We start from the raw sequence: 72,089 nt of genomic DNA, 5'->3' as shown, positions 1-72,089 counted from the left end.
GCAAGGATGTTTCTACTAAATGTTCAGTTTGGACTTCACTGCCTGTTTCCAGTCCAATACGCCAGTTCAATCGGCAATAAGTACTAAATCTTGCAAGGGGTATATTGATCAAATATCTCCAGAATTATGTCAGCTGCCTCTCAATTAGCTCTGTCACATGAGAATTGGATGTCTGAGATGCATGTTATTCTGTATTTTTACATCCTGCTGAATTTTCCTCCAGGTAGCAGTTTATCAGTATTCCTTACCTATGTCTTGCTTTATTCTTTCCTCCTCTTTCATGTCCACTTTCTGGCTTATTTATTTATCAAATGTATATAGTTGCCCACTTACCAAAGGTAACAATTTCTCCACCAAACATGCCCCAACCTTTAAGTGCAACTTTTTCCCCCCATATGTTAGACTTCCCTAATAAAATTTCTATTTGCAGAAAACCTCACACAAATTATATAAATAGTTGCAAGTTTCATTCACAGAATTTAATGGGGAATTGTGTCACTGGTGGAGGAAATAACACCTCCTCCACTCCCTACCAGAAAATCCAGATCCTTCCCTGTTATATTGCATATGGTATAATCATCCATTATGATCTATAATCTAATTTTTGATGATCTAATTTTTAAAAGTTGCCAAATATATCTATTCATCTATCTATTGGAGGAAGAGGAGACAGCCTTCCGTTTTTAATTATGCTACTGCTAAAATTAAAAAGGAAAAAATGTTTCATTATCCAGTGCTTTCAGTTGCACTCAGGTGCAACTCCTGTTCAAACAAAAGAATAATAATAAAAAAGGACATGACTAGTAGTCAACCTTGTCATTCAGGAGCAAATGAATAACTACAAAGCAATCTCACATTTCCTCTATTTCCCTCAAGGACAAAAAGAAACATCTGTCATTCTGAAAGTAGAAAGATCTTTCTTGTGTTTTTTTTTTAATCTTTTTTTTAAAGAGAGAAGATAAGCTGTCGAAGATACAGGGCGGGGCATAACCTTTTCCTAGGGGGTCACAGCAACACTTGTAATAACAACACAAATAATTCATACACCATTCGAAAGCCCATCAAAAACTGAGTTTATTGACACGATTTAATAGTCAGTATGACCACCATTAGCCCTTCGAACAGCATTCAAACGAGGTGGATAAGAACACAACAAATCTTCAAACAGTTCCGTTCGATTTTCCAGATTTTTCAACACAGTTTCCAAATTCATTCTCAAAGTTTCAACCGAATATCGATTTTGACCTTGCTCCTGAATCATCAGAGCTTCCACTTCATCCTTAATTATGGCCCCAATGTTCTCTGCCGGATTGAGATCTGGCGAATTTCCCGGCCAGACGTCATTGCCCCAAAATTCGACATTGTTTTCCTTTAACAATTGCTGAGTCGCATTTGCACGCATGCAAGGAGCTTTGTCATGAAGAAAGACAGCCTCACCAACCACCAAGACATTGTCTGGATCACTGAGAAATGGAATGACATTCTCCAATAAAATTTTCTCACGGAAATAACTGCCATCCCAGGATTCCCCTTTATCCTTCAAAACCCAATGCAGTTTCTTGGCTGTGAAAATGACGAAAATCCCGATGCAAGTCGGATTGCGAACGATTTGTCGATATCGTTCATGTTTGGCGATGTCGTCGACGTCTTTAGCCCAAATTCGATCGTTCTGGAAATTCGGTTTTCGAATGGCATAAACGAAGAATTCGTCAGATGGCGCCAAATGAAGAAAATCTTCCTCGGTCCATTCAGACAACCAATCGCACAACCAAAGCCGATCTTGAACGTGTGTTTGAGTTTTCAATGGTTTGCAAATGACGTGGAATGGCTTCAAACCTTCTCGTTCTCGATATCGGCCGATTGTCCTTTGATCAACTCGTTTTCCACGAATTTGAAGGATTTCTTGGGCCACTTTTCGGTTTCCTTTTCGTTGTTTGCGACTGCCAGTTGCAATGATGGCTTTGCTTTCTTGGGACAGTTGCAGAGGACGCCCTTCTCCAAATTTTGTGAAACATTCTTGGGCTGTTTTGTTCCAATTATCAGTAACCCAATCCGGATGACGTTTCAATTTGTTTGCAATCCATTTTCGATTGATAAACGTCGCTCCAGCATCGCGAGCCTCTCGAAAGGCAATGCATTTTATTCTGTCAATGATCCTTTGTTCTTCCGAATCGAATTTTCCAGCCATTCTTAAAGCAAATTTAACATTTAATAGCTCATTCAATTCAGTTTTTTATGGGCTTTAAAATGAGGTGTCGCGGAAGTTGTAAACTGCTGTCGATCTTGCTGTGACCCCCTAGGAAAAGGTTATGCCCCGCCCTGTACATAAAAACTAAAAGGATGAATTCACATAAAAGTTACAGTAACTAGGACACAATATTTATGTGTTTATTTTGTGTGAATCTGCAATCAAAAAACTCTCAGCAGTATGGAAATATGTTTAATAAATACATAAACAAAAGCTATGGTTCAGTGCATAGCAGTCAGAAAAAATATCAAGGATGCAGTACAGAATTCAAGATGTAACTTTCTAAAGCTATCAGAAGGATCTTAATTAGAGGTGGGTTGCTGCCAGTTCGGCCCGGTTCGGCCGAACAGGTAGTGGAATTCAGGCCTGGGTCGTCGCAGAACTGGCAGCGACCCATGCCTGTCATGCCCCCAAACCGGTTCCCTCACTACCGCTTGGCCACTGCCATTTTGGATTTTGGTGACATACATGCACGTTGCGCATGGGTTGCGAACCGGCAGTAACGACGTCAGCAATCCACCCCTGTTCTTATTCAAGATTTGGGGACAAGACCTAATGAGGGCAAGGATGGGCAGCTGAAAGTCCCAAGGCTACTAATCCCTTTGGAAAAGATTGCAGAAGGTAAGTCATGTTTTTGTTTTTGCTATTCAGAGGTTTGGGAAAATTTAATGTAAGCCCTAAAGGAAGATGTCTTTAAAACTCTTACCTCACAAAAACAGGAAGAGGCAAAATAAAACCCCTCTTTACTAAATAAAGGATTAAGGTGGAGAAAAACTGATATTCAGAATCCATTTTAAATGTCAGTATTAACTGAAGCAACATTTAAAGCTTCACATGGAAGTTTCTCTTTTTAAGACTCAGTCACTGCTTGTTTTGGCCCCATGAGAGACATTCAACCATGGTATATAGTTCTTTTTTGCTGTTTCCAGGAAACATAAATGTAAGTGATTTTTTCATATACTGCATATAGCCGACATCAGAGAAATAATTAAGGTAGGATCAAACAAGCATATAATAAAAAAGGTTTAACTAATTTTTTAAGTTTTCCCAGTTGCAATGTAGGGCTGTGAAATTTGGACGATAAGAAAGGCTGAGCACCAAAGAATTGAGGCCTTTGTACTATGGTGCTGGAGAAGACTCCTGCAAGTCCCTTGGACTGCAAGGTGATTAAACTGATCAGTCCTAGAGGAGATCAACCCTGACTGTTCTTTAGAAGGCCAGATCCTGAAGATGAAACTCAAATACTTTGGCCACCTAATGAGAAGGAAGGATTCACTGGAGAAGAACCTAATGCTGGCAAAGATTGAGGGCAAAAGAAGAAGGGGGCATCAGAGAATGAGGTGGCTGGATAGAGTTAACGAAGCAGGAGGCATGAGCTTAAATGGACTCCAGAGGATGGTAGAGGACAGGAAGGCCTGGAGGAATGTTGTCCTTGGGGTTACAATGGGTCGGACATGACTTCGCAGCTAACAACCACAAATTTTAATAAGTTAATAATTTAAGAATGGAAATGTAATAAAACCCTTAAAATACTTTATAAACAGTAAATGCCTTCAAAGTCTATAAAGAGCTGGCAATACTAATAATTCCCTGACACAAGGTTTTACTTGTGCAAAAGCTCAACTTTGCTTCCAGGTCTCAGCACCAGAAGTGGCCTAAACCAAGAGGGAAGTTCAGCAGGTTCTGGAGAACCGTTAGCGGAAATTTTGAGTAGTTTGGAGAAGCAGCAGATACCACCTCTGGCTGGCCCCAGAGTGGGGTGGGAATGGAGATTTTACAAGATCCTTTCCCCAGGAATGTGGAAGGATTGGGGATTTTGCAGTATCCTTCCCCTACCACACCCACCAAGCCACACCCACAGAACTGCTAGTAAAAAAATTGAATTTTAACACTGGCCTAAACACTCTCTGAGGTGATAACTCTCTTTTGATGGGCCAGACTGGCATCAGCTGGCATCCTATTGTTAGTCATTTAAGTCTTCTAGCAATAAATACTCATCAGTAGGAGCAGAATTCATGGGTGAGGGTACCATTCATTTTCTCCCCCGCTATGCTTTCCTATATTGGGGCATTGTAGGGAAATGGTGAATCCCAAATCTAACATCTTTAAAAATGAGAATAAAATAACATGATACAAGAAAAATAGCCTTTTTTTTAACCTTTCAGAATAAAATTATCAGCCCTGAACTTCATCACAAAACCTTCTGTGATCTCTTTTGTTTGGGTTGGCAATGCATCCTATCTTGCAGAGAATAATCCTGTTTGGAGTGCTCTCTGTTTGAAGGGCAGTCCAAACCAAATTAAATTCAAAAATCAAAAAATATCAGAAAGAACAGAGCCTTGACGTTAATCACTTGTGACAGGCATATATGTCACAAGGTCACAGTGACTATGGGGACTCTTGATGACCAGGCTGGTCTTTTGGCAGGGTTCCCAGTTTGCCATTGCCTTCCTTTCAGATTTGTTCAATTTCCCAAATAGCTTGCTGGGAAATGAATAATCAATTGATTACCCACGCAAGTACTAACCATTTTGACTGCTTTGCTTCCAAGATCCAGGAAGTGCTAGGGTGCTAAGTGTTTCCATCTGCTGAGTCTCAATCTGCTCATTTAAATTGTGATATTTCCATATCTGTATCTGTACATTTCCATCAGCCTTTATAAATTCTATGCAGATCCATACTTTTTTATCATAAAGTTTCTTTGGGGAGTGATGCACCTTTGGTCAAGATGGTTCAAAAAGTCAAATGGATTTGTTGAAGTTCATCAAAAGTATTCACTCATTCATTTATTCAAGTTTTATATCCTAATGATTCTCAAGGTGGTGCATATAGAATTCCCTTTATAGATTTTTATCCCTTAATCTGATGGCTAAACTGTTTCACGACTTATACATTTCATTAAACTATATTTGCTGTTAAACTGGATTGAAGCAAGATGCTGCTGGACAGATCCAGCAAAACTACTGTTATCATTAAGGGAACAGCAAAATGAATAAGATAATTAATTCCCAGCCCTGCTAATTTCAACAGGGCATGTTTCCTGCTAAGATGTTTTTAGGAATATAGAATACAGATCAATCTGATTCACACATCAGTTTCTGGCTCTGGGTTTTTGACTGCCTTGTAGTTTGCCAAGCATGGTTTATGGTTTAATACAGGGCTGTCAAACCCGCAGCCTATGGCCTGGATGCATCACACACCGGCCACACCCAGCGAAGGAGGGAAAGTCACGAAAAGTCACATGATGCCACCATGATGACATGAATTTGACACCCCTGGTTTAGTATATACATGAACCCAATCATTATTTCATGTTTGTAGTACTTTGGGACTCACCAGAAAGCCCAAAGGTGAAGTCTAGGATATAATTGTAAGGAAATGGAGAAAAAAGTGCTTTTGCATTACTTTTAAATGACAAAACACTTTTTTGGGCTTTAACAGAAAATTATTGCCCTTGTAACTCCAGACAATATTCTGTGCCTGTTGGTCAAGCATGATCTGGGTCGAAACCAAGCACAGCAAAGTAGCAAAATGGGCTTATTCGGAAATTATTTTTTTCCTGCTTACATGTCCTTTTCTCTATCTTCCACTGGGATTTATTCCATTTATTTTTATTAAACTGTGAGGGATTTGCAAGGCCTATCTAGAGGATATTTTCTTGTATTAAATGCAACAATTTGTTTTGAGCACTGTTTACTTAGGAATTCTTTGAAAAGAATTCAGTTTCTGGGCATTTACATTTAAATTGTCTTCCAGATTGCCTTTGAGTGATTCTTCGGCATCCTTTTGAAAATCTGTATATGTGCCAGTGACTGAAGTCTAACATGTAATTCAATACTTTAATTATTTTGTAAGTACCAAGATCAAAGCAAATTTTATTACTGATATTCCAATGTATAAGTAAACTATTTAACATCATTTTTTGATAAACTGTTTAACATTATTGCTCTAAGCATTGAAGTCGTTTTTGGAAATGTAAGTTAAAAGATATAATGTTGCATCTAGTTACAGCAGATTGATGTTGTTTGTAATGATTTTTATAATGGATACAATAACAAAGCTAATCCAACACCAATTCTTTCAAAGCCTGATAATTTTGAAGGAAGCATTGACAAAATCACTTTTGAAGGAATCCATACATGTCTTTGAAAATGTATATCTAGCCTCTGTTTGGCCATTCTTGGAACAAGGTTTTTCAGGCAGGATGGACCTTACATCCAATCCACTCTGATGTCTCGGCTGGACAAATATAGTCTTGATGTATACGTTACATTAAAAACAAATAAATAGAAGGAGGGAGTAATACAATCAGAGTAAATTTTATTATGCTCTGGATCATCTTTCTTGAATGCATAGTAGTGGGGGCCTGGCACTGCATTGGGAAGGCATTGATATCTTTGTGTTCACTTTTTTATTATTATTACACTTGCTATGCTGCTCAATAGCCACATGAAAAGCTGAACTTACTCACGTGGTTGACACAGAGTTTTACCTTTCTTTTCCATCTTCTAATCTTGAAAAAGTGTTGAAAAATGTAACAACCTACCTGGAGGTAATTATAACCTGAATAAATAAAAATTCTCCAAGCAATGCAGTTTGTATTTCTATGTGGAATTGGTGTGTGATTCGGCTGGACCTCTCCTACAGGTCCAGGCATGAGTTGGAGAATTATTCCTTGACTGACTTTTATCTATGGAGATGCAGGTGTTACTAATAGCCAGATAAAGTGTGATTTTTGCCATATTCCCTTTGGTCTGACAAATGAACCTTAAAATGAACTTGCCCCAGTGAAACATGAGTTTAGTCATATCATGATTAAATTCTTGCAGTATGTGCTATGCTGAATTTCCCATAAGGTCTGGAAACATCAACTGCTGGAGAAAATATTATTTATAAAGTTTATAGAGGATAAGCCAGGAAAACCTGTAAATATTAATATGTTACTCATATCTCCATATAATCTGGCTATGTAACTTAATGGTAGGACACTACCTTTGATGTGGGAGACCAGTTCAAATCTTGCTGGTACCCACCTTACCAGTAGGGGTCCTTAGAACAAAGACTGCCTAATGCTTCACCTGCCTACGTCAAAAATATGAGAATGACATGAACTAGGAGAGTCGTGCCAGTTCAGACATTGCCTCAATTAACAAGGTCCATATCTGTTGTCGAAGAATCAGGACAATCTGATAAGTAGGCTCAGTAGAGATGAACCTTCAGTTGGTATGCTAGAAGATGCCAGTAGAGTCCTCATAACAGTCCCTACTACCATGATAACTCAAACCAATGAACTGGTACACATTACAGCCACTATAATCTGGGATATGCTTGGCTATATGATCAAGAAGAGCAGCAGTACATAACCCCCACTCACTGGAAAATAAGATTAGAGGCTAAGATCAAGGAAACTCAAAGGAAGGTTAATCAAATGGTGAATTACAAAAAGGTGTGATGATTAGAGATAAGACTTGGCTACTAAAAAAGAAATACAAGTCCATTGTAGCTATGAACAAAGGCTCACGGCACTGGCTACCAGGATAAGGAGATACGCTAGAGAAGCAGAGGCCAAGAAGATAAATTCCCTGTCCTCCAAAGAACCACCTAAGGTACATTCCCAACAGTAACAACAAAGCCCCCACAGTAGAAAGTGAATAGTGTTGGAAGAACATATGGGAAAAAGAGAAGACGCGGAATACCAGTGCAAAGTGGCGGCAGGATTTGAGAGAAATCTCCCAGGACAGGAATCAGTCACTATCACAGCAGCAGACATCCAGCAGCAAGTCAAGAACAGGAAGAGCTGGACAACTGGTCTGGATGTGACTAACACCTACTGGCTAAAGAAACTAACAGAAGTGCGTAAAACCACCAGTGCAGATTAATCAGCTGCTAGCAGCAGGTTTCCGCCTAGACTGGCTAACACAAGGAAGGACAATGTTGCTTATGAAAGACAAGAGCAATAAGAGCAAATAATTTGCCTCCAGAACATGGAAGTCCTATCAGGCATTACAGGACTATATGGGCCAGTATATTATCACAGCTCAGAAGAGCATTGCGAACAGCATCAGAGGCTCAAAACACTACTTGCATAGATACAGCAGTTGGCCAAGAGCCAAGGTCTAAACACAGCCTGGATAGACTACAGGAAAGTCTATGACTCAGTGCCATACAGATGGCTCTATAAATGTGTGGGGCTATACAAAGTCAACAGGATACTAAGAATCTTCCTCAAAAACTCAGTGTGACAGTAGAAGACAATACTGGGAGTCAACTCAAGACAGCTCACACAAGTGGCTATCAAGTGTAGCATACGCCAAAGTAATTAAGGCTGATGGGATGGAATCACCAGAGGGTCACATAGCAGACATGCTTACCAGTTAAAAGTATCTTGGTATCACAGTCACATGGGAACTACAATGAAGAGACAAGTAAGATAACAACATCCATGTATCACCAAAGGATCAGGCAAGTTCTAAAGAGCCAGCTCAATGGGAAGAACAAGATCCATGCCATCAACATACACCCTGCCAGTCATACATATGTAGTGGCATAGTGAGCTGGCCAAAGAAAGACATGGAAGCTGCTGATGTGAAGACCTGGAAGCTCACAATCAGTGGTGGGTTGCAGGCGGTACGTCTCAATACGGGTGTACCAGAGCCTGCCACTTAGCACTGGATACCGTTCTGGTACAGTACACCAGAGGGCCCAACCACCCGCCTGAGCTCACCGGTCTTTTAGGTCTTCGGCGTTTCCATGCACGGTGCATACAGTGCCTGTGCTACGCTATGCTGAATAGCTGGAGCATCGCAGAGGCTCGTGGAAGCTGTAAGACGCATGCGTGCACTGTGCATGTATGCGCACACGCTGCACGCGTCCATGTGGATGACGCCGGGCCCGTTCCAACCGTACCAGTTGGAACAGGATCCGGAACCCACCACTGCTCACAATGTATAGAAGTTTCCACCCCAAGTCCAACACTCAAAGACTGTACAGTAACTGGAAGGCGGTCAAGGACTGGTGAGTGTCAAAGTAGCTATCCTTGATGAAAATCAGAGTATCTAAGAATATATCAGGCACCTAAAGATGAGCTGCTGAGAGAATGCCTGAGGCAACAGCAAACATAAAAGGAAGATCAAGCAGTGAGACTAATAAAATGCTCTTTCCTACACATTGGCAATAAAAATCAGAACACCAAATACAAGCTGGGTGGAAACTACCTCATAGACAACCCTCACTCTTTCAAGGACCTAGGAGTACTCATCTCAAACAATCTAAGCCCCAAAGCCCACTGTAACAGCATTGCCAAAAAGGCATTAAGAGATGTTAACCTAATTTTGTGAAACTCCTGTAACATTGTATTGCTAACTAGGGCACACAAAATCTTTGCTGGACCAATTCTTGAATACAGCTCGTCTGCCTGGAATCCACACTGTATATCAGACATTAATACAATTAAGCAGGTCCAGAGGTACTTCACAAGAAGAGTACTCCACTCCTCTACTCACAATATAATTTTCTATACCACCAGGCTTGAAATTTTGGGGTTGGACAATCTGGAACTGCGCCACGTGTGGTATTATCTAAGCACAGTACACAAAATTGTCAGTTACAATGTCTTACCTGTCAATGACTTCTTCAGCTTCAACCTCAATAATACATTGGCAAACAATTGATACAAACTCTAAGTAAACTGTTTCAAACTCGATTGCAGAGAATACGACTTCAGCAACAGAGTGGTCAACGCCTGGAATGCTCTACCTGACTGTGTACCCTCAGAGCTTCAACCTTAAACTATCTACCGTGGACCTCACCCTATTCCTAAGAGGTCCGTAAAGGGGGCATGCATAAGCGCATCAGCGTGCTTACCATCCCTGTCCTACCGTCCCCATTTATTTGTATTCATTTCTTTCGTTCATGTCCATGTTTACATGGCATTGTATTTAGGAACATCTGCAGAGAATATGTGTGAGACCATACTAAGTCCAGATGGGAGATCCCACCAAAGATATGGAGAATAAGAAAGCTAACATTCTGTGGGACTTCAAGATCCAGAAAGACAGGCAGATACTAGCCAATCAATCAGATGCTGTGGTAGCAGTCAAGGACCAAAAGACAGCAGTGATGACAGGTTTACCAGTGCCAAGTGACAGTAACATCAGGAAGAAGGAATATGACAAGCTTGAGTAACAGGACCTGAAAAAGGAAATGAAGAGAATGTAGAAATAAATACCAAGGTGCTACCAGTGGTGGTAGGAGCACTTGGGGCTGTGACCCCTAAACTGGGAGAATGAATCTAACTGATCCCAGCAACAACATCAGAGCTCTCTGTAGAAAAGAGTGCAGGGCTAGGAACAGCTAAGATCCTGTGCAGATTTCAACTCTCTGACTGACTATCTGTCTATCTATCTCTATCTCATTCTGAAGTATTAGTTGAAGAAATAGGCATTTAATTCTTTTAAACTCCAGTCTTCCCCATCTCAATATTTTCCAGATATATGGGATTATAACTGTTTTGGTATTCAGTAATGTTATAGTCCTGGCCATCTGGATAATGTCAAAGTGGGAAACACTGTTATAGGTAATAAGTTAAAAATAGCCTAAATGATAAGTAGATATTACTAGAGCTACCTGTATGTGCTTGATTAATAATCTTTGACAGCTGGAACAACTGCCCTGCCAATATCATGGCATCTCATTTATTGGACAGAAAAAGCAATAGAATCATTTCAGTTTTCTAGAATGTTTTACATTTTTGAAAGAAATATTTTGAGTGTCCTACCGATGTTATCTATAGTGAGGTGGCTGAGTTGACACCAGTGAACAATTGCCAATCTCTCTTTTGGACAACAGCTGTCACTTTCAACCTGATACATACAAAATTGGGAAGTAACCAGAATGATAGTTTGGAAATAATATGCAAGTCATTCTTTCCTAAATAATTAGCTTGTAGTCTTTTGATAAAATGGAATAGAATACACAAAGAAACTGTTACTATAGGTTTGCGTTTTTTTAAAAAAATAATCGTGCAAGTGGGATTATTTGTAACCAATGAGTTTATATGTAAGAATTTTAAAACTGTAATCTAAGCAAGTAAAGGCAGTTTAACTTATTCAGTACTTTTTCCTGAAACTACTTCCCTATAAACTGTACATTTGCAACATGTTTCCTATTTGTTTGCTCAGTCATCTTACTCTCAATTATATTGGATTTCAACATTATACAGACATCTAACAAGGGTGCCAATTTTTTCGCAGAGTTCGTGTCTCAAACCCTAGGGCTACTACTATTATTATTACTGAAATTGACTGAAAAGACAAATCTCTGCATGAATTTGGCTACGAGCAAGACTCCTATATCCTGACTGCTGATCTGAACAAACACCGCAGAGGTATAGACGGGGTCTTGCTCTGCAAAGCACAGCTACAGTTTATGCTGACCCTCTGTGACTTCTAGTTAAACAATAAGTAATAAGAGAACTTTTTTAAAAAAAAGCAACTTAACTATTAACTAGGAATGAATCAGCCAACTCAGATGCTCCAGTTAAAAGCTGCAACAAGAAGGGAGCCGCGTTGCAAGGGACATTCCTCTATGTCCAAGGTAAACACTAGTCTGCTGCCTGAGCAGCAGGCGGGGCTGGGCCGGAACAGGCAGCAAAGGATGATCTGACTCACTTGCTCCGCATGCTCACACAGGTGCAGGTCGGGTGGGTGTGCTCAGCTTTCAGCAGCTGCCAGAGGCAAGAACAGGGCACAGGAATGCAGCATCAGGCATGCGCAGGAAAGCCCTGTCAAACAGCAATCCACAAAATCAACAGAAACTAAAACTAATATGGTAACAGAACAACAGCAATAATAACAATAGTGCAAGCCGGTTTTGCTTGAACAGGAAACAGCAGCACACAGCCAAAGAAACAAAAGGAACATAAGTTAGAAAAGGGGGTCCCCAGTGTTTTTCATGTAGCTCTTAAAAGATTCAAGAGGTCAATTTCAAGGAAAAATGGTGCACAATCTAGCATCAGTAGAAACGAGGAAATGACCCCACAAGGGGAACTCGTGTCCCATATAGTGACAATAATATCCTCCAGATTCAGATAGGGGAAAAAAAATAGTGTATAAAGGCAGATCTGGAGCCCAGCATTCCAAATGCAGCCTCACCCACTGGTCCATCGTGGGGGCTAATGTTTCCGTTTCTTACAACTACAAAAGTAGAATTTTCAGTCTGAAAGAGCTGATTAGTTAGTTTAGTGAAGATATACAGATCTACAAACCTTAAGGGGGTTTCTGTATTTGTGAGATTGCCCTTCTCTAATTGTTTCTGGCTGACCTATAAAATTGAACAGGGTTGCCATGCCAAGATCCCATCAATAAAGCAATGTCATTCTATGGGACCAGGAGGTGTGCCTTCTTTGTATCTGCAGCTGATAATTGGAATAGCGTCTCCTCCGAAATCTATATAGCTCTGAACATGCTGACCTTGGGGAGCTTATTAAACAGTTGGCTCTTCCTACAGGGATTGAGTTACTGATGTTGTATGAACCTCTATGAAAGTTGCTGATCCTTTTTGGTGTGATTGCTTTTTACTGTAAGAGACCAGATAACTATGAGATACAGAGGCCTATTTTATACACCAGTAGAACTTGAGAAATGGGTATATACTGTATCCTTAGCCAGCAGCAAGCAAAATATTAACCCTTCATTTAACTTCGTTGGGAGAAAGGTTTGCCATTTGCATTAGTTTTAAAATCCATTCTAACATGGATTTACGTTAGGATTTCCATCCTAACATTGTATGACCAAGCAAAAGGACACTTGATGTGTGAAGCCAGCCATTACAATTTATAAACTATGTTTATAGTTAACACTTCCATCGACATGAAATAAAACATACAAACTAGGTTTCAATAATTTCTGGCCTTGAAGCCATGAATCAAACCACTATGCTTATTCTAAGTCTGATAAAAACAAACCATGAGTGAATCCAGCCTTCCTTTAAATAAGTTCTCATTGGGTTTATTTATTTATTAAATGTATATGCCATCTATCTCACTGTGCAAAGCAATTTGAAAAGATTTACTTTGCAGTTGATTAGAAGCATTGTTTCTTATAAATTGTATTTAAAACATAGTTTATGATGTTGGTTTTAGGGATAAGCTAGGGTTCATCCCTATACAAGCTTCTTGAGCATGTTACTGGATTAGTCTAGTGTTGGAATTCTGGGGATCACTTTCTGTTTACTAATAACTGACATCACCAACCTCTGATGAAAGGAGGAACCTATTTGATACCATAGGCATTGAATGGGTCTTATTGGTTTCAAAAAAGCAGATTAAGAGTTTTCTGAAACTCTTGACAGGCAGTTGTGCTAAATTATTGGCTGACCTGTGCCATTTCTAGAACATCATTAGACGTGAAAGTCACTGCATAAGGGAAAGGAATCCATACCAGCTATCCAGGGTAGGCTTCAAAAATTTTAGCAAGGGGTTCTCTGCCCAGTTGCTGAATAGGCATGGCCATGGGTGTAGCCTAGTTGATCTCCTGTACCATGGTGGGTGGGGGCGTTTTTGCCCTCCCAGGGCTCCGGAGGTTTTTCTTGAGCCTCCAGGAGGGCGAAAACAGCTTCCCCAGGCTACAGAGGACCGCTGGAGACTGGAAACAGGCCCATTTCTGGCCTTGTTAAACTTTCGGTAGTCCTCCCTGAGCCTCCGTGCATGCCCTGAACTTACCTGCATCCAAAATGACTCCTGGGAGGGGAGGAGCATGGTGGGCGGAGCCAGCCAGGAGTGGGATTTGGGGGTTCTCCAAACTGCACAGACTCTTAGCTAAAGGTTCTCCCAAACCCCTGCGAACACCCAGCAGCCCACCCCTGAAGCTACTCTTGAAGACTATGCAGAGCCTTTGGCTGATCCAACAGTCTATGTAATGTTGGGTACATCTAGGTTAACCTATTAGAAACATTACTACTGCAGGAGCTGCACTGTCTACCAGTAGCTTTTAGGTGCTGGTTATAAAACCCTATATGGTTCAGGGCATGGCTATCTCTGAAATTTCCTTCTCTGTCCCCTCTAATTGATGTCTTCTAATTGGGGAGACTTGCTAAGGATACTAGATTTTGGAGGAGCCCATCCTCAATTTTTCTCATTTATGATTTTTGGAATAAACTACTTCCAGATAACTGGCCAGCTACCTCTTAATTAGTGAGCTAAGGAAATCTAACTTTTCAAGAAGGTATTTTGGAACATTTAAATGTTATATCCGATTGACAAAACATCAGGTGCTTGTTTGGGTTATTGGTTCCTTACATTATTCCTGATTGTCATCTGACAAGAGGCTCTCAATTCCAAGATGCAAGCACTTCCAACAAATAATTAAATAAGTAATCTAATTCCTTTGTCATTGTGACTTGCTTGGCCTATTCATCAAGAGAATAGCACATAATGAATAAAAATGAAATTCTATTTCAAGGCTTAAATGTGCTATTCTACAACTGGACTATTGCTGATTTTTGTATTTTGAACATGTGCCTTTCAAAGCTACTTCAAGAATTGTTATTTTAAATTTGAAAAATGTAATCATTGTGAAGGATCAATCAGACCCTTTGGCAAAATAATGTAAATGCTACAATGAGCCTCAATGAACTAGGAGCCATGGTGATTCTGTGGTTAGAATGCAGTATTGCACACAAACTCTGCCCATGGTCTGGAGTTTGATCCTGATGGACTTGAGGTTGACTCAGCCTTCCAAGGTCAGTAAAATGAGGACCCAATGAGGAGGCAATATACTTTGTATACTGCCCAGAGACTGCTGTAACGCACTATGGAATGGTATATAAATCTATTGCTAAGTGCTAATGAACTTTGATTCCAGTATCCCAATTTGTCTTCTTTTTCTACTTGCACAACAGAGAGGAATTTGAAAACTTTGGCTTGTTTTTCTTGAGCCAAAACTTGTTAACTATTTTTTTCTATTATTTTTATCTATAAGAAGCAATTCACCTTCAGAGCTATATCTTGAAGCATAAAACTATGTCCTAGTAATGTGCCACCAGGTGCCAGCATCCATTAACACATCCCTTGACACCTCATCATTTAACTTCCCTTTAATTTAAAACTAAAATAAAACGCTCACCTGCTGCACCTAACCAGCCTTAACCTAACCTTTATTTTCAATGTTTCCAGCCCCTGAAAAAGTATCCTTCTTAAATAAACAACAACAAAAAGATTGGATGCTGAAACTTAGAAGTTGGCTGTAAGGTAAATTATTGGATTTTTTAGAAGAGCAGCAATTTCAAGATTATGTGCTTAGCATGGACTCAAAAGGTTATATACCTTGCTGGGGAATCCCAGAGCATTACTCTATAAATCTAAGAAAATATTCAGTATCCTGATAAGTGAGCTAAATAAGAGAGGTTTGAGTAAATAAAGTGTATGTTTGCTTTATTATAAACTGTAGGGGACTATTTCTGACTCCACTCTACTGGATTCTCCAATAAATGTTGTATATTGGTATGAGGGTCATCTTATCCTTGTGCATACTAACTGTGCACACTCAGCACTTAGTGCTAGATTTTCCAGAGGCTAATTATGAAAAAATAAAGGGTTCTTTTTAACACTAGCACTATAGATCCACAGACGGTCCAAACTGCATCCACTCTGTTACTTGGGGCACAATCTTGAAAACAACTTTCAAATCGTTATACAAAAATATTTTTCTTCTGAAATGCTATTTGCGGAGTCAGTTAATCTGATGGTAATTCTCTCTAATAGGTATTTCAAATCTTAGTTATAAGAATCACCATTGTGATTACAAGGAAATACATTAACATTTTTTTCATATAGTAGTTACCGTCTATAGAGAAGAAGCAATATTTATATTGTTACATTTTTCTACTATCCTTTGATTTATTCTTGGTGAAGGATGCTCTGAGATTCTCCAGCTTATTCATGCTACAACTCACAGGATTGGAAGAATCCCAAAATCACCATCAGTATTGAGAAAAGCTCATCCCATCACTGAACGTAAAACTCTCCATACATCTCTGAAAAGTATACGGGTAATCGTTGACTTACAACAATTTATTTAGTGACGAAAGTTACAATGGAATTGAAAAGAATGACTTATGATTGTTTTCACACTTATGACCACTGTAGCATCCCCAGGGCTATATGATTCAAATTCAGACGCTTGGTAACTGATTCATATTTATGACAGTTGCTGGGTCCCAGGATGACATGATCACCTTTGCAACCTTCTGACAAGCAAAGTCAATGAGGAAGGCAGATTTACTTAACAACCATGTTACTGGCTTAACAACTGCAATGATTCACATAATATCTATGACAGGAAAGGTCGTAAAATGGGGCAAAATTCATTTAACAGCTGTCTCATTCAGCAACAGAATTTGGGGCTCAATGGTAGTCATATGTTGAGGACTTACCTTAAGCATAGTAAACATATATTGTTACATTTTCATAAGTGGTCTATTCTTTATAAAAACAGAGCACAGAGCTTTATAGCACACAGGAGAGCAATATTTGTTTCTCCTTTTCTCTCAAAGTTACATAGCTTTAAAATAGTTTCTCCTCAACCATAATATCAAAATGAACCAGACATGTAGATCACTCAATTATCTGATTTGGTCCAAAATGAGTGGCCAATATTCAGAAAGGTTTACATGTCTTATTCAATAATAGTGTTTAAAAGAATTCTGCACTGACATAAATAGGGCTAAATATATTCCATAAGATGGAGAATAAACACATCTAAAGATTTGGCTAGTAAAGGATGCTAATGCCTAGGAGAGCTCCTTGCAATTACTAGCTTAACTAAAACAAGCGGAAATGCAGAATACACCAAATGTTAAAACATTCCCCCAAATAAAAGGATTTATGCAAATTTATACAAATTTGGTTAATTTGTAACAACTTCAAAACCAAGTCATTTTGGGTGCATTAATTTTTAGAAGTTGATTATATACGCAAAATTATTTCCTCTGAAGCCTCAAAATAGAATAAAAAGCAACTTTATTACCATAAAACTGCCTGGTGAATTCTTTACTGGATATTGATAAGGATAATTGTTCAGTTGCTTTTTAATAACTTTTTTAGTAATTTCTCTGCCTGTCTCTTTCCCCTTACTTCATAATTTGGAAATAATACTTGTCAATTTTGCAAGGATGAAGTAATGATGATGTAGAATTATCATGGCCTGGTAAGACATAGTTTCTTAAGTGTAACATACTGAACAAACCACAACTGGCTGGATGGCACATATCAAATCATAAAACATAGCGTGTAAATCATAATGGCCATGCTTTCTGTGCCAAAAAAATTTTTTTTAGCTTAATGTAATTGGGGTGGACTTGGGACAGCTTGCCTTCAGAAATTGTGGGTGCTCCACTACTAGAAATTTTAAAGAAGAGATTGGACAACCATTTGTCTGAAATAGTGTAGGGTCTCCTGCTTGAGCAGGGGTTTAGACTAGAAGAGGTCCTTTCCAACTCTTGTTATTCTGTTGTTATCTAGTCCAGAAAAGGCACTCAGAACTTTTCTTTGGTTATAATCACCCAATCATTCAATTAGCAATCAGTTTCTCTGTCCTGTAAAACAGCAGTCACCAACTGGTGGTCCATGAGAAAATTTTGGTGGTCCGCAGAAAATTTGTTTGCATTTTTTATATTGCACTAAATACTATTTATCTTTTTTTAAAAATCATGTTAGTGGTCCGCAGGATTTAAAATTATAAATTTAGTGGTCCCTGAGGTCCAAAAGGTTGGTGACTCCTGTTCTAAATCTAGCACTGAAGATGTTACCTAGTTTGGATAATGAACCGTTTGCAAGAAAACAGCTCAGAGAGCTGATATATATATATATATATATATATATATATATATATACACACACACACACACACACACACATACATTATATATATATAATGTATATATGTTATATTTATGCTGATAAATAAATAAAGGGAGACTAGTATAGATGTATTTCAAGCTATTTAGCTCTCATCAGCTAGCCATACCCTTGCTGGGAATCGAACCTGTGCTCTATTGCCTCTCAGGCAGATGTGTTAACCATTGAGTACAGGGCTCGACTCCTTATCAGCCAGGCCAGGGTGAAAGGTATATATTTAAAGTCACAACCCCTGGTATGCCCAAATATGGGAGGAAGGTCACACTTCCATTCTCTGTCCTTCGGCTCGTCACAAGAGATCATCCAGACAGAAACCCAATATTTTTTACTGTTGCCTTTTTGTTACATTTGTTATATTTATGCTGATAAATAAATAAAGGGAGACTAGTATAGATCTATTTCAAGCTATTTAGCTCTCATCAGCTAGCCATACCCTTGCTGGGAATCGAACCTGTGCTCTATTGCCTCTTAGGCAGATGTGTTAACCTTTAACCCTTTATTTATGACGAGCCGAAGGACAGAGAATGGAAGTGTGACCTTCCTCCCATATTTGGGCATACCAGGGGTTGTGACTTTAAATATATATATATACATACATACATACATACATACATACATACATACACACACACACACACACACACACACACACACACATATATATACACATACATACACACACATATATATATATATATATACATACATACACACACACACACACGTTTTCTATATATGCCATTTACAGCCCTATCTCTCTTGCAATGAAAAGTGGGGGTAAAGAGTGTAATGCAAACTACTTCATAAGGTCTCCCTCAAGCTCTTCTCTCTCAAAGGATTTTAATGATACTCTTGTCCTCCACCTTGAATTCAAAGTATTTTTCCCATAGGAGAGCATTGCCCTGCATCCATTGCCCTTCAACTCCACTCATCCACACGGGGAAAAGATGAGGAAAAAGGGAAACTGCTGGAAAAGCCCTCGCGCAGTGCGCGCTCTTCTCTAGTTTCCGCATGCATTTCCCACCGATTTGACTCTCTTGCCCGCGCTTCCCTTCTTTCTTTTCCGCTCCTTCCTTCTCGGTTTCCCTGCAAGGTTAACCCTGCGCCTCCATCCGAGCCTGAAGTAGCGGCACCCGGCATGGAATCGATCGACGAACTGGCTGTCGGACCTTGCGTCGCATCCCAATATTTGCGGCCTTTCCGCCTCCGATACCGCCAGGTAAGCAGGATAGGTGAGAAGGCCGCGGGAGGAGCCGCTGCCTTCTCTTCAGGAACGCCCATCTTAAGCCACTTTCGCCGAAGCGCGTAGGCTACGCTCTCTACGCAAAGCCGCTGCTGGGAAAGGCCTACTCCCGGCTCTCCCGCAGGGCACTTAGGGAGGCGGTGGGAGGGTTAAAGGAGGATTTCCTATCCTCGGAAGAGTCGTTGTTACTGGATTGGGGGTGGGGGGGCGGGGGAGGATCGGCGGGGATTTAGGGCCCAGGAAGGGACCCGCCAGGCCGGTAGAGTAGCTTGTAGATACCGAGCCAGAAGCAGCTTTTTCTTCATAGGGTTGCCCTTTATTCCCCAGGTAGGAAAACTCCTGATATCTAGGATCGAGCGTTTCCAAATGTAGGCAGAATTTTTAGTCCCTCCCAAAAGAAGAAAAGTGTATTATTACCTTTTTTTTTTTTTTTTTTTGCAATGACTGCCCTTGAACACAGGCACGGGAACACCACCACCGCTTTTTTTTCTGGCCTTAGTCGGTTTGCTGCGTGTCCTTTCGCTTGAGCATGCTTCAGGTTTTTTTTATGTTTAAAATGTGCAAATTCAGGAATAAGGAAATAACTTCTGGTCCTCTAGATGTTTGAGGGATGGCTTGAGATCAGAAAGAGAGTAGGGACTTTTCTACTGCTCCACTCTACAAATTTAGCTGTTTCTGCACTTTATCTATAAATATAATATTTATTATATAATAAATATAATGTATTTATCTCCCACCACACTGTCATATTACCAAGACTGTGTTACTATTATTATTCTCTTCCTAGTACTTATCTCTTCCCACTTATGACTATAACCATGTTGCTTGAATCTTTAAATTTTGTTTCATTTATTTCCTAGTATAATTCGATTGCGTATTAGTAACCTATGACTATCACTAAGTGTTGTATCTTATGATTCTTGATGGATGATTCTATTTTATTTTTCTTTATGTACACTGAGAGCATATCCACCAAAGACAAATTCCTTGTGTGTCCAATCACACTTGGCCAATATAGAATTCTATTTTATCTACTGCAGAATTTATACCCACATGCTCCTAGTCTCTGCATTGGGCAATACAACTAGCATATACACATTGCCAAAAGTAGTCGCTCACCCATCCACATAATCAGATTCAGCTGTGAACGAATACTTTTGGCAATATAGTGTATGTATGTATGGGGAGTATGAACCAGAATTTATCTCCCTATCTTCTGATATACTTTTCCAACAATTGTTTCAAAAAATACAATGCTGATTGGGACAATAGAATTCTGACTGGAATTCTCTGCATTAGTGAAGATTAATTTCAAGATCATATTAAAATGGTTAAAACTCACCTATTCCCCATTTTCATACTGTCCTGAATAATCCTGCTAGGTTAATAATAATGGTACATATAAAACAGCTTGGTATGGTTATAATGACAGCAGAGTTGCAAAATGGCTACCATTTTAAGACCCGAGTTGACAGTTATATAAACATATTGAAAGAATGAAAAATTATCAATGCTTTATCAAATAGGGGACAAGGTTCTCAGTGAATAATAGGATAGTAAAATATGCAATTGACTAGAATCACATAGTACATTAAGTTATGAATAATATTTTATAAAAAAGTTGATTTCATAGAACATTGAGTTATGGCTTAGTGTGAACCCAACCAATTTTAGTTAACTCAGCAAACCATTTATAACACAGACAGTTTTTGACTCAATTAATAGATCACGCTAAGTCAATTTAAATATAACCAACATTGCTTTATGAACAACAAGATGGCTCAAGCCTTATATTAAAAATTATTTGGTTTTGGTTAATTATGTTTGTCAAATTATCTGATTGTAGTTAACTTAATATGTTACTATTGAACCAAGCATGAATTAGTGCAATGTACAAACCCTCTCCACATGCTCAACTTTTAAGTTGTAAGATTAATTCTTAGCCTCCCTTTAAATAGCAAGGCTAGGAAAGATTCTGTTCGATCTGTCAAATTATTATTACAAGAAAACAATTTGAATAGATAAATGGTTTAAAGCTCCTTTATAGATAATGATACTCTGAATTAATATTTGAATCTTTTAAATATATAAAATTCAATATTGTGCTTTTTGAAAATATCAAATATTTATTACCTTTATGAACGTATTGATTCTGTTATAAATACAATGCATATGAATATCCCCATTGAAAGATTCCTTGAGAAAGGAAATAAACAATTCTACCAGGACTCTAAATGGAATCATTTCTTTTAGAAGCATATAGTAACTTTTTTTTTACATGAATAGTTTCACCTGGATAAATTCTGCCTTATCATACTAATTATATATTACTATATATAACTTATATATACTATTATATATTGAAATATCTGTAATTCTGGAAAATATTCTGGGTACATTTAATATTTCTTGATAGATTTTCATAACATCTTTGCTTATTAGTAAAATCAAATATTGAGAATGAAATGGTATTTGTGTACTTTTATTATGATTACAGCTAGGAGTATTGCTAAATATCTTAGATGAATAATTCTAAATGCAGACTTCAGTAGTTTCTTGCATAAATATATGCTATTAAGAATATAAAAAGAGCAGAAAGTTTGAGTTCTTATACAGAGAATGATAAAATTCATAATAGTTGGAATTCTGTTTAATTGCACATCAGTAATCAAGGACGAGGCTCTCCAAATCATACTTTAGTTTTGTATAAGAGAGAAGACTCTTATTCAGCAATATAGATGGAAAAACAAGGTGCCAGAAGAATCAGGAATACACAGCTACTCAGTTTTCTTTTTAAGTTTACTCTTTCCTGACCAGATATACCTGGGAAAGGACCTTGATAGCATCACTTTCTTGACTTGGAGTTGAGGTAGAAAGCAAGAATGTATGTGTGTATGAATGTGCCTTCAAGTCAGTTTTAATTCCCTATGACTGTCTGGACTAGTTCCTGTAATTTTGGCAAGATTTTTGGAGGTGATTTCCCACTGTCCTCTTCTTATGTCTGAGAGAAGATGACTGGTCTGAAGTCACCTAGTTGGCTCCATGCCTAAGCATGCCTGGAACTCACAGTCTCTTAGTTTCTAGCCTGTTGCCTAATCATGGCATCAAATTGGTTCTCATATAGTAGGATATCATCAGCATATTGATAATACTTGATCAACAGATTACTCACCAAGCAGCTTCATGTAAATGTTGATCAGGAAGACTGGGACAGTTGAGCCTTGAGGCATCATGTAAGTCATACACAAACCAACTGGAACCAGTCACAGAGAAAAGAGGAAAACCACTGAAACATTGTATCTCCAGTTCTAATCCCTGTAGTCTGGCCAGGAGGTTACCATGATTGATGATAAAGTTCCTGAAAAATAAAGAATGAGAAATTGAACCATCTGGTTGTACCAATACCATTCCAGCACCATCAAAGATAATTGAAAACCATTATTAATGATGTTGCTAACGCTGGGTCCAGAAATGGCTGTTTGGGAAGGAGGTGTACAACTGTCTTCTTCGAGATAGGCAAAAATGTTCCCTTTTTTGCCACCTCACAGGCCAAACCACACTTCACCTTCCAGGAAGTCCTAACTAATCAAGAGGGGGATGGATCTAAGAAGCAGGTAGCTGAGTCAGGAGTCCCAAGGATCCTATCCACTTCCTTGGGAACTACAGGATCAACCATTTGGCAGATACAGGACAAAATTCATATAAATGTATCCTGTCTGAATCTAATTTTGAGTGGATCTGAAGAATTTTATCCAATAAATGTCATGATAGTCCTCACAGCAGGCCTGAATATGTGAACCCTTCCTTCTCACTAAATACCAGGTTACCTTGAACACATGCATTGGCCATTATCTGGGGACCATCTGTTTGTCATAGTGCTGCTAAGATACAGAAGATCAATAAATGTTACCTCTAAATTATAGAGCAAATATCCACTGTATACTCTCCTGTCTTTCTGATATATAGTTATAGTAAACTTAGCTGCTTATTTATGTTTATTATTCTCACCTTATGCTTTCTTGAAGAAGCTTGGTAATAAACTTCATTTTAAAACTGCGTATGAGAAAGAACATGCTACGTATAAGGAGATATGCATGTGAACATAGTTTTCTTTGCCTTTTTTTAGTTAAAAAGGCTTCCTCTTTCTTTTCTCATGCATTTACTTTCTTTAATCGTGTCCCTTTACACATTGACCAGAATTTCATTAATGTATTAACAGCCAAGTTTAAACAAACTTTAAAAGTTTAGTTTTCTTCAGCCGTCTACTTAATAGCACACTAAAGTCATGAGCTCTGATCAAATCAACATTAATTATTTGCTTCAAGTTTTTCTTGCTGGATCAGAATCCTCTGAACATTTTGTATGAAGCCTGGGAGAGAGCAGCTGGCCTGGACATGGGTTGATGCCCCAGTTGACAGATTGTTGGATTAGAAAGAATATCAAAGGCAGCAGGCAAGATTAGGGATAAGTGAACTTCTAACAGCAGTTTCCAGGAGAAGAGAACAGATGATAAACAATGGGAATGGGGTACTTAAGGGTTAGATGAGAGGTGAGAAGGCCATGGGAAAAGTGTGGCAGTAATCACTAAAGCTCCAGGTTGCTGCACCTCATGAATAGAATAGGAAATGGGATTTGCAGGGACAGATGTGATGAGCGATGATGAATACATTAAAGGCAAAACTTTTCAAGGTGAGTGTTCTTTCATTAAACTGCTCAATATAATTATGGGAATGTCTTTGCCTTACAGAAGGCACTGTTTGTGATACACATATAAAGTAAGAAATACTCACTGAGTTAAGAAATTATATTTTTAAAACATGTTAAAGAGTATTTTATCGGATAAGAGAATAAAAAATAGGGGCAATTTATTTTTTATTGTAAGCAGTGCTTACATAAAGATTTCTTATCAAATATCATGCTTTCAGTTCTATGTTCATTGCTCATTTTTCTGAGGGTTAGCTCTGAAACCAAAATTGCAAAAGTGCTGCCCTTACAGAGTTCTCTTTTTTGTCAGATTGGGTATATGGATTTTTTATTTATTTACAAAATAAACATGGAATGGGCTTTGCAAGTATACAAAAGTTATGTCAAAAGGAAAAGTGAGTGAAAGCATCTTACCTCACCTCGGTATAATAAGCTGTCTTGTCAATCCTCTGCTTTTAGCTACTGCATGTATTATGCAACCTATTTAATTCATTAAGATACAGAATTTCAAAACATAGCTATGTTTTGCAGGCAAAATTCTTATGGGTAGTAGTAAGAGACAGCCAATTTGATTTAGTGGTTGAGGCACCAGGCTAGAAAACAGCAAACCATGAGTTCAAGTACCGCCTTAACCATGAAAGCCAGCTTGCTGACTTTGGGACAGTTACTCTTTCTCAACTTAACCCACCTCACAAGATGGTTGTTATGGGAAAAAAGAAGGAATAAGATGCATTGCATATGTCCACTATCTTGAGTTATAATAAAATTATAAAGGCGGGATACAAACAAACAAATAAATCCTTTGGATTCTGCAGCTTTAACTTAAATTCAAACAAACAAATTTTATCATAATCATATTGGAAGCAATTTTAAAAATATGCTAGGAGGATTTTTTATTCTTAAAACAATTCTGAGTTAAAATGCTTTGTTGCTATTTTATTAATATATTTCATATTATAAACATTTTTGAAAGTATGGTCATGCAATAAATTAAATAAATACCAGTCTCTTGAATGTTAGTGAAATTGGCACTGTTTCTTTGCCCATTTTCTGAAATGGGCATTTTCTGACATGGGTATTTTAAATGTATGGTACTGCCATTCATAATATCGGACTTCAGGATAACATAAAGCATAAGGCAATTTCAGAAATTGTGGTCACTGAAATGTAGTGATACATTCAGAGAGGATTCTGGGGCCTAATGGGTTTGGCAATTAAAATTCCCCTGATTTTATCTTAAAAATACACATTAGGTTTGTGAGCTCTTGGGAGTTCACAAACCTAATATCAGTACCTATAAATGCTTTAAAAAATTAATTATAGATTTCCATAGTACTCACCTCAGTTATTTAAATTACTTTTTTTTAAAAAGAGTGTGAACACCTGGTTTATTTATTAGAGTTCACTTCTCACTCAAATATTTTTAAATCCTTCATTAAGTATCATCTAGGTATTTTAAAAAATATATGATTATTCATAGATCAGATCCTTAGATGGTCTCTGAGGTTAAAAAGTTTATGACGCTGAAGCCAGGCAGAATAGTGCAAGAAGGAAAGACTGAATTTCTATATGCTGAATTGCGTTTGATAAAATGAACAAGCATAGCACCTAAATAACTTTTCAATTTAGGTTGCTGTTTTAAGTACTCTGCAGAATTTATAAGGACATTACATTTAACATTACATTTACATTCCATTCCATCCCATAAGGGGTTTTTGCTCTCCAATTAGGTTATCCATTGCTTTATTTGCCATCATTGTGGGAGGTAATGACACTCTCAGTTCTCTGTCATTGCCCTATGGTTATGGAATAGTCTACCAGGAAAGTCTGCCACAGCACGCTCTTGGCCTGCATTCAGGAAGATTTGCAAAGCTCAGCTTTAGAGGAAGTTGTTGAATAATATTACTAAATAATGTTTCTATCATTTTGTGTTTTGCTCTGTTTATTTGTTTTAAAAGGCAGTTTTAGGAATGTGCTTATCCTATGACATCTGCAACACAAAATTATATTTGCAATTCTCCCTTGTAATTATCTCTGTAATTAAACATTTTAAAGTAGTTTATCTCTCCCAGAATCCAAGTACCAGCATTTGTTTACTATATATACAGTTGTGTAAAAAAGTAAATACACCCCATTGAATTATTTAATTTCTTCATCATATTCCAACATACAATATCTGAGCTTCTTTCAACAATATTGATAGATAAACGGGATATAATATAACAAATATCATATACAAGTTACACGTACATTGTGCAATTTTAATATTGTAAGCCTCTCAGAGTTACCATGTGGTAAGATGTATACCTAATAAATTTTACAAATAAATAACATTTAAATAACCACAAATGTCACTTTCATATTTTGAAAATTTTACACCTCTACATTTAGCAATACTTCAAATATCTACAATTAAAATCAGGTGTACCAGATCAGATAAAAATGATTAAAACATTTTAGAAGGGAAGAACCTATTTTATTTAAATCTCAGACATTTAGTTTGGTTTATTCTAGTGTGTGCTATCACCATGCCTAGTCAAAAGAGCTCTCAGAGGCCTTCATTAAAAAGGTTATAGATGACTATGAGTCTGGAATCCCTTTCCCTTGCCTCTCAAGGTCATTCCCACATACCATTTTAGTTCTGTACAGGCAAGGCAAAAGGATAGTTAGCAATAGCAATAGCACTTAGACTTATACACCGCTTCATAGGGCTTTCAGCCCTCTCTAAGCGGTTTACAGAGTCAGCATATTGCCCCCAACAACAATCCGGGTCCTCATTTTACCCACCTCGGAAGGATGGAAGGCTGAGTCAACCCTGAGCCGGTGAGATTTGAACAGCCGAACTGCAGAACTGCAGTCAGCTGAAGTAGCTGAAGTAGCCTGCAGTGCTGCATTTAACCACTGCGGCCCCTCGGTTATTTGGCACAGTATCCAAATATAGGTTTGGTGTAAACCAAAGACTGCATTGAACCAGAAGAACCAACTATAAAGCATGGTGGTGGAAATGCTATGGTTTGGAGCTGCTTTGCTGCATCAAGGCTTTGGAAGCTCATCACATAGAATCCATTATAAATTCTTCATTGTACCAGAGGATGCTAGAGGATAATGTGAGAGCATCTCTTGAAGACTGAACCCCAACCAAAAATGGACCTTGCAACTTGACAGTGACTCTAAACATTCCAGTAAATCCACCAAGGTTTAGCTGAAAAAAGATAAAGAGTTCTGAAATAGCAAAGTCAAAGCTTAGGTCTAAATCACATCAAAATGCTATGAAGTAATTTGAAATAGGCTATATATGCAAAAAAAAAAAAACCTCAAACATCACAAAGCTGAAAAACTTCTGCAGGGAGGAGTGGTAAAAGATTCCTCCCAGTCAATGTTGAGACTGGTAGAAGAAATCCCTATTTGAGGTTGTTTCTGATAATGGGCAATTCTATTATTAGAAATATTAGAGCCAATGTACTTACTTTTTCCACAGAAGTAAGTTGTTATTAGTCATTAAGTTGTGTCCGACCCATCGCGACCCCATTGACAATGTTCCCCCAGGCCTTCCTGTCCTCTACCATCCCCCGGAGTCCATTTAATCTCACATCGACTGCTTCAGTGACTCCATCCAGCTACCTCATTCTCTATCATCCCATTCTTATTTTGCCCTCAATCTTTCCCAGTATTAGGCTCTTCTCCAGTGAGTCCTTCCTTCTCATTAGGTGACCAAAGTATTTAAGTTTCATCTTCAGGATCTGGCCTTCTAAAGAGCAGTCGAACTGACAGGTTTGATTGCCTTGCAATTCAAGGGACTTGCAGGAGTCTTCTCCAGCACCATAGTTCAAAGGCCTCAATTCTTCAGCGCTCAGCCTTCCTTATGGTCTAACTTTCATAGCCATACATTGCAACTAGGAAAACCATAGTCTTGACCATGTGCACTTTTGTTGGCAGGGTGATGTCTCTGCTTTTTAGTATGCTGTCTAGGTTTGCCATAGCTTTCCTCCCCAGGAGCAAGTGTCTTAATTTCTTGGCTGCAGTTCCCATCTGTGGTGTTCTTGGAGCCCAGGAAAATAAAACTTACTTCAAGAAGTAAGTAGAAGTACTCAAAGTTGGAAGAAAGAAAGCTTAAAATCTGAAAGTTTCAACTTATCTACCTTACAGAGTCTTATTTTACAAAAATGTAACAAGCCTCAAATAATACAGATCATTAATTGTTATTTTAGATACCCAATCATAAAAATTGAAATCGGAACTGATGGCTTTGCTGGACCAAAATCCTTAATATTAAACAGTTCAAAATTTCAAAACAAGTTATGACCAAGTATGAATTTCAGTCCCTTTTTTATTAATTAAAATAAAATGTGCAGTTTCACTTCTTTGTCCAAGATCATTATAAATGTGATAAAGTCCTCACTGGTCAAAGATATTTTATAGAAATTTTAAAGAATGTATTTTTCTTCTCTTTTATGTAATTTGTTGCTTTGTCAAAAAACTAGACACATTCTGCTGGATATATTTTTAAAATTAAACTGAAATAATGGAGGAAACAGAGATGCATATGATATAGATATTTTCTTTTTTGTATGTTCTATGTTTTTTCAAAAAGCATATTTTTAAAAATCTGAAGGTGCTAGTATTTATTCTGTTTTCCATTGATTTTGGTAGATTGGTAAGAATTGTGAAGATCTTTGTCATTTTTGTTGGAAGGATCTGTGAGAAACTCTTTAGAAAAAAAATCTAATGATTGTTTCTAAGCCTTGCTTTCCATTAACCCCCTACAGCTGTCCTTCAACAAGTTTTTTTAATGGCTTTTGAAGTAAGTGAGCGGAAAATGGCTTCTGTGGAACTTTGGAGGCTGAGATGCAAACTGCCTTTGCTTTTTATCAGTGGGAGGATGGCTTGTTAAAAAGCTTTTGTGATTCTAATTTTAAAGATGGAAAGCACATTAGATAAAACTACCAAAGTTAAAATAATTCTTTCAGTTCTTCTCCAATATTTTTTTCCATATGCCCTCTTTAAAAAAAAAAGAGGTAAAAGATGTTGTTAGCCTGAATAATATTCTCTTCTCATGTTATGAAACACTTTATGTACTTACTGCTGTCCAATGTCATATATCTGATTTCTCTTCCCTTGGGCACTATTTGTTTTTCAACACTTTTCAAGTGTTTTAGAGTGACAACGGAGGACTAGGAAAATAATGGAAGGAAGGAGTATTAGGTATGTTCACCACCTTGAATTATTTATAAAAAAATAATAAAGGGATAAGGGATAAAAAACTCTAATAAAAGTGTCATTCTTCTAGGGCAGGGGTGTCCAAACTTTTTGCAAGAAGGGCCAGATTTGGTGAAGTGAAAATGTGTGGGGCCAGCCATTCAGCCTGACATTCTTTGAACCATTAACATTAAATGCAAATGAACTATTTTATGAAAGACTAAGCAAAGAACTCCGGCAGGGAGAAAAAGCTGCAGGCCGCTCGAAATTTGAAAACGGGCCACAATTGGCCCCCGGGCCGGACTTTGGACATGTCTGTTCTAGGGTCTTTCAAAAGTGACTTAAAAGTAATACTAAGTTGCTTTCATATAAAGTTCAACATCTGGTGACTTTTACAAACATATCCATTTTCTTCTCACAATATAGGCATGGATTGCCACTGTCTTCTTGCATAATGTTTTTTTCCCCAAGCTAGCCTGAAGTCCTGAACTTGCCAAATAGTGCCAACCATGTAGTAATCAGGACTAAGCTTACTTAGCAACCTAAAAGAGTCGGAGTTAATTAGGCATCACAACCTAGCTCGCTATAAACATTTGCTTGTTTACCTGCTAATTTCTTGGAGAAAACAAAGATGGCAAAAATCTCTCAGTCAACTGGTCCTGTTTGGCTTTTTGCCTCTTTAGCAATGTGGCTTATATTCTATTATGTGCCTTCATTAGTGCACTTAAACCTTATTTGGTTTTTCTAAATGGCCATTATCTTAGCCATTATCTCCATGTAAACAATACAGAATGCTTTGGCAGAAAGCATTGCAATATTTTTTCATGATTATATTTCTATAATGTTTATTCAGTAGTTGCAATATCTGTCATTGTTGTATGAATGTACATTAATTTATCTTAATCTGGCCTACATCAGACACTCGACTCGTGTCAAACTAAGTAGAAGTAATATTAAACATTATTTAGAAGTTGCTCATCATGCTAAGTAATATAAATTCTACCTTTAGTATTTTCGTATTTAAATCCAAACATTAAAATTTCACTTTCTTTTTCTGGAATCGCTTTGCACTTATGTCAATTGTTGCATCCCATTTATAATCATAATTTACTTAATAATTACCTCATAATCTAGTTAGCAAGGGAAATATTGTAGTAATGTTAATCTCCTATTTGTATAGTGGTACTTAAATGTTTCTGAAGCTTTGAATTTTCAATATTTTTTCGTATGTATGTATGTATGTATGTATGTATGTATGTATGTATGTATATGATAATCAAGTGTGAGTGTGGAAGTTCTTGCCCTATTTAAATAACAGTATTCACTATCAAACTCTGATCTTCACAACATAGGTATGTGAAACAAGAAAAAAAATTCTGAGGACCTCTGAAAACAGCTGTTTATACTCATCAGGCTGGAAAATGTTACAAAACTATTTCCAAAGAGATTGGATTTCACTGGTCCATTATCATGCAATATATGTAGATAATGGAACAATTCACCGTTGTCTGGCACCATTGTTACCCTTCATGAGAATGATTGACCAATTAAGATCATATCAAGAATAAGGTGTGTAATGTTCACAGAGAATCCCAAGATAAATCTAAGGAACCTAAGGCCTCTCTTGAATTGCCAAATGTCAGCATTCATGTGGCCACCATTCAGGAAACACTGAACAACAGTGGTGTACATGGCAAGGTTGAAAGGAGAAAGCTGCTACTGTCCAAAAAGAACATTGATGCCCCTCTACATTTGCAAAGGCTGCATGGACAAGTCCGAAGGCTATCAGAAGAATGTTCAGTAGATGGAGGAGACCAAGGTACAACGTTTTAGCTTGAATGAAAAGAGTTATATTTGGTGAAGGACAAAAGAAACAATTGTATGACTAAATGGTTAAAGCATATGAATGTTAATGTTTTGGAATGACCAAGCTCTGACCTTAAGCCTATATAAATGGTGTGGAAGAACCCAAAGTGAGCAGTTGATGTGAGCCCTGAGTTGAAGCTGTTCTATAAGGAAGAATGTGCTCAAATTCCTCCAAGCTGATGTGCAGAACTGGTCAACAGTTATTGGAAACGTTTAGTTGCAATTACTGATACCCAAGGGGGGCACAGCCGTTACTGAAAGCGAAAGTTTACTTTTGCCACACAAATATGTAGCTTTAGATCATATTCCCTAACAAATATAAAAATCACCTTTTAGTTAATTTTTATACAGAAATAATAGCAATTCAAAAGAATTCACTTATGTTTTCTTATGTCAGCAACATGTCTACTGATCCTCTTTCTTTCAAATAACAGTATGTGCTGGAGATAAAATATGCCTTAGGAAGTCAATTTTCAGTTGCCTCAGAACTGATTGCATAGCACCCTGAACTACATTTGGGGTTGGAGAAGCTTGTAATGTTACAATGGTGTGTGTGCGTGTGCGTGTGCGTGAGAGAGAGAGTTTTTGTCTTTTTTTCTTCTTGTCTGTAGAGCTGTCTGTTTATGGTATTTGTCGGTTTCATTTTTGGGTTTTGGGATGGCGCATGGGATCTGTGTGCTAAGGATTGGGTGCATTTGGAGCACTCTCCTGCGGACACTACATGATATACAAAAGACCCACTTTTGAAGCTACGGGGTTCCCGCTGCTGAGAGGATCTACAAACAGTATAAGGACAACACTGAGAATAACCAGCTGGATGTTGCAGCAGATGCAGAAACTGGAGTCTCAGGGGCCTTGCTTTCCACCACAATGCTTGTTTACAGTAATATGTTTACTAAAATACAGTACTTCCTTTTTATGTCCCTCCTTGCTCAGTGCATTCTTGATGGAGCTATTCTTTTTGCATGCTGAATACTATAAGAGAGAGTTAGACTAAGAGATACTGACTGGTCTAAAGCCATTTAGTAAGTTTCATAGCTGAATGAACACAGTGGCCTTAGCTATGGTATTTGTGGTATCACATTAACAGATGAATGAGCAAAGAAAACAGGTTCAGAAATGTTTGTTTTACCTCCTAATGGTGGAAAAAAATACCTTCGCAGAATAAGCTATATAACCATAACCTTGCGGATGTGTTTTCTTTATCGTTCCTTGTCAAAATATAAAACTTACTAAAATTAATATAAAGAGTGAATGGATATTGTCAGTTAAAATTATAAATGACTTGGAAGTGTACACCTTTCAGATGATTGCATGGGAAGAAATTGTTATTCCCAAATTTATGGTTTATTATATTTTGTTTAGATTGGTCAGTTTAAATTTGGATGCAGATTGAAGTCTGAGTCCATTGTTAGACTTATTTATAGCAGGCTTTGAATATGGAAACTAGGTAACTGCTGAGACACTGAGATTATTTTTCTGGAACTTTCTAGAAAAGGGTTCAATGATAGTGTTTTGGTTTGGTTTCACAATTTTTACCATTATAAAAATAAAGTTTTATTTCTATTTCTGACTTGGGCCCTGAATCAGAAATTTAAGTAAACCACATTAGAGTAGTAAAAATGATACTAAATCATTAATAGAAACTCTTTAAAAAAAACTAAAGATTAGAGTGCAGTTAGTGTGTAATTCAGAGATCAAAACCACAGAGACACTTTGAATTTGTGTCTCAGCCTGAACAGTGGGATCATAAATAATTTAGTCACTATGATGAGATTTATTACTAGTGTAATAATTATTTTCAATTTTTCTTATTCAGATTATTCATTGCATGTGTCATATAGATACAAACATCAATATATATTCAATCTGTTATGCAAATATGCATACCTTGCTCATTTATTTTTTGTTATGTGGCCACTGTAGGTGTTTAACCTTGCTATATTGTTTACTAATCTTTAGATTAATATTCCACCTTTATTTTTACAACTCATGTTCCTATCTTCTATACTCCTCACGAGAACAATTCTGTAATGTGGGTTGGGGTGAGAGAGAATGAGTGGCCCAAAGTCACTAGCTAACTCTCATACCTAAAGGAGAATTAGAACTCATGCTTCCTGATTTCTAGTCCATCAAACTGGCTCTGTTTCAAAAAGAGAGTAAACCTATCATGGGAATGGGGTCAAGGAGTGAAACTCACTTGAAAAATTTTACTTAGTGTAATTATTTGTTTGTTATATTTGGAAACATGGAAAGATGTCATGCTGACTGGGTTTATATGGTGCACTAAATTAAGTTTGCTTTAATTACAGTTTGCTGAATAAACAAAAGCCATTGGGCTCATATAACACAGTAATCCCCAAAACCTCTTTATAACTATTGCCATTATATACCCTATTCTTAATCCATTCAGTTCAGTGTGTACTGTCTATGCTAAATAATCAAGATCCTCCAGATCAGGGGTCTCCAACCTCCATGGACCAGCACCAGTCCAGACATGCCAGCAACAAAACCACTCAAACAAGTGAAGCCCCATCTGTGTGATGCAGCCAGCACATGAAACCACGCCCCCTCTTGTCCTTGGAAAAATCTATCTCTATGGACTCAGGCCCTGGTGTTCAAAAGGTTGGGGGTCCCTGCTCCATATAATGTTATCTGAAAATTGCTGTAATTGAATCTGGAACCTTCTGCATGAAAAGTATCTGCTTTGCCACTGGGATCTACCAACCTTCCTCCAAGAAATTAAAAGAGTTTGTATGCGCACTATCCTATTTTACATGTGGATTAATTTTGTTATTTGCATGAGAAGTTTGCAGTAGATGGCTGAGAAAATCAACAATTTGATTGTTTCTTGTGGCAGGTATGTTATCTGCAATACAAATATAAATTTGGATCCATCTCCAGTACTATACTCACTGTAATACCTTGACTATTAAGGGTATGAGAAATAACTTTTGAATTGACAACGATTTTGTCTTCCACATCAGGAAGCATTGGAAGATTATGCTTTTTGTATGTTGGATAGAAAAGAGCTGTTTTTACAAATAAATTTATATAAGCCCAAATGTTCTTCCTGTCTTGTGATGCATAATTTATATTGATAATTCTGATATCACAATACCATATGGAGATTTGGCTTTATATTACTCTTTAAATAACGATGTTTTAAGTGGTAGCAGTGAAGGTGAAACTTTGGAGGTTTTTTCTCTTTCTCATTATTTTATTTACAAGAAAACAGCTGAAAGATCTGAAAATTCCTCCCAACCTTATGTAATTAAACAATGCAGAGGGGAAAGCATGCAGGGGGAAATGTGCACAAATGAACTCCATCAAGTTCACATTGACCTAGAAGTACAAAGCATTCAGGGGCATTGCCATAGTCACTCGTTGTGTTAGCTATTGATGGTACATGACAGAAACTGGCATCAATAGTGCAGCTGGCAAAAAAAGAAAAAGCCTCAATCAAATTAGAACATTCAAGTTAGTTCTGCTTTGCAAATTACATTGGATCTAAAATTAGTTTTCATTAGCTAAAATAGAAAACAGTTAAACAAAATAATGGTTTAGCTAATAAAACCAGGATAGTGCAAGATTTAAGAAAGTATTAAGTATTTCATTCTACCCTTAGGCACATAATCTATTCCTCAATGTGTTTTTGTTGTTTGTGCTCAACAATTCAATTATTATGCAGGACAGTATAGAGAGGGAGGATCTCTATCATTTTCATGATAACATTTGAAACTGCCTTGCATGGAGTCATATCCTTAGTCTATTTGGCTAACTAAAGGCAGCTCTTCAGCATATCAGTTCCTTCCTAACTATATTGCCTGAGATGCAAATGTCCATAACTAGTAGGAAAGTTATTTCTCCATCCCGCCCCAAATAATTGCTCTATATTAGGAATAGGGAATTCTTTTATATTGCTGGTAAAAATAGGATCCATAAAAAAAGAAGTTAGCATGACCTCCCTGATGAAAAACATACTTATCTTTTAAGATTAGCTTAAAAATTACGTCTTGCTTAAAAACATTTATCTGTGGTATTTAATCCTTTTATGAAAACTTTCCTAAGGTTTTCCCCCTCTTTCTTTATTCAATTCTCCTCTGATTGTCTCATCTCCATTAAATATTGTTCTTTCTTTCTCTTTTCTTCCCAGGTTTATGTTTATACCTGTTGTCCCATTGCCATCCTTTTTTTTTCTTTTCTTTTTTCTGTATACCCTCAAAATGTTTCTTCTTGCCATAAAGCTGTTCCTAGGGGTGAGTTGGCAGGCTTGGAGTACGTTCAGGGGATGTTAAGGATCATTTTCTTGCTTAATACTCATAACTAAGGAAAATGATATCCAGATACAGTAGATGGTATGTGTATTTTACATCCTTGCTTTCTTATATATCATATCATATATAACATACTGTACCTGCATTATAGAGCAGCTGCCTGGAAAATAAGGCAATATTTCTGAAGCAGAATAAGTTACAGAGAGGCTTGATACTAGATTCACACACTATGGCTAAAAGAGATTGAGCAGTTTCTGGTGTGGTAGGAACCAATTTAATAACAAGCTGAAATCTATAATAAGATGTATTTGCTTGGCCATGGTATGCTATGTTATGATATGCTATTAATTGTTTTATTAATCCATATTCAAGATTTAGTACCTTGCACAAACTCAGCAATTTTAGTTTCAAGTATAAAGCCTGAATGGCATAAAGGGGGTAGTTTGTCTCATATAAGCATCTTGTTTTTAAGAATCCAATCAACAGCTAGTCCTTTCTTCCTACAATGGGAGCAAGGGCTTCTTATTCACTTGCAGAATACCTCCATAAGATCCAACACCACCAGTCTAGATATGTTCAGCTTTTAAATGCAAGTAACCCAGAGTTGGGTTCCAGCTTCTGTTACTGCCGGTTTTCTCAGGGACACGCTTTGTGCATGCAAGCTTGATGTGCACACACACGCTTGATGCGCACCATGCACACATGCACAATAGTAAAAAATTGCTTCTGCGCATGTGCAGAAGCAAAAAACAAGATGGTGGCGCCTATGGTGCCGCCGATTGAACTGGTTCGGGGGCATGGCTGGCCAAGTTACTACCTACTCGTCCGAAACGATCCGAACCTGTAGGAACCCACCTCTGAGGCGTGACCCGTCAAAAGCGCGGACGACAAAAGCGCGATCGACAAAATCGCGCCTTTGACGTCATCACAGCGCGACGAAAAAGATCGAAAAATTCAAATAAAAATTAATAAAAATTAAATTAAAGCAAGCCGATTCACATAAAGGTAAGGGTTAGGTTTAGGTTTAGGTTTAGGGTTAGGTTAAGGGTTAGGGTTAGCTTTAGAGCGTTAGCGTTAGCGTTAGGGTTAGGTTAAGGGTTAGCGTTAGGTTTTTCGTTACTTTAACGGTTAGGTTTAGGGTTAGGTTTAGGGTTAGGTTAAGAGTTAGGTTTAGGGTTAGGTTTGGGGGGGTTAGGGGAAGGTTTTAGCTTTATTTTTACATTTTTTCGAACTTTTTCGTCGCGCTGTGATGACGTCACAGCGCGCTTTTGTCGAGCGCGATTTTGTCCTACGCGCTTTTGTGGTGGAACCCCTCTGAGGTAATCTTATATTTATTCATATAGAGCCAAGGAGACAGTTTAGGATTGAAAAGATATTTATTTTGTTGTTTTGGTTAGTTTGCAAGTGGTTAATATGCAATAACCTTGGTTATTTATTTTTCTTGGATGCTGTCTATTTCCACAGAGTATAGATAGCTAGCAATATAAATGCGTAAAAATATATCCAGAAAACCCTAATATCTGTAGAGATATTTAAAAATATATATTTTTCATCAATATAAATGTCATACATGGGCAGCTCCACTTTTAAATGATAGGACAACACCCCCCCCCCAATGCAAGGCAGCGCAGATGTTTCTTCAAAATAATCCTAAAGACTAGAGGAAAGAGGTAAAATTTCAACTGGGAATTCCAAAGTATGGGAGTGACTACAGATAGTCCTCAACTTATAAAACACAAAAATTTTGTTGCTGGGCAAGAGTGCTACTATTAAGTGAGTTTCCCCCGCTCTTTTATGACCTTTTTGCCATAGTTGTTAAGTGAATCACTGTATTTGTTGAGTCAGTAACCCAGATGTTAAGTGAATTTGGCCTCCCCCTTGACTTTGCTTGTCAGAGGTTTGCAAAGAGTATTCACATGACCCCGGAATACTATTACTGTAAATACATACCAGTTGCCAAGCATCCAAGTTTTGATCACGTAACCATGGGAATGCTGCAAGGGTCAAGCAAAAACGTTATAAGTCACTTTTTTCAATGTCATTGTAACTTCAAATGGTCACTAAATGAATGTTTGTAAGTCAAGGATTACCTGTATTGAGAACACAAACTTCCATGTCCTTGTCAGGAATGCCTACATCTGTTTAGTGACTGAATATTTAAAACATACATACATTTTCTCTGTGAATTTCTTTCTTTTACTTGACAAATGTCAGCATTCAAGCAATTTCTAATAGGGAAACATTTTTGTGTAGAGCTAGCACTGCAGAGTTAATAGTGTTTGCTTTTACTACTAACTTTATCTATATACATGAGACAGTAGAAAAACATTCCTCAGTCTTTTGACAAGAATAGCAATAGAGGTGGTAGCGGAGCCCCCCTTTTACTATTGCGAATGTCTGCATGGTAAACATTTTAATAGTTACTGCTCTGGGGCAATGAAGAGAAACCTTGAAAGACCAAGTTGATTCCCCATTTGTTAGGTCTTCATTATTTTATAAACATATGAGTGTGTTGAATAGAAGATAAATCATTGTCATTTTGTGTATTACCTGATAAAATCACCATAAGTACGTTAGATTTAATGTGCTGTAAAGTACACAGAGCCATATAACCATTGGTAACTGTTTGCTTGCTATTAATTATTAGCAGCCTTCATACTGGACTGTCAGCGTGAAGTCGGTATTTGGCACAATAGAAACTTAACTGCACAAAGCTGATCTGAATTGCATTACACTAGTAGCAAAGAAAAAGATTATTTTTCATTTCAATCCACAACAACATAAAGTAAAATAGAGAAAGCTATTAAACTGGACAACATTATACCGATTAATTGTTTTTTAAAAGGAAGTAACCCACAACTGTTTACTAACTATAAAGAATCCCTGAAATATGGGCAGTTTTCGGTCTCTTTCCAATTTGGAGATTATCTGTACCCCTTTCAGTCAAGTTTCATGTTTAGGTATGAGATTAAGATAGCAATTGATCATTTTTGTGGATAATTTATGGCATGAATAGGGTGGGCGCTATGCATCCATCCTTGTTCTTTTTGATCTGTTGGTGGCTTTCAGTATGATTGATTGTGATATTTTTCTGGATCAGTTCAAAAAATTATGTGGGGGAGCCAAAGTAATTCAATGGTTTTCTTCCTTCTCCCAGGGTCAGTTCCACTTGCTGTTAATAGGGGCCAGTGTAGAGTTTCTCAGCACTCAGTGCTCTCCCCACTCCTGTTTCACATCTGCATGAAACCAATGGGTCAGTAAGGGGTGAAGCATTCTCAATACCGTATGCTGCTGTTAGTTATAAATCTCTGTCCAAATCAAGTTGATATTTTTTCTTGGTGTCTGGAAACTGTAGGGGGCTGGATGAGGAGGAACAGATTTGAACTCAACATTAGCACAAGTGGTTGGAAAGAGTTGGTTTTGATATTTAAGCTCTTCCTTATCAATATGTTACTGTCTTGAGGTCCACCTGTATAATTGTTTTCTTGTTTCAAGCCTAATAACAATGTTAAGATGAACTACCAAAGATCCTATCTGTCCACTGGCATGGAAAGAACTAAATTATCTTGGCCAATATGAATTCTTTGATTATTAGAAGGCCAGAGTCAGTTGTATGTCAAAGCATACGTCCTGTGCCGACTTTTTAAGAAAGACTTTAAACAGGCATCTAATATAACAGCAATTGCTACCATATTTAGACTTAACTCAGTAGCAGTGCATAGTTGCTCATGGCTAAACTAGAGAAAGGTTAGATATAGTATAATGATGGGAAGCCGTCAGGAAATCTCAGAACTGCATTCCAGATTGAACTGTTGAAAAAAAAATATTCCAAGAAGAAAATAGGAAAACCACTTCCACCTTATTGCCAAGAAAAATATATAGAAGCACCCATAAAGCCTGGCTTTTTCACATCAGCTAGTTAGCATATATGCAACTTTTCCATCAGAACTAGGAAATTTAGAGAGGCTTCCAAAATAGCTGGCATTTATAACTAAACATGTACTTGAAAGTTGACTGATTTGCATGGGAACAGATTGAACGTTAATATAACATATTACTTATTATACCTTTTTTTCAGAATGGTATTTCAAAACTTTGGGATTTCATGAGGACACATGACAGGTAAATTTCAAAGAATGCAACTGTCAGGCAACATGCTACTGTATATTTTTTTAAATAATTCATTCTCTCTGTTTTACAAAATTATATTTATCATTTTGCGACTTCATACATACATATTTGTGTTGCCAACTCTTATAAAGTGAACCTTTATTACTGTATGTATATAAAATAATTCAACAAAGTTAGGAGCAGATTATGAATTTGTTTTTACCTGTGGGTGTAATCACTTGAGAGTGTGATTTGGTGGCCATGTTTGTACACCCTGGCAATGAATTGTGGAATGCTACAAGCCACTGCTTTAGCCCCACTATTACTTACATCTGTATACAATCATTGTGGAAGGTCTTCAGGATCTTTAAAGTTAAGTGTACTTTTCCATATCATTTAATCAAAATACATATATCTTGGATCAGTGTCTGAATACTGTAAAGCGATATAGTGGATAAGGGCCCATAAACAGCAACTGAATCTTGAGAAGCAAAGCTGATAGATGGAATTACATACACTAAATGGGATTATACCTTCTCAATGACTTCTATGAATAGTCCCTACAGTATTACTAGCTTCAGGTGGGCTATTATGGTTGGGAACAAACTAGAGGGGTTCATATAATTTCAAATTTAAATAACGGCAATACTACCTGTGAGAGACTCCTTATGAAGGACTATCTTTAAGTTTGGTCTTGAAGCTACATCTTGTGCAAAAATTGTTATGATGTTTGTTTTAAGTATATGCTAACTAATATAACAGCAGGAATGTCCACGCTGCTATTGCTTTAGATCCGATTGAATAATTATATAATATTATCTATTGAAACTCCAGAAACATTCTCTGGAGCAGCATCTGTCCTCTAGAATGAGGTTCCCCCTGAGATTGATTGATTGATTGATTGATTGATGTATTTATTTATAAAATAAATTATTTATTGGCCACACATCTTATCACCGAGTAACTCTGGTCAGCTTACAATCACACAAAAATAAAAACTATACAAAGATAAAAGTATAAGCTCTCACGCTGCTGCCATTTCAGAGGGCCTTGAAGACCTGGCTTTTGTCCCAGGCCTTTGGCTAGAATGGGGATAGCCCTTAATTACATGCTGCTGATAGGTTGCAAATGGTTTTGTTCATTGGTGGAACAGTGGTACATTTTTACTGATTTATGTTGATTTGTTTATATAGTATGGGCCTTTTAGTCTATAGGCTCTGTCGTTTTACTATTTTTTTATAGTACAGTTGTAGGAATAGAGGAAAGGTTACATAAAGACATGCGCAGCACACTGCCATGATCTCAGTGGCTGGTTACCTCTTAACCTATGAGCTCACCTAATTAACAACAACAGGCACTACAAGGAACTATTGAGTTATGTGAGATTCTGCCCTGGCTGGGATGTTCTTAGAGATTGACAAGGAGAATAAGCCAATTATAATTCTGTTGCTATATGCTCATTGCTTTGCTTGCAAAAACTGTATAAAAAGAATAAGCCCTCCAAAGGGAGGGGAGACATTTTGGAATGAACCCTCTGTGATGTCTGGACTCTGAATCCATCATAAAGTGTTTTAATTTCTATTTTTATGATATGCCTATATTTTGCCCAGTTATATACATATGATAAATGCATTTACTACTACAGCTGCAAATATATACATTTATTTTACTTAGGTTTTATAATGTTAATGTTGTTATTGATACAAGAATTAAGAAGGAGGTTTTTTTCCCCAAAAACATAAATAGGCATACACATCTAGCAAAGAACTTTTTGTTCAGCTTATTTCTATAAAGCAGATGGGTTGGAAAACACAGGTTGCTTGACTGTGATAGGGTAATAGTCAAACTCAATTTGAGGGCCGCATCAGAGTTGTGTTTGACTTTGGGGGATGAGGATGGGCGTGGCCAGGGTGGGCATTGCCAGCTTGATGTCATTCATGTCAGGGGTGTCTATGGCAGCCCGAGCGCCCTGCCAGTGAAAACTGGCTTCTGAGCTCCATTTTTAGCTGCAACAGCTTCCTGCAACCCTCTGCCAGCAAACACGGAGCTCAGGAGGGCTGCCTGTGGCCCTCCCAAGCTCCGTTTTTGCTGGCAGAGGCACTGCAGCCTAATCCTTTGCTGTTTTCAGGGCAGTCCCAAGGGCCAGATCTAAGCACCCCGCAATCTGGCCTCCGAGCCTTGAGTTTGACACCTTTGGTCTATATTAACTGCAATGTGGGAAGTAATCTATGTAAACAAAAGGGTGTATTTTTTAAAAAAATTAAGAAGTTAAAATCCCTATTGGAAACAATTGAAGCAATGGGTTAATTATTAATTTAGCCAAGATGTTGGGGGGGAGTGAGCATATTTGTCCCAAGCTCCCAAAAAAGTTTATGCCTGGCATTCATATTTTATTGGAACACAAATTTAGAATGTTCTAGCAGAATGTAGAGCTCAAGTAGAGCTAAAAACAGAAAAATATTCCTTAGGGTATATAGAGCAAAAGCTAGATGCAAATGTGAAGAGTAGCTTAGACTTTGGCACTTAATTCATTTGCTTAATTCTTCTGTCCAGCCATTCAGAAAAATAAAGGATCTGAATAGCAGCCTAGTTAACTCCCTACTAAACCAGCTTGTCAAAGGCATTATGTCAAGATAAATGTAATTGGCTCTTAATTATGCTACCCTCATTGCCTCCACGGGAAGAGAGCTCTGAAGCAAGGAAAGCCAGTTCAAAAACATCACCTAAGAAAGAAAAAGACATTTTCTAGGGGTTATCTCTGGAGGATTATAATAAATCATTGGGTTGCTGAAAGTACCTCACAATGTTTTACTATTTTGGGATATAACCATTTTGTAGATTGTTTCTTCAGTAAGTAATATTATTTCTGTGCTAGTATAATGTTTTATGGGCTAGTTTGATGGTTTTGGTATCCTTTTAATTTTAAAAAAACTTTTCCACAGAATATTTTTAAGATAGTTGTGAACATGATTGCATAAGATGCACATGTCATGCCAGTCATCTCTGGTCACACAGCATTTGTTTCCTTCCCATGTACAGCAGCTGTCATGCTGTAACTTTTTTAGTGACTACAGGGCACAGTATTTCAATGAACCATTTTACTCCACACTGCAGAATTCCTTTTTTTCTAGAAATAGGATGTGCTTCTTTATCCCCAGTGCCTACTCCAAAATATGTAATCAGCAATTGCTCCTACTAGATTATAATATTATTTCAGGACAAAACCCACTATAATATTTCCTGCTTTGAAAGCCTCTTGTATTATTTTCTTTCATTATAGTGGACTTTTTCTTTCCCTCTGAGATTCAGTTAATTGGGCTCATTCATCTTAGCCTTAAAATACAAAGCTAAGAAATTAGATTTAAGCCCAGAATCACCCAATTATACATAAACAAACTGAATATAGTGAAAGTGCAACTCTCATTTTAGGAATCTCTCTTCTTTGGCCTGCTAGCATTCAGTTAATGTTTCATTATAAGATAATGGCTGTAAGGCTTACTTCATCTATGGAAGTCATTTCTTGAAAACGTTTCCCTTCTCTCTGCTATTGTGATAATGTGACATGGAGTCAATTTCTCTGCTCTTGCTACAGCAGAACATTAATTTTGTGAGACAGTCTCCCAAATTCAAGATTAAAGATTCACTATATCCTTTGTTCCCAGAATATTACCTATGTTCAGCAAGGTATTGTACCACATGCATGAAATTGGGGAAGAAGCATTTTTAAATGCTACAGTGGGTTGTGGGATATAACCTCTATTAAAATAATACTCCATTAAAAGAAAGCATTGAATCAGCTTGTTAGGGAAAGGAATATATTATTCTGGCATATAGGACAGCTTCCCTATATTCTGTGGAACCATGAATCAGATCTCTTAGCAAGTGAAAGCTACACACTATTGGCAATTCTGGTTCATTCAAAAGATACTAATGATGGATTGGGTTATGTCAGCTCAGTTACATCAGTTCTTATCAGTAATATATTAGATTTTAGTACTTGTAGCACTTGCACTATATGTTTGCAGTGTGTGTTATTTACTGCACCATCACTCTATCAACATTATAGATAGGTTGTTGAAAAGGATTTATTTAGTGGCTGTTTCTGTTTTTGTGGTCTCAATTGTAACATAGTGTATGATAAATTCTGGGTATATGTTAAAAGAAAGCTTCCTGTTTTAGCAATGATACATTAAGATTACATTATTTTGAATAAAACCATGCCATTCTAAATTTCAATAACCACTAAGAACATTGAAATTGTACTGTCAACTGCAGATCCATATAGCTGTACAAATTACTAAACATTATTTAGAATAAGGCACAAGGCAACATTATGCAGCTAATTTTGCATAAATACAATTGTCTTAAAGAGGACTAAATAAGCTTATTACAGTTTTTTTAAGTATTCTGTTCAAGGCATGAATGAAAATTGTAGTGTTTGATTAGCCACGTGTGCTGGTCATCCTGTTTCCATTCCTTCACTTTTCCCAGTATTATAGACTTCTCAAAAGAGCAAGGTCTTCTCATGTGTCCAGAGACATTTAACTTACTCTTCTGGAAAACCAAACATATCCCCATAATCAAAAACAAATCTGGATTTATTTATTTTATTAGTTTGTTTGGGAAGGGTTTTTTTTTTTTGGCTCTACATGATATTCTCAAGGCCCTTCTTTAATGCCAAAGGCAAAAGCCCCAATACTCTTTCTTTTCCTGCTTTCACTTTCATAGAGTATCATAAAATTTGTGGGAATAGACATGTCATAAGATCTGAGTATCTTTCCCAAAGCCTTCATTGCTGCTATACCATGTCCTAGTTTGCAATCCTGAAAGGCAGAAGCAATCCATCTCTTCAGTATCTTCATTGTGAATTCCAACACTGATTGCTGTTGGCATTTGGTCTTCTTGATATTTAGTTGCATTCCCATTTTTTTTTACTATGCTCCTTGGCTTTCATTATTAGAACTTTGCCACCCATTCAAGGTAGCATGAATTGTGGCTCTTTATTTCTGCAGGGTATAATAACAGAATCTTGAAAGGTTGCTAGAATGTCTCGCTGCCCAAAGAGAATTAAGCTTCCTTATTTGGTTATTTGGGCTTCCTTCTGATGCCCTTTCTTTCCAGGAGTGTCATTATTATGATCTTACATTTTAATATGAGTTATATTTCACTGTGTTCAACAGAAATTAGATTTGAAATCATATTGTAGAATATACTTATTTAGAAAAAATACACCTTAATATGCAATCTTCTCTATTATATTTGCTTTCATGATTAAATGCGTCATATTATATTATAAATTGTGTGTCTCTCTATGTGTTTTAAATCATGAAGCATATTTCTCCATTCTAAGATTGCTTAGTTTGAATAGGCATATAAAATTCTTCCATAGCTTATCATTGAATGATCCAGCAGTCCTAATCTACTGCATGCAAGCCCTGTAGCAACTGAATGGAAGAAAGCAGAATTCTTCTTTACTTGTTTAACTGGGTAAGCCAGTTAACGAATATGAGATCTTCTGCATGCAAAAGATGCTTTGTGCGATTAAACCATGGTTCCTTTTCATTATGTATTCAATTTACAGTGTAAAAGATCAAAGGTCTGCTGATTGGAATGATCCTTTTTTGTCTGACATGTTGAATGCCTTCTGTAATTCCAGTCAGAGTATAAAATATAGGGCCACATAAATAAACAATTTGATCTAATACAAGAAAGTTTAGAACTCCTTTAATTTTCATTGTACACAAAGTACACTGTAATTTAGAATGTTCAAACTAATGCACTTTCTATGAGGAAAGTTGGTAGTACAGCCAATTTCCTATTCTTGTTGGTGATGATTGTTTACAATCTATATTTTATTCTTTAATATAACTTTTGGAAAACTGTTTTTTTAATTTTTTCCAGTATCTCATTTTTATATGTTGACTAAATAACTCTACTAACAGTATAAGCAATTGTGATAATATATGGTTGTAATTTATATCCACATATAATGGATGTGTATGCAATGGTTAATAGTAATATTTCTTATTCTTTTATGAGCTGGATTACAAAAACAGCAGGTCTTACTGCTGGTAGCATTTTTTTAAAAAATGCTGCAGGCTCTTGTATTAAAAAGAGGTCTAATAAAAAAAGTCTTGCATAGTTGGAGTTTTAACTGACCCTAAAGGAGTATAAATATTCAACATGTTTCCTCTAACCGATGTTCATATGTATCTTTCTATGGAAAAGAACATTGCTTTATCACGCTTTAGCAAAGGCATACAGTGTCACACGCACACAGACATATATGCGCACACACACAGAGTGTTGAAGTGTATTTAGAGGCAAGAAAATATGGTATGTTTAAGATATAGGTAGTTTAAATTAAAAATAGTGATAATAAAATTGTGAGCAAAAGATAACCATCAAGAGTTCTTGAATGTATATTAAATAAGAATCATAGGGAATTGGTGTGTAACAACACTGTAACCTCCAACAATAACATGTTTTTAATCATGCACACACACACACACACACATATGTGCACATGAGTTAAAATGTATTCATCTTTGTATTTTCAATGCCAGGTTTTAAATACGAAATCACACTTTGAATTTTCTTTTTACTGGGAGCAGTGCAAAGAAGCAGTCATAAGATCAGTGTAATTATTTCCCTGTTTTTTGTGCCCCCCCTTTGAGGATCAGCTAGTAAATATTATGCAAGTGTGCACACATTTAACCTTCAGTGTTCCTTTATTACTGTATGGTCACAATTAGGAGAAAAAAAGTGTGATAATTAAAAGACATAGTGTTAAGATATTGTCCCGGAATTGAGCAGGTGTGTTCTCTCCAGCAGAAATTATTCTGTGGACCTGTCTGGTAAAAGAGGGTAATACTACTGTCTTTATCTAATTGCATAATTTTATTTGATTTGAATTTGGCATCATATGATTCCAGAGCAATACAGTATAAAACAACCTTTAAATATAATAACATAAATTAAGAAAATACAAAAAGATAAATGAAAGAATGTCAGTCTGGAGAAAATATCAACCCAAAACAAAAACAAAAAAATCAATCCTCAATCATCTCTAAAAAGGGAAGATCCATCCATCCTACCACAATGCTTAGGTGAACAGCCATGTTTAGGCCAAGTTTAAGGCCTTCCTGAATACCATCAGGGTGGGAACCATTCATAGTTTGAGACTAACCTCGTTCCAGAGGGCATGCATCGTAACATGGCTCCCAAAAGATGACATTGTGTTACCAAGGGGACCCAGAGCATGTTTTCTCTGTCATCTGCTGCTGCCCAGGCAAAAACCTCAGAAGATAGGTGCTCTCTCAAATGAGTGGTCCCTATATCATGTAGAGGTTTATAATGATAACCAACATCTTAAATTATACCTGGAAGCATAACCAATGCAACTCACAAAGCAAGGGTGTCACAAGGGCATTCTGAGGCTTCTGGATAAGATGTATATCTTCGTCAATATATCAAGAGATAGCACTCCTAGTAACTGACCTCAAAAATTCAACATTGATTTGAGAAGGGGAATGTGCTTCTCCTGCTGCCTTTCCTGACCTCATTAAAAGTGCCTGTTATTCAAGTGCTATTAGTTTTAATATTCAAAAATTATTTATAGGATTGAAGTTTTTAAAAAGAAATTACAGCCACTTGAAAAAAGAATCTGTGTAATTCTTTAACAGCAGTTGAATAATTTCTGATAAATTATGGGTCAAAGCAAAATTTGGTTTTTCCTTTTTTTTTCTTAAATGACATCCTATAAATGAGATAAATATGTAAGGAAACCTATCAAAAGAATATATTTGAATTGAGATCCAAATCAAACTAGGAGATAATTACTGCTTTGTTAGAGTCTTAGATCACATAAGCATTGCTTAAACAACTGTGCGGGGTGGGGGGAATGAAATAAATTCTGGCTCCGTAAAAAACTATATAAGAAGTAATAGTAAAGATTTGTTGAGATTAGCCATCAAGGAATTTTATTAAATTGGCAAAAGTGAGAATTGAACAAAGAAATTAACCTTGAGCAGCATTGCTGGGAAATAGGTACACCAATAAAAAATAACATGCTTTAGAAGGCTTTGCATTTTGTTGCTTAAGAGAAATGCAAACTGCAGAAGTATAAATTGTTAGCATCTACCAGTAGAACGAAAGATACATAGTGACAGTTCTATCTATGAATTTTCTTGCTGAATAAAGTAGAACCTGACATTGTGACAGAGGAATAGTAACTTAAGTATTAAACACCTCTGGGGATGGTTCAGTGCTTACACAGATCTCCTGAGTTTACAGGATTCAGTGGGGCAACTCTAAGCTAACATGATGAGTTTAAAAATATCCCTTTGATTTGAGCAATATATGGAAATGAGAGCAGCCATTCCAAGATTTTTCTGATACCCTTGTCTACCCTGGACACCAAAGAATGATTCATGCATTTCTCATCATCCCGCTGCACCTGAAACAAAGTTTTGTTGACTATATTCTCCAGGGATGGAGTAAGAATAAAAACAAATTGTATGCATTTCTGGCATGTTTGCACATGAGACGTATTGTTCAGGAGCTTTTGATGTTAATTTCAGATTAAATTCTTGTATAGGTCTCATGACTTTTCAAGGAAAGCCTACTCTTTTCCTGTTCTTGTGTTCTGTTTTGGCATTCTGATAACATAATACTTGATCAGATATAATCTTTTGTGTATTATGTTGCCAGATTCATTCCTGGTACAATACGGGGAAAGCAGCAAGTTCAGTCTTTCTGTACAAAAAAAGAAAGAGAACAAGAAAAATTTGATGATGGAATCCCTTCCTCAGCTTTTTTTTTTAAGAACTCCCTCTCACACCCCAAAATTAGTTAGCCTGATTTAAATAAGGATTATGGAAAAGTTGATATATAAAGTTGCTTGACATTCCAAAAATACGTCTCATTCAATTGGGGTGGGGGGGAATAACAATACATGAATCATGATACAAATAATACAGCTTACAAATTTCTGGCAGACATTATCACGTTCATACTGTCTTTAATTCAACATCAACAGAGCTGTGTAACTTTGTAGCTCTTGTTTTTGAGGGTTCCTCTTCAATTGTTGGAATTTATTGGGTAAATTTTCCACCACAACACAATAATAGCATGGCAGGCATAGTATTATTTTGAGCCATATAGCTTCATATGGACAGCTTCAAATGAATCTTCTGTTTAAAAAGTCTGACACTACCTTAAGGTAGTGAGGTGTAGTACAACTTGCTTTGTGCTGATGCTACATAATATCAAGAAAGGAAATATAGCCAATTAAAATGAAGGTCCCTCTAACATCTAGTAATTTCCCTCCCCTGAAAAGGAATTCTCCCAATCCCTCTCCTTGTCCATTCTAGAAACCAAACCAGCGATAATAACAAAACAAAATAAAACCAGATACCGCAAACAAAGTCAGAAAAAAATTCCTTACATATCAAAGGAACAACCCCAGACCTTGTACTTGTACTCCCCAATGATGGGGCATTACAAGTTCTATCTTATGTGATAAAAACTCATCCTTGCCCAATGTGTTCTATTTAAATACAACTTCTTTTTCGCTGAAAAAAAAATGGACTTGAATTTTCCTGGTGTCTGGTTTCCTTGAATTGTATTTGTTACTGGAAATACTTGTACAATTCTTTATAATTGTTCAAAAAGTTAAAAGAAAAATCAACAACTAAAATAACTTTCAGGACAATCAGACGGAGATGTATGTGTGCCTGTTTTACGATTCAACTTTTCATTTAAGATGTCTTCCCTGATCTTTACATCTGCATTTATATTAGCTTCTAGACACTTCCAGTCTAATGAAATTTAATGGATATAATGGAAAATAATTATCTGCAAACTGTTCTTATCAAATCAAAGCTAAAGGGGCTATTTAGGTCATCCAATTTGTCTTAAAAAGTAAAAATATTTGAAGAACAATTACTTTTGTTCTATTTAATATTAATTTAACATTATTTCTGTTAACATTAATAAGTAAATATTGTTTAATAATGTTATTAAATAATATTGAATATAAAATTAGTAAATATCTATTTCTCAACCAGATCAAGAAAAATCACTTTCACAAAGGTTTAATTAGTAAAATTAACAATTAATTCTTTTGTTAAAAATAAATTTATAAATCTTTAATGCTAGAATATTCCCTGTTGTCTCAAGATGGCAAAGAAACAAGACAGTTGTGATGAAAGCACAATTTCATTCAAGTTTAATTTGATCTTGTTCTTTAACTTTGACAGCTTGGTTCTGATTGTTCCATCTGTTATGTACATGTCTTTAAGTGACTAAATCTCAAGGGGAAAAATAACCCATTCTTCAGTGAGTTGGCACATGTTACCTCATTTTCAAGAAATCATTATCCAGTCTCCCTCTGTTTCTTTGTTGAAATATGAACTCTAATTTCATGAGGCTTTTAAAAATTAGGTGAAAATTTCTTTTTCTTCATTTGTAAAGAATAATTTTACAAAATTCTCAAATGTCTATAAAAGTTGAACAGAATTAACTTAACTAAAAGAAAAGAACACCAAGCTTTGAAAGTTTATAAAATCTGCCTTTGAGTTTTTAGAAATTCAAACCTATCTGTATATGCTGAATTGGAGTTGCTATCTTTTTCTTCAAACCGTTTTTACTAATTAAATTTTTAAAAATTAACTCATGTTTAACAATTACATGGTAGAAAGATATAGCATATTCTTTTCATTTTAAGAATAGCTTTTCTTGTCAATTTGACTGATATAATTGGATGAGAGTTGGATGAGAATGACTTTCACCTCAATTTCTGGAAACATGTTTCCTTCCATAATATTGACAGAGCCACTCCTAGATGAAAATATTCTTAATTTTGCAATAGTTTGAAGAAGAAATTACAGTATCAAATCCTGTCGCTTATGTTGTTTATCTTCAAAAGTATGGAAAAAACCAGAAATAGTATTGAATCATTAATAACATTGAACCAATATCTTAAAAAACATTTAGTTAAATACACCTGATTCAGTTGAACTCTGATCATCAGCAAAAATTTGGAGCAGATCTTCATTTCTCCATAATGAAATAGACTGAATTAATTTCACTCTGATTCTGGGTGTCTGCATATCTTAGATCTAAGTTTATTTCTTCTTATCTCTTGTCTATTGTAAAGGGTAGCAACAGAATAAAAGAAATTATTAAAAATGTTTAAAAAAACATTGCAGAGAGTAGATTGGATGGAATTTTCAGACTAACTTATTTCTTCTCAGTCCTGCCACATTTTATATTAAAATGTGGGGCAGGATTATACAATACAGGTTTGAGAGTTCAAAACAGAATGAGCCAATATTGCTTTTTTGGACAGTTGTTATGATTATATTATGCATCATAGAGATATATTTAACTACCTAACCTGAAAAATTTCAGAATAAGTAATACATTGCATTTAAGGAAGCAGAGCCCTCCAGAGGCGTGGAGGAGACAAGAAGGTCAAATAACAAAAGCATTTGCAACACAAGATCTGCCCTTTTTTGTATGTGCATTGTAATTCCACGTAGACATAAGAAAGGGGTGGAATATGTGTGGAAGATCCTAAAGCTGCATCTTGAGTTTTCTAGTTTAGAATGCAGGAGAAAATGAATAAAATTCCCTTTTTCCTGTTAATTGCCATTTACAATTTTTTTATGAAAATGGATACATCATTAAAAATGAATAGGCAAAAAAGTCTTCAGTTTTGTAAGGACAGGTATGGATGCTGAAGAGTTAAAGCATCATAATGGATGAAAATAGTTTTTTGTTTGTTTGTGTGTTCTGTTCAACTGACAGCAACTGACAACTGTTCATAAAAAATAAGGATATAGATGATAGATAGATAGATAGATAGATAGATAGATAGATAGATAGATAGATAGATAGATAGATAGATAGATAGATAGATAGATGATAGATAGATAGATAGATAGATGATAGATAGATAGATGATAGATAGATAGATAGATAGATAGATGATAGATAGATAGATAGATAGATAGATAGATAGATGATAGATAGATAGATAGATAGATAGATAGATAGATAGATAGATAGATAGATAGATAGATAGATAGATAGATAGATATTAAGGTCACAACCCCTGGTATGCCCAAATATGGGAGGAAGATCACACTTCCATTCTCTGTCCTTCGGCTCGTCACAAGAGACCATCCAGACAGAAACCCAATATTTTTTACTTTATATATATATAAACTACAATGTAGTAGAATCAAATAGATAAACCTTTTCCAAGCAAACATCCAATATATATATATATATATATATATAGAGCCAAGGTGGCGCAGTGGTTAAAATGCAGCACTGCAGGCTACTGCTAGATCAGCAGGTCAGCGGTTCAAATCTCACCGGCTCAGGGTTGACTCAGCCTTCCATCCTTCCGAGGTGGGTAAAATGAGGACCCAGATTGTTGGGGGCAATATGCTGACTCTCTGTAAACCGCTTAGAGAGGCCTGAAAGGCCTATGAAGCGGTATATAAGTCCACTGCTATATATATATATATATATATATATATATATATATATATATATATATATATATATATATATATATATATATATATATATATATATATATATATATATATATATATATATATATATATATTATATGTGTATGTGTATGTGTGTATGTGTATGTGTGTATGTGTATGTATGTATGTATTTATATATATATAAAACTACAGTGTAATAGAATCAAATAGATAAACCTTTTCCAAGCAAACATCCAATATAATATTTAATAACATCTCAGCCCACTGCTTGGAGAAAAATACACCGAAGATCAATGAAGAGTACAACAGTCCTTCAAACATTCCTACCTCAAAATTTTGGGTTTTAGCAGGTAGACAGTTCCAGTAAATCCATTAAGTATGTTTACTAGTTATAAATTTTGCAACTAGTTTGTGTTAGAATACCCAGCAAATCAATGATTAAATGTCACTTTCCATTTTTATGTTTTCTATCCACACTGATTTTCAAATATACCTCTTCAGCCATCTGTACAGATTCCAGGACATTTGGAATAGGGCAAGTTATCAATCAAAATTAATATTAGATAGTTAACAAGCTATCATGGAAACCTAGCATGTACATCAATTAAAAATGTTTTTTGTCAAGAAGTTGGCAATAAAGCTGTCTGTAAAGTAATACAAAAATTGTTTTTCTATAAAAATGTGGGAAATATATTTTGTTTTCTTGTGTTTCATATATCCGACTTACCAAATAATTTAGAAAATAATTTATTGTACCAAGGCAATATGCATAAGTGGAGAGTTTCCAGAATCAATAATTTTGTTCCATCTGTGCTCTGGCTGCTGTTGTTCAGACCACTGCTCACTAATATAGTATTTTTAGAAAAAGAAATAGCATTTGTCCCCCTTTTCCACTTCTGTATTATATGGTTGTTTTATCTATTGCAGGAATAGACAGCATTGGAAAGATTAGAATGTATAATTCAGCTTTCCAACTTATACTATGCTGTTGAAAGCCATCCAATGATATAATAATGTTCCTGGATGTCTATTTTTAAACAATATTTTAATGGTGAAAATTGGGAGTGAGAGATCTCTGAAAGCCAAGCTACTTCAGTCCACCATTAAAATATCCCCAATACTTGAAAATAGCCCAAAATCACAATCATTAGGCATGATCTTTAACTAAATTTAAAGATGGGGTGAGGAAAACCTGCCTAGCAGAGGCATCTACTCCCATTCTTTAACTACCAACCACCACCACCCCCCCCAGTAAAACAGAGCCCAAATCAATATTGCTATCTTTAATTTCTATTTCTGGGACATGGTGGCTCGGTGGCAGAGACGCTGAGCTTGTTGATCAGAAAGGTTGGCAGTTCAGAGGTTCAAATCTCTAGTGCTGAGTAACAGAGTGAGCTCCCGTTACTTGTCCCAGCTTCTGCCAACTTAGCTGTTCGAAAGCATGTAAAAATGCAAGTAGAAAAATAGGAATCACCTTTGGTGGGAAGGCAACAGTGTTCCATGCATCTTCGGCATTTAGTCATGCTAGCCACATGACCACAGAGACGTCTTCAGACAGCGCTGGATTTTCGGCTTTGAAACTAAGATGAGCACCGCCCCCTAAAGTCGGGAACGACTAGCATATATGTGCGAGGGGAACCTTTACCTTTACCTAATTTCTATTTCAAATTATAGTTCAATTAGATTTGGTTATTTAACTATTATGATTATTTAAAATTACAATTTCAATACACTCATTTATTTATTTATCCAGTATTTAGCCTCCAATCGCACATGATGTACTCTGGGTGGAAGGGAACCACAGCAACAAAACAACATAACCAATCTTAAAACACTGACCATTAATCAAAATGAAAACATGAAGAAATCAAAGTAACAGGAGAATAACAGTCACCTAATGTCATAAAACCACCATGGGATTCCCAAGGTTGCTGAGAAAAAAACACACTTTAAATGTTTTCTAGAAAGCTAACAGGATATAGTCAATCTCACTTAAAGGGGAATAATGTTCCAGATCCACAACAGAAGCCACAACAGAAAAGGTACATCTTCTGTGTTCTGCAAGATGTCTAGAGAATTCTGGGAGTTGAAGTCCACCCCTCTTACAATTGCTCAGGTTGAGAAACACTGCCCTAGCAGACAGGGCCTGCAGCCCCCTTACTCCATCATTGGAATTGGCAGATGTAATCATAATGAGGCAGTCTTTAATCTGCTTCCATGCCGTGTAGAGGTTTAAAGTCAAAACCAGCACCTTGAATTGCACACAGAAGTAGACTGGAAGCAGTGCAACTCATGAAGCACATCCTAGGGGCACACATAAATGTCTGCACAGCTGCATTCTCTTTCAATTGAAGCTGCCAGATGCTCTTGAAGGGCAGCCCAATATAAAGTATGTTGCAGTAATCTACTATGGAAGTGACCAAGAACTGAGTAATTGAGAAAGTCTCATGGTCCAGGAAAAGGTACAATTGGTGCACAACACAAAGCTGTGCAAAGGCCCTCCTGAATGATTGGAAAAGATCCAAATAATCCACTTCATCTAGGACTTGCTAAAGCTGTTTCACAACCAACTTCACAACCTTCCCTAAAAAAGCAAAGTTAGACACTGAATGAAAATTGTCCAGTATGGCCGCATCTAACAATGGCTTCTTGAGGAAGAGGCAACTAATTTCCCCCTTAAGGGGCAGCAGAATGATCCCCTCTCTCAGAGAGCAATGACCACTGGTAAAACCCAACCTCACAACACCCGCCCCCAGTCAGCCTTAGTTAAGAGGGCATGGATCTAAGGAGCAGGTGTCTGAGTTCACAGTTCTAAGGACTCTGTCCACTTCCTCAGCCCCAACAGGTTAAAACCATTCCCAGATAACCAGGCAAGACTGTATCCCAGGCATCTCCATTGGATCTGTATTAAAGTTGATGTTCAACTGTGAATGAATTTGAGTGATTTTGTCCAATATATGATTTGATCCTCCACATGACCCTGTAGGTAAACTTCAGAGTTCCCCCTTCCCCAGGAGGGCTTGTATCACCTTAAACAAGGTGGTGGGGTGGATAGCCATAGATACAGTAAAGGTCAGCATTTATCTGCCCTTATTGCCACAAAATGGGTCTTAATAACAACTGAAAAATCTCCTTATTTAGGAGTAAATTTCATCAATATCAGTAGAACATTTCCCAAAAGCTGTTTAATAGTGGGCTGAAGAGACTGTTTAAATGATGACATGGTATAAAATAATTAGCATTTTATATGTTTAACAGATACATAGCAAAAATGTAAGTAAAATAGGCTGCAGATCTTAACAAGTATATGTCTAAAATGATATTGACAGTTCTAGCAGCAGTTAGCCAACCATGAATGTATCTATATTCTTGAGGAAATCCCAAACTTTGGCAAATGTGGATAGCAAATTCAATATACATATATTCCAGCACAAGCTTAAATTGAGCAGTGCCTGTTTAAGACCCTGGATATGTAATCATACAGAAAAGCATTTTTCATTGCACAAGGGACAAGAATCCAATGGAGCCGACTCATTATATTATCCCAGAGATATTGTCTTCAAACTCAGGTGCTCTTAGACATCTCTTTTAATGAAAAATACTGTAGCTTCTTCACTTTTGCAACTATCATTTAAAAGTGATGCCTGTTAACTCATATACTTACCTTTTAAAATCTAGCTCTGAACCAATGAAATTTCATGGTAATGTATGGTACATTATTTCATTAACTTGTGATCTTGTGGTTTTTTTCTTTCCTATTGTTAGTGTGTCCATTCTTATCTTCAATATTTCTCGGCAATGCTTTGTTGTGGTGAAGCAGTTCCGTCCAGGTAATTCTCTTCCTTACTTTAGCTTTTATTTTCTAGCAAAGCAAAGCTCATGGATTTAATGGTAAAAAGCAGGTGGGCCTCTATAGTTGCAGCATAATAATTTGTTTTGTAGCGAGAGGAAGCTGCAGTCGACCTTCTGGTAAATTACTGTACGCTGAGCTTCCTGATAGGATGTTACCGTCCTGAGATCTTTCAATTTCACTGTAAGTTTATACCTCTCAATTAAGGTGAAAGATGTTTTCCGCTAAAGGGGAAATCTATCACTTCTATCTCCTGCTGTTTCTCCAAGGCAAGGGAGACAGAGTCATGACAATTGGCTGTAACTCACTAACCCAGCACCATTTAATGGATAGCCAATTGTTGTTATAGATATATATCTGAAGGATTGTCTATACAAACCTAGTTTAAAGATTTCTAAAACAGGTGAAGCACAGACTAAATTTCACATCGAGTGAACACCTGTCCATTTGTGAGACTCCTGATCACAGCCTTCTTTATTATAATGAGATAATTTATGTTACTACCGAAGCAATTATTTATAAATCAATAGCTATATATACAAATGAGTAAGTACACATGCCCTATCTTGTACTCTTTTTCTGACAATAGAAGAGTGGTCACCTTACCATCCTTCCTAATATCTATAAATATCTATAAGTTTAATTAAAAAAATAACATGTAGTTGTAGAAGAGGTAAACAAAAATAAATAAAATGCTAATGCAAAATGAATTGATTTAAAAACATGGAATTTCAAAAAAATAGGATTTACAGTAGTTTCAGACTAATTTCCATTGAAAAGAATAAGAATCTCATTTGTCCAGCACCCACCCATTTGCTTCTTTCAATTAGTAATCAGAGTTGTATGAGAGAAACAGACTTGTGTGTACTGACTTACCAGTTGTCCAGTTGAGATGGACAAAATAGTCCATCCCAATGATGTGCTAAACTGAATACAACTCACCATTAGATAGGGGCCATGATAAGAAATACCCCAAGAATTTCTATTGCCCAGTGCTCCCCCCCATGTTTGGATGCCACCTTTTTCATTAAGCCCAGTCCTGTGCCTTAAACAGTTCTAGTCAGTCTTAATTAGGAAGGTAATCTTTCTTTATCACTTGATATGATCCAGCCTAACTGTGCTCACAAGCTAGGAAAACGGGGGAAAGGCTACAGGACTGGGGAAAAGAGACAGTGGTAAATCACTTCTATATTGTTACCAAAAAAATTGAATGTGTTTGTCTTATGTACTCACCAGGAATTAAGTAATTTGGGCTTTACCTTTTTACCTACATAAAAATTAAAGCCATTATCCTGAGTTTTAGTGTCAAACTGCAGTACAAATAATCCTATTTCATAAAGGCTGCACCCTGCATAACCAAGGTTCCCTATACCCTATAACAGCAGTCAACACAGTAGCATAAATTGAATCAGGTAGATAAAACCTTGCTGTTTTTAATTGTCTTTGATAGAGTTATATTTCTCTTAATGTTTCCTTTACATGCATTGTATCACAACAGTTGTTTCTAGATCAATGCAAAAACTCTGTTACAAATTCTACTTGGCAATCTCTGCAAAGGACTAATGTGCATTCAGAAAAGGCTTTTCAAGCAAGCATACATGTTATAACTCCAGTTATACAGCAACTGATTTGACACACACACACACACACTGCACATACATACACACACATATGATTATATGATATGATACAAGTGCACACACACACACACACACAAGATTAATTGCTATTAAAGCAGATTTGCTTTAATTCTGCCCTTCAAGTCTGCTGTGGCAATCCAGAAAAGGGAGGCAAGACATGTTTTAGTTAATACGGTATTATTAACCTAATAGTCATATTTTCCATTTTCTATCTTCTCCCTGATTTGAAAGAAATGAGCCAAAGCCACATAACCTGAATAAAGCCTAATTATGTAATTAAAAGAATTGCTCTTCCTATATTTGCTTAAGAGTAATAAAGAAAGCCATGAAATTGAGCTCACAGGATCTATATTACTGGCAACATTTTGAGGGAAATGGCTGTTTCAAAGTAGTACTAAAGCTACCTCTCCCGTGATGAGAATTGGGATGCTCTTCCATTTTTTTAATGCTTGGAAGGTTGGGTTGGCATCTACCTGAATCCTCCTATTTCTGTTTTTCAGAGAAATGTAACCTGATCATGCATGGTCAAAAAAACGACAAGTGATTGATTTTACTTTTTCCAATTTTTTTCCAGCTGTCTATATGTGCGAAATGGAAGAACAACGTCCTCAGTGCTTTGAGAATAAAACTGCAGAGAGCTGGTGCCCTCTGTCTGATTTTTTGCCTGCTTCAAAAGGAATAACATATGAACTCTGTGCTGGTATTATAGACCAGCCAGAGCTCTCTTTGGAAGAAATTGCTTGCAAGGAAATTTTAGAAGAATGTGGCTATGAAGTTCCTCTAACCAGTCTAAAAAGAATCACTTCATACAGGTTGGTGGAGCAATGATTTTCAAAGACTAATCAAGGTTTTGAAACATATGTTGCAATCTGCTAGATATTTTGACAGATTCTTTTTTCCATTGGGTTTGTGTGTTTCCTTGGTTTGTTTTTTTCCCCGTCCCAAGTTCCCAGTAAAAGTAACAGATTCTTCAAGCCTTAGTAGATCATTGCAATTAGGCTGCAGTCACAAATAGTTAGAATGACTGGCCTTTATCTTTGAGCATCTGGGAATTGGTGGTAGTGACATCTGCTATAAGATCTGGAAAGACGAAGGCAAGAAGAAAGAGAATTGTTCCTCTTTGAACTTCATATCTAAGGCTTCAGGGTAATAAATCTCTTGTAAAGCACTTATCAATTAATTATAATATTACTATATTGCCATATTCGAGAATGATTTGTGATATAAAAACAAAACACAGTGACCTGAAAAAGGTCAAATAATATCAATTGAACTGTGATAATACTGAAATATATTAGTCTGATCCCATTCTGGCAATCCCAAATAAAAAGCTCTCTGCAACACCATCATTTTTACAATCTTTCTAAGAACATCAAGGTGAAAGAGCAACACTTCCCTCTAAGGATCCCTACCAGCTTCTCAAAAGCAGGGCAGGGAGCCCTTAAGCATCCTTTTACTGAATGAACATAAGGAACAGGAAGAGTCGATTTACAGAAAGTGGTCCTGAAGATAAATGGGAACTAAATCATTTAAGCTTTCAAGAATAAAATCAGTATGTCGAATTATAAGTGAAAACCTATTGGTAAACTAGTACAAAACCTGCAGATCTGATGTATTGCTGTAACAATTCTGATCCATTAACCATCGGGTCATGTGTATTACGTTATAATAATTTAAACTCTAACATAGAGAAGGACATGATTTGTCATTGCTGAGAGTTTTATGACGCGAGTGACTAGAATAAATCAAATGAATAAGTAAAGAAATAAATGTTCTCCTGCTATTAATAGAGCTAAGTAAAGACTGACGGACCATAGTTGAGCAGTAGCTTTAAGTTACGGACTTGCTTCTTTAGGGGGAATGTCAACCCTTCCAGACTAAAATGCCATCAGCTGGTTTTTGGACAGAAATTGCAAGGAAGACAGAATGTAATAAAGGCATAATAAAAGCCAATATCTTGTCTTCCACTTGGTTTTATGTAATATAGAGAACTCCTTAAAACATACAATATTTATATAATCTAAGGACACATTTTTACTAAGCTATAATTCATTTTTTCAAAGCCACATACATACACAGTTTGAAGGTATTTTTAAATATACAGTAATTCATTTTTTCAAAGCCACATATAATAGAGATAGGAAAACAGAATCCTGTATATATGAATCTATGCTAATTTTCATATAATAATCATCTAGTGACTCTCAAAGGATCCAGTAGTTTCTCAGTTGTGCTATTTAATTAAAACATACAAAAAAGAAAGGAAAGAAAGAGGAAGGAAGGAAGGAAGGAAGGAAGGAAGGAAGGAAGGAAGGAAGGAAGGAAGGAAGGAAGGAAGAAAAAATTCAAGGACTGAGCTCAAAATGTTCTACATGTTAAGTTTTGTTTTATTAGTAACCTACTGGCGGTCCCTGATCAGTAAATATCACCATAAATCTAATCATTTTTATCATAGCCTACACAGGAACTCCAGAAGAAAAATCTTTTACCTGTTGTGTTATATAATTGATGAGCAGTTCGCTTTGTTTTCTTCTTTGCACAGAGTTGATAATCCCTTTTGCTACATTTAATTTTCATAGAACCTCCATCAATATTCTCTTACATTCCAGGCCTGCCCCCATCAAAACCTTCTGCTACCAAGGTAGTTTAACATGATTTTATCACCAAAAGTGGTAGCTCTATGTGTCTTGCCTCCTTACTTTTTTACCCAAGTTGGGATCTCATCACATTGCACATTTTTCTTGCCAGTAAAGAGCCTTTGAATTGAGCCACAGGTAGGGAAACATATAACTGGATGTAATTGTATAACAAGCAACTAGTGAAACTTGAGTTGGGTCTGCTGTTATCACCAGCATCACCTTGAAAAAGTCCCTTTCTATTTACTTTTGTTTGCTGATTCTTAAAATTAAAAGCCCAAGACCACTCCAGTCACAGTCAGTCTAGACACATGGCTAAATCAACTATTTACTGCCAAAACTGATTAAAGAAGGCAATGCCAGAACAGTAAACAGTATTAGCCCTTGACTTCCTGCAGATGTAGGTATTTAGAGCTCTCAGATGTTCTGCCTTTTTAAATGCATTTGTTGCCTACAGCAAACACTTGTATCCAAACACACTGTTTCAAGACTGTTGAGGTGGACCATTTTCTGGCCCTGGGGTAATTGAAGGATTATTTCAGTTATTAATTATATTGTGGGATCTATTTTTTTTTAATTCCAAAGTTACTGTTGTAAGGACAACACCATTTTTATAAGGGATTTAATATTGTTTCTGTTTCATTGAAATTCAGTCAGAAATGAGAGGAGAAGCCAATTCTCTCTCTCTCTGTGTGTGTGTGTGTGTGTAGAGTATTTGGAATTAAAGAAATGTCAGGAATTAAATACTCCAAAATGAAAATGTGCTCATAACCTTCTGCCTCCCCAGATTGCAGTCTTCTGAAAAAAAGCATCTGTTCTTATACTTGGAAATGCACGTCAAAATGTATGGAAAAGTGGTGACTTTAAAAGGAAGCAAAACTTTGCTTTTCTTCTTGACAACTGTGTTAAAGTGGACAGTAACCTTTAAAAATGAAGGTAGAGGAAGGGGGAAAGGGGGGAATTAAGTATAAATCCTCAGCTGCCAATCCTGGCAAATGTTGTTTCCTGTTGGATTAACAAGCTGTTTGCTTAAAGAGAGAGGACACTGAACAGAGAAGACTTTTGCTACTCCTTGGAGCCACATTAGAGGACTAATTTTATAGATGAAAAGGTGCTTTCTTTAGTATGGAATACTGTAAAGCCTGCAGTCCTAGCCATGGTTTGTTGGGAATCAACCTCATTATACTCAGTTCAATACTTTTGAGGAAAAATGGATAATTTGAATTTGAATTTACTTTATTTGTATGCCGCCCTTTTCCCTGAAAGGTACTCAGGGCGGCTCACAATTCAAGGGAGGGGAAAAACAAACAAAGTTACAAAATATAAAGACAATACACAATTAAAAAGCACAACAATCATACCATTCAAAGTGGGGCTGCAAGTCTTTAGCCCCAGGCCTGTCGGAACAGCCAGGTTTTAAGGGCTATGCGGAATGCCTGGAGGGTGGTGAGGGTACGAATCTCCATGGGGAGTTCGTTCCACAGGGTCGGAGCAGCCACAGAGAAGGCCCTCCTCCGGGTTGTCGCCAGTCGACACTGGGCGGCTGATGGAATTCGGAGGAGGCCTAGTCTAGATCTTATTGGTCTAGTGGAGGTAATTGGCAGTAGGCGGTCTCTCAAGTACCCAGATCCAATACCATGGAGGGCTTTGCAGGTGACAACTAGCACCTTGAATCACACCTTAAAAGTTGCATCTTGGAATTCTGTTGTACACAATATATCATTACCATTTTTTTATCTGTAATTTAGAAGTCAACCCTCCAGAAAAGCTTTGATGGAGTAAATTCTTCTTTACCACCATTCTAATCCCTCTTCTAAGATATTTTGCATCTCAGCATTTTCTCTTTTATAGTTCTTACGTTCCAGTTTCCCTACAAATGAATCCATACCTGGGTTAGTTGGAAAGGTGTATGTATTGTTCTGAACTGTGAATTATTTTAGGTCACAAAAGAAGTCCAGAAAAAGCAAACAATATTCATTGTAAAATAATTCTGGGCTAAACATTGGCCCATCTAACAGCAGTTTTGTTTGCTCTAGTGATTAGTCTAAAATGCCAGGTTCTTTCTGCCTTTTGGAACTTCGTAATGAGAAATGTCAGGGTTGATTCATGTCTCTCACTTTCTCATTTATGTGAGCATTCCTCTACAAACCATCTTTTTTGCCTGTATGCCAATGAGTCACCTAGTCTGCTTGACCTTTGCTGTATTGTAATATCTAGCCATTCAAAAGCATGTAAAAGTGCAAGTAGAAAAATAGGGACCACCTTGGTGAGAAGGTAACAGTGTTCTGTGCGCCTTCAGCATTTAGTCATACCGGCCACATGACCACGGAGATGTATTTGGACCATGCTGACTCTTCGGCTTAAAAACAGAAGTGAGCACCGCCCCTAGAGTCGGGAACGACTAGCATGTATGCGAGGGGAAACTTTACCCTTATCTTTAATATCTGATTAATTAAGCACTGTTGGTCAACCAACATGTAAGGACTACATATACATTGTCAACCTATCTGGGAATGAATAGCTATCTTCTGTCATAGAAGAACAGAATTGGTAAGAAAAAGGGCACCTGCAGATGAGATGAGTAGGATACACTGCTAAGACTGAGATGAGGGAAGGGGGAGAATTACATAATATGATTTGCTATTGACTTAGGAAATATATTTTTTTTATTATAAATTGGCTAGAATCCGGAGAGTAAATGGCATAAAAAATAAATTGCAATCATCAGATCAGGACATAAGCTAGATGTTGCTAGATCTCAGCAGTTCAGAAGTGGTTGCAATTAACACATTAGACGTTACACTATGCAAAGAGATTCCTTATTATTCCAGGCCACCTAGAAATCGGGTGAAGCTGTATTTAAAGTTCCCTTCCAGTCTATAGACCATCTTTCTCAGAGGGAATGCAGCCCCAAGAGCCTGGTTTCTTACTGACAAACAGCACTATTTATTTTCTGGATTTAATTTGTTTCCCTTCATATAGTCCCATTTTTGAGGTTAGGCAACTTTTTCTTTGTCAGTTAGATGGCAAGGAAAAGTAGACATCCTGCATCCTTAAACTGTGGTTGCATTTCAAAAGTATATTGGATACAATACCAGAACCTCATTTCATTTTTAGCTTTCTAAATTAATTTTCTTTGATGTTTTACAAAAAATAAAATATAGTAAATGGCGTATAATCACATATAATGTAGTTATTTTTGTGCAGTGCTACATGTCGTATTGTAATCTATACGCGAAGGCAATTTTAACCTCACTATACTGTGGTTAATGACCGTAGTATAATTTAGTGGAATCACCTGCTAGTACACCTGCCTCTACAGATTATTAGAGTATATCATTTTGTGTCAATTGCTGCTATTCTGTGGGCACTGTTTTCCTGCACCTGCTACTTATATAGCCTTAGAATTGTGTGAAGGTCTAAGAAATTACCTAGGGAAATTACCTTTATTACTCACTGATTGTCTGTTCCTGGATTTGGAATGTAATACAAAGAACATTATGCATCTACATTAATGTTGTATGAAATGGTTTTTATAATCTAGATTATAGATTCTCCTAAATTACATTCTGTCAAGGAATGAAAGTTAAATTTTTACTTAAGCATGGCACTTTATAGTACAATTAATGAGAATTCATTTTTAAGTATGAATATGGAAATTCAGTAGATTTCAGTAGGAAATTATCTGCCTTGTTCTGTTGTTATGCTTGGAGCTGCCTACAGTTGATTGGAGGAAAAAGGAAAAGGTCTAATATGAAAAAGTGTTAGAACATTGATTCTCACTTTAGAAGTAATAGAAAGGCATAAGGAAAAAGGGTAAGGAAGTTACTTGAGATGGAGTAAATTAAATTATGTTACAAAATGTCACACATAAATGAGTGGAGTTTACTAATGAAAAGTATAAAAAATATGTTTTGTAGAATGATCAAGTGAAAGAAGTTGGGGCTGAGAAACATTAATGTCATTGATTAAAAGTATATGAGAAATGTCATTTCATTAGCGAAATAAAAAAGTCATTGTTAATAATATAATTAGAGAGCAAAGAATGATTAAGATTAAAAAGGCAGAATACAGAGTGGTTTGGGGGAGTTTTGAATTGAATTGAAAGTGGGTAAAATAACAAACTTTCAATATAGTAAATAGAATTAAGAATGAAAGTGATTAAGTTATTTGGGTTTGTAGTTAATCCTGGAAGGAGGATTTGTATGGGGATGATTGAAAAATGGAATTAAAATAAATGATGTTAGTGTGCAAGGAAAAATAATAGGGAATAATACATTTTGAAATGTATTTTAAAGCCCCCAACAAGGTTGCAGATGTAGCAAGTATAACTGAAGAAATATTACATGGGGTTGAGCTTGCTTTGGAGTTTCCCTGTGTTAAGATTGCATCTGTGCCTGAAGTTTGGAAGAATAGCATTTTTCTTTTCATGAAAAGTGAAATGAAACGTTTTGCACAACTTGGAAAGGAATGATGTGCAGCCTTTCCCTTTGTTTATCATTTTTAAATATCTCCATTTATCTATACTGATGGCTCTGAAAAAGATTATAAAAGTTTGATTTAAGATGCCTACATCATTATATCATCTAGGCATCTTAAAGCAAGCTTTTAACCAGCCTAACAGTCCACAAAGGGGCTAGAACAGGGATGTCAAATTCACATTGTCAGGGCATTGTCGCATGATGGTTTCATGACTTTTTTTCCCTGGCCATAGGTGTGGCCAGTGTGTGACGCATCCAGCCCGCGGGCAGCAAGGTAGCAAGTTTGACAGCCCTGGGCTAGAGGACAAGAGATAAAAATAACATTGACTCATTCCTTGAAAACCCAAACTCCCAAGTGGCCAACTAATTTGGATCAGTTGTCACTTGTGCTTGTAACCATCCTGAATGAACTATAAAAATTAATGCAAAAAGTATAGGGAGATTAATCTGTAAAATTAATGAGATTAATGTGTTAATTGATGTATTTATGGACCTCCTGTTATATGATTTATTGGTGTGTTTTTTTTAGTTCAGGATGCCTGTTTATGTGTGTTTAATTGTTTTTATTGTTTTCTGGATTTTATAAGCTATCCAGAATCTAAATTAAATGTCCTGGCAATTATTTGGCTGAATTCTGATTGAAAAAGTGTAGGATAAATGTAAGTTATTTAAAAATTCAAAATATAGTCTGGTTTTATAGCAAACAAGGGATGTGAAAGACAGATGTTTGCTCTTCAAAAAGCCCTTGAAAAATATTTTAACATGAAAGATTACTACTAGATACAAGTAAATAATGAAAGATCATGATTATATATATAAGTAAACAATTTACTATTAATAGTATTAGTATTATTAGTATTATCACTCATATTAGTTATTGTTATTAATAATGGACTGTATACCGTATTTTTCGGAGTATAAGACACACCGGAGCATAAGACGCATCAAGGTTTTGAAGAGGCAATTTTTTTAAAAAAGTAGGTAGGTAGAGGGATAGAGAGAGAGAGAAAGAGAGAGAAATACAGTAGATAGGTAGGGAGAGAGAGTAGTTAGGTAGATAAAGGGAGTGAGAGAGAGAGAGAGGAGAGAGAGAGAAAGAGGTTGGAAGGGAGAGAGAAAGTAGGTAGGTAGGTAGATAGAGGGAGAGAGAGAGAGAGAGAGAGAGAGAGAAATACAGTAGGTAGGTAGGGAGAGAGAGTAGGTAGGTAGGTAGATGGAGAGAGAGAGACAGAGAGACACAGAGAGAGAAATACAGTAGGTAAGTAGGGGGAGAGAGAGTAGGTAGGTAGTTAGATGTTTCCAGGTGTATTTATCCATGTGCTGGAGAAGGAAATCACTGACAATCTGCAGCACCTGAGACTTGTTTCTGCTGGCATAGCACTTGATCAATGTAATTCTCATCAATCACTCTAACTAAAGACCTTTCCGAAAGGGGGAAAAAAAGTTTTTGTTCTCTGCAAACCTCCCAAAAACGGCCCGTTTTTCGCGAAAACGGAGCGGGTTTTTTTCCAAATAAAAGGCATGAATAGCCTTGGGGGGGGGGCTTGCAGAGTGCTCTGGGGGAGTGGGGGGGGCAAAAACAAGCAAAAACGTGTTTTTCATGAAAACAGGCCCATTTTTTGTCAAAAAAAATTGCATGCATAGCCTCATGGAGGCTTATAGAGTGCTGCTGGGGTGCAAAAAAAGCCCATTTTTACTCATTTCTGCCCTCCCCAGCCTCCAGGAACTCTCTGAAAGCCTCCATAAGGGTATGCCTAGCCATTTTTGTGAAGGGGCGTGGCTTTGGCTTCGGGAGGCCAAAAAAATGCTATTTTCGATGTATAAGACGCACCCAGATTTTCAGCCTCTTTTGAGGAAAAAAGGTGCATCTTATACCTCACCAGCCATAAACCTCACCGCACGTCACTGGTGATATCCACTTGTTTGTTTAAGGTGTTTATTACTAAATGTATAAAGGATATTTGCAGTGATAACAGAGGTGTTGGTTGAGCACATTAATGTAGACATACTTTTGTATGGAATCAAAACAACGTTGTTGGCTGAGACCCCAGATTGTTTGTAATGAAATTGGATGGTATGGTGTAATGGGGTAAGAACCTGAAAATAAATGTATTACAAATCAGTGTAGTTGTATGTGAGAAAATGAAATGTAGGATTGCAAAGATGAATTTGTGTACCCCGGAAGAATATTTACTAACCATGGAAAATGAATGGGGAAAATTAAAACGTGCACATGATGGTAGAAAAATAGTAGATAGTAGTGTATATGGTCTATTGCAAGGAATGAATACTTGCTAAAAGAAGTGAAAGTGACTATGTAGTATATGCCTACCCACTTCTTTAAACGGAAGTGCATGGGGGCCTCACAAGCATTGCATTCATTAAACTTGCAATGTCAAAGTAATTTGAATGCAAGAAAAACAGGGTACTTAAAGAGTGTTAGTAGTCAAACAAGCATGAATACTTGATGAATGAATATAGATAGAATACAAAAGTGAGCGGCAGTATGTTACAAAAGCAATATGTTAAAGTGGTTTTCTCATATAGAGAGAATGATCAAGGATCAAATTGCAAAACATATATATGAAAGTAGAGTTACTGCATCAAGAGGATTTGTGATTGCATGCTGTTTATCAGATCTTCCAAAGTGAGAATTGAGAAGTTTAAAGAACAAAGGGCAAAGCAGGGCATGATTTTTATTCTGCCACAGTCAAAAGAATCTTGGTGGTACATAACATAATTCTGGATAGAATGTTTACAATAAATATATTAAAACATCCATGATATAAAATGTGTTTGTGTGTGAATGACATGTGTGTTAGTGATGCAAGTAAGGAAGATTTGCAATAATAGAAAGATATGAACAGACTGAATTGATAATGAAGTGGATATAGTTAGAATGTTTTTCTCTGCTTTTAATTTCTTGTTCTAACTTATTCATCAAGGTTTCTGGAAAGCAAATAGTATATGTAAATTTAAGGTTTATTTACTCTTACATTCTTTGTTATTTCTTTTTCATCCCACAAGATCTGGAGTTGGTGTGACAGGATCAAAGCAGACATTATTTTATGCGCAGGTAACTGATGACATGAAATCTAGTGAAGGAGGTGGCCAGCCGGAGGAAGGCGAACTGATTGAAGTTGTGGAAATACCTCTGCAAGATTCCATGAAATTTGCATTTGATGAAACTTTCCCTAAAACTATGGGAGTTATCTTCAGTTTCATGTGGTTCCAGTCCAACATAGCACCAAAACTGCTAGAAAAATAATGCACTGGAGAAATGAAGCAGAAACATGGGAACATATTGGAAGCAATCTTTCAGGACTGTCTAGTTCTTAAGTTTGCTGTAGTAAAGGTTCATAAAATCCATATGCTAACAGTGGAAGATAATTAACTCAAGTTTAAATGTGTTTTTCATCCTATATTTTATCTTCCATAGAAAGAATCTGAGGAAAAGACATTTGCAATACATGAAAGTTGCCCAGTCGGAAACATAATTTTCTGACAAGAACGACAATAGGCAAACACAAATGGATAATTTATCGTGAGATAATACAATTTTGGCAAACAAAATGTAAAATCAAGAGAAGAATTGGCAAAGGATTACATTTGTTAGTGGTTACTTTATTTTCAATTATTAAAAAGATTTAAAGTAGACAAAAGAATGTGTGGTCCTGAACATTGTAAGACTGAGTTTGAAATAGAATTGTGTACAATGATGAACATGAAATTACTAAAATGTATAATAGAATTTCTGTAGCTCCGGGTTGACCTGTGGAGTTCTTGGTGCTCTCTGACTTTGGTGGTTTGCTTGCAGATATTTTATTACCCAAGTAGGTAACATCAATAATGTTTGTGAGTATGGGGTTTGCTCTATTTATGTATAGTAGCTTACTCTGCCCATGCACATATAAGATAATATAAACTTCTACTGAAATTTGAAAAAAGAAAAACGTGAAAAAAATATGAGTGAACTAAAATTTGTGGAAAGTGTTGGCATTATTCACAATGGAAGAATATTGGTAAAGTTGCTGGAATTTGCTGAGATTGCTAAATTGACTTTTTCATCAGAGAAAAGATAATGTCTATGTTTATTGCTGACTGGAAACTCTTTATGGACTTTTTGCATGAAACAGAGCTGCAGCACACCAAGAAGCCCCTGAACTGCAGCATATATTTTTTTCCTGACCTTCCTGTACTTGTGCTGAACTATAGCATCCCCCTAACTCACATGTGGTCTACACTAAGCCTCCCAGGGTATGCCCACCCTTCTGTGGCATGCCAACTTCCATAGCCTAATTAACAACACACACACCTGGAGTTACAACAGTTAACAGGAGTGCTGGGATTACAGTCACCAAGCAATACAGTCACATGACATTTTGCTTGATGATCATGTTGCTTAGCAATATAAATTTTCATTCCAATATAGTTATAATATGCTCCCTTCATCAGACTATATTGAGGATGAGGTAAGGTTACAACAGAAGGTTCCCCTCTGTAGGGGAACAGGGGAATCTCAAGAGATGGGGAAAGATGAAATTTCCCATCAGATGGCAAATGCTGTCCTGCTCCAGAGAAAACTCTGCAGTAATTTGTCAAATATCCCAGGTTATGTTCCTAAGCCCCACAAATGGCACACAACACCATGAGGTGATCCTTATATCAAAGAAAAAGAGATATGGGCTTGGTACCTGTACCTGAGATTTGCTCAAGCTTTTTTCTGGGATAAAATCAGTTATTGTAATTATTGTAATTGTCTAGGGTTCTTAGAGCCTATTTTAGGAGGAGAAGTCCAGGCTGCTGGGGTGATTGCTTTCAGAGCAATGAGCTTATTCTAATGGCTTATTCATTGAGGATACTAGTTGAAAAAATAATAGATACCCTTGTCAGTGATGTATGACCCCCTACCTGCTCTATTCTAAATTATACTGCTGACCCTATAGGCTAGTCTAAACTCCACTGGATATTCTTCCTCTGTTATTTCACGGAAGGCTCTTCTTAATAATCTCATTCATTAACCAGGATTGACATTGCTTATCATTTTTATATTAAAGTTGACTACAGGCTGCTTGGGTAATTGTTACAAGAGAGGAAAGTGATTGAAGTGGTTTCTCAAGGTACTATAAATCTGTGAGGGAGATGGGCAGTCTAGCAATGTAGAAATAAATTAAAATAAAACAATACCTCTCCTGTATCAGCTAGTTTGATTATATACTTTATTATATACTTTATATAAATATATACTTTCTGTTTAACGGATGTACATTAATAGTTCAAGCATTCTTCTGAATGTGTGACATCTTCTAATAGTTTCTCTTGGTCCTCTGAATTTTGAAAAGAAGATTCACCAATGGGTATTCACCAATGGGTAATACCAGTGGGTATTATGGATAGCATCTTCTATTGTTTTGACATTTGCCTCATGTTCTAGATACTATCTAAAGTTTATTTTATTTTTAGAATTAATGTTTACCATTTTAATTAAGCTTGATCATGTTTTTTTTTAAATTCAATGTCTTGATTTGATGTTTTAGTCATTCCATCATTTTAATTTTAAACCTCTTTAAAAACTTGATCAAATTGAAACATTGGATAGTATAAGCATTCAAAATAGGGATATATAGTATGGCATGTTCATTATTCTCATAAATAAAATGTTTTCCCCCCCCTCGTTTCCAAATTAAGACACAGGGATCATTCAGCTGACAGCTAAAATTATGCTTTAACTTTAGAACTGCAACTTTCAGTAATGCTGTGAAATGTGCCACGACTGTAGGCCCTGAATAGAACAGCCATCCTTCAAATCAGAAGAAATCTAAATTATCTGCAAATGAAAGGAAAGCAAAGCTTCTCCTGATCTCAAATGTGCTGTTCACTCACTGCATTAGCATTAATTACCATAGCAATGCTATCTGTGTCAGGAGGGTGATTTAAAATGCATGTTCCAAAGCAACTTATCTCCAGAGATGTGCTGTACAAGAGACAGACATTCTTCAGTAATGCTGTCAGTTGAGGCCGTCCCTGCTCCACTGGTATTCTGTGGCTGATAGCGATAGACGATTGGCTTTACTCAGTACCGAATTAAAGCCCACAGTAATGTGCAGGATCATATTCCTATCACCAAATATAGGCAGCATCTACATGATCTATATTGTGTGTGTGTGTGTTGGAGGAGGGGGTATTTCTGAGGCATCGATTTGTATGTTTCTTGGGCATGCATTAACATCCACTGAATTTATAATAGAATCAGGTATTGCAATTCAGTATGGTACTTGCAGGAATTGTAATTTCTGAATTTAAAAGTGAATGTGATTTACCACTTGCTTTAATATGAACACATGCCATAGTCATATTATAATGCCCTGGATTGCATGATGCATGGTTTCTTTGCTTCACAGTGCTTTGATGCGTCCCCTTCTGTTTCAGCTTGGAGCTGAACAAAAAGCTAAAAACACATGGGGTGTTGCTCTAATTCCCCCCAGAAAGTGAGGTGTTGCTTTCCAGAACTTCACCAACAAGCCACAAAATCTTGATAGAAAGGCTCCCCTCCCATAGTGCTTTGTTTGTTATGTTTTTCAATGACACTAATGTTCCATGCATTGGCAGAGTTTGCAAAAAGGCATACCCTATTTATATGGTTCATATCAGGAGTGAAACATAATCCTCTTCCCAATAAAGCATACCTAGTCATAAATTTCCCATAAATTTATTCCCACTTGAAGTCAAAGGAAGTTTAAAAATATTCCCAAATAGATTCTATAATTTAAAAGAACCCCCACAATAAGGGTTGCAATGATTCTAGTTTGGCACAGGTATAGAAATTTCAATCAGGAGCTGGGAAATCATAAAAATTGAATGGGAACAGTTGAAATATTGAGAGATGCATAATCTCAAGAGAATGGATAAGAGAATGCATTTTGTGCCAATCAGCAAAAGTCCATGCAAACAGGATTTTATATACATCTATTGTGGCTGATATCCCGTCTCTGGAACCAATACAAATAGTATCCTGTTATGCAGACTGATTAAGTTTACATTACTCTAGGAATGTTATCATTGGCCTTCCATTAATTTTGGCCTTATTCCAAATCATCACATTCATTATTAGAAAAGGGCCCAGCGGCACATAGGCAGCTGGTTTTAAGCATATTGGAGACCAATTCTTAGTCCTGTTTTCTGAATGCTACTTACTAAATCACACCTCAGGGAATAGGTGTGGGGAGAGACAAGTACAATTTAATTGGCTTAAGGTGGTAAAATCCTTGGTTCATGTCTGAACAATATAGTTTTATTCTTATGCATGACTCTGGAGTACGTTGAATTAGATACATCAGACTGAGCTCACACAACTTTGCACTATGACTTCCCATTTCTGTAATCCATATTTCA

The 72,089-nt window shown here is 36.7% G+C and overlaps 1 protein-coding gene across 3 annotated transcripts; it reads left to right on the top strand.

The window, feature by feature from the left end:
* Positions 1–19,147: 19,147 nt before the first annotated feature.
* NUDT14 (nudix hydrolase 14) lies at positions 19,148–69,894 on the top strand. Of its 3 annotated transcripts, none has more exons than XM_014069397.2 (5): positions 19,148–19,380; positions 39,526–39,569; positions 55,856–55,920; positions 58,155–58,392; positions 67,725–69,894. In XM_014069397.2, exons 1-5 carry the CDS (start codon positions 19,300–19,302, stop codon positions 67,963–67,965), a joined length of 669 nt encoding a protein of 222 aa, XP_013924872.1. In that variant the 5' UTR covers positions 19,148–19,299; the 3' UTR covers positions 67,966–69,894. The 3 variants fall into 3 exon arrangements, with proteins under 3 accessions (XP_013924872.1, XP_013924873.1, XP_013924874.1); XM_014069398.2 differs by lacking the exon at positions 19,148–19,380 and adding an exon at positions 23,782–24,093; XM_014069399.2 differs by lacking the exon at positions 19,148–19,380 and adding an exon at positions 29,274–29,310.
* The last annotated feature ends 2,195 nt before the right edge of the window (positions 69,895–72,089 follow it).

Source organism: Thamnophis sirtalis, unplaced genomic scaffold, assembly GCF_051295495.1.
Source record: "Thamnophis sirtalis isolate CommonGarterSnake01/CBP01778 unplaced genomic scaffold, rThaSir2_p1.2 scaffold_1, whole genome shotgun sequence".
In the NCBI taxonomy this organism is placed as follows: domain Eukaryota; kingdom Metazoa; phylum Chordata; class Lepidosauria; order Squamata; family Natricidae; genus Thamnophis; species Thamnophis sirtalis.
Note: the sequence above shows the minus strand (reverse complement) of the source record. Positions and strands in the feature narration are given on the sequence as shown.

Bases quoted from the DNA above. Each gene is read 5' to 3' on its own strand.
- NUDT14 (XM_014069397.2), top strand. From the start codon at position 19,300: ATGGAATCGATCGACGAACTGGCTGTCGGACCTTGCGTCGCATCCCAA. The intron at 19,381-39,525 runs GTAAGCAGGATA...CCTTTTTTTCAG, and splicing joins TCCGCCTCCGATACCGCCAG to AATGGTATTTCAAAACTTTG. The intron at 55,921-58,154 runs GTAATTCTCTTC...ATTTTTTTCCAG, and splicing joins GGTGAAGCAGTTCCGTCCAG to CTGTCTATATGTGCGAAATG.